At 53.2% G+C, this 66350-nt stretch overlaps 8 protein-coding genes across 13 annotated transcripts in view; all 8 read right to left on the reverse strand.

The window, feature by feature from the left end:
• The window catches only part of SDR9C7 (short chain dehydrogenase/reductase family 9C member 7), a 13153-nt gene extending 1204 nt beyond the window's left edge, over window positions 1–11949 (reverse strand). Inside the window, exons 1-3 of the mRNA XM_057701934.1 lie at window positions 11511–11949; window positions 8189–8447; window positions 7408–7571 (exon numbers count right to left, since the gene is read on the reverse strand). Coding sequence (XP_057557917.1) covers window positions 7408–7571; window positions 8189–8447; window positions 11511–11811 — 724 coding nt within the window. The 5' untranslated portion in view covers window positions 11812–11949. The remainder of the gene's footprint in view (window positions 1–7407; window positions 7572–8188; window positions 8448–11510) is intronic.
• Window positions 11950–12053: 104 nt separating this feature from the next.
• On the reverse strand, window positions 12054–19693 carry LOC130832899 (retinol dehydrogenase 16-like). 3 transcript variants are annotated; one of them, XR_009048395.1, is made up of 4 exons: window positions 19381–19693; window positions 17173–17321; window positions 13716–13878; window positions 12054–12161 (listed from the first exon to the last, which is right to left on the reverse strand). XR_009048395.1 is itself a non-coding variant. In XM_057701936.1 (3 exons), exons 1-3 carry the CDS (start codon window positions 19691–19693, stop codon window positions 13804–13806), a joined length of 537 nt encoding a protein of 178 aa, XP_057557919.1. In that variant the 3' UTR covers window positions 13707–13803. The 3 variants fall into 3 exon arrangements, 2 of the variants coding, with proteins under 2 accessions (XP_057557919.1, XP_057557918.1); XM_057701936.1 differs by lacking the exon at window positions 12054–12161 and having other exon boundaries at window positions 13707–13878; XM_057701935.1 differs by lacking the exon at window positions 12054–12161 and having other exon boundaries at window positions 13722–14474; window positions 17063–17321.
• A 3043-nt stretch (window positions 19694–22736) lies between these two features.
• On the reverse strand, window positions 22737–29034 carry LOC130833636 (retinol dehydrogenase 16-like). 4 transcript variants are annotated; one of them, XM_057703461.1, is made up of 5 exons: window positions 28970–29034; window positions 27767–28128; window positions 25474–25732; window positions 24462–24625; window positions 22737–23912 (listed from the first exon to the last, which is right to left on the reverse strand). In XM_057703461.1, exons 2-5 carry the CDS (start codon window positions 28077–28079, stop codon window positions 23695–23697), a joined length of 954 nt encoding a protein of 317 aa, XP_057559444.1. In that variant the 5' UTR covers window positions 28080–28128; window positions 28970–29034; the 3' UTR covers window positions 22737–23694. The 4 variants fall into 4 exon arrangements, with proteins under 4 accessions (XP_057559444.1, XP_057559443.1, XP_057559441.1 ...); XM_057703460.1 differs by lacking the exon at window positions 28970–29034 and adding an exon at window positions 28565–28710; XM_057703458.1 differs by lacking the exon at window positions 28970–29034 and having other exon boundaries at window positions 22737–23077; window positions 23683–23912; window positions 27767–28541.
• A 31-nt stretch (window positions 29035–29065) lies between these two features.
• LOC130833637 (retinol dehydrogenase 16-like) lies at window positions 29066–33283 on the reverse strand. The gene is made up of 3 exons (XM_057703462.1): window positions 32971–33283; window positions 30749–30934; window positions 29066–29222 (listed from the first exon to the last, which is right to left on the reverse strand). Exons 1-3 carry the CDS (start codon window positions 33281–33283, stop codon window positions 29176–29178), a joined length of 546 nt encoding a protein of 181 aa, XP_057559445.1. The 3' UTR covers window positions 29066–29175.
• A 3993-nt stretch (window positions 33284–37276) lies between these two features.
• Window positions 37277–41731, reverse strand: LOC130833057 (retinol dehydrogenase 16-like). Its single transcript, XM_057702245.1, has 4 exons — window positions 41377–41731; window positions 39056–39314; window positions 38044–38207; window positions 37277–37494 (listed from the first exon to the last, which is right to left on the reverse strand). The coding sequence occupies exons 1-4, from the start codon at window positions 41687–41689 to the stop codon at window positions 37277–37279; spliced, it is 954 nt and encodes a 317-aa protein (XP_057558228.1). The 5' UTR covers window positions 41690–41731.
• A 2820-nt stretch (window positions 41732–44551) lies between these two features.
• On the reverse strand, window positions 44552–51221 carry LOC130833897 (retinol dehydrogenase 16-like). The gene is made up of 5 exons (XM_057704018.1): window positions 50939–51221; window positions 49736–50052; window positions 47443–47701; window positions 46431–46594; window positions 44552–45881 (listed from the first exon to the last, which is right to left on the reverse strand). Exons 2-5 carry the CDS (start codon window positions 50046–50048, stop codon window positions 45664–45666), a joined length of 954 nt encoding a protein of 317 aa, XP_057560001.1. The 5' UTR covers window positions 50049–50052; window positions 50939–51221; the 3' UTR covers window positions 44552–45663.
• On the reverse strand, window positions 50801–55252 carry LOC130834126 (retinol dehydrogenase 16-like). The gene is made up of 4 exons (XM_057704195.1): window positions 54940–55252; window positions 52678–52903; window positions 50939–51111; window positions 50801–50829 (listed from the first exon to the last, which is right to left on the reverse strand). Exons 1-4 carry the CDS (start codon window positions 55250–55252, stop codon window positions 50801–50803), a joined length of 741 nt encoding a protein of 246 aa, XP_057560178.1.
• Window positions 55253–58498: 3246 nt separating this feature from the next.
• Window positions 58499–63704, reverse strand: LOC130832934 (retinol dehydrogenase 16-like). The gene is made up of 4 exons (XM_057702034.1): window positions 63392–63704; window positions 61045–61303; window positions 60020–60183; window positions 58499–59471 (listed from the first exon to the last, which is right to left on the reverse strand). Exons 1-4 carry the CDS (start codon window positions 63702–63704, stop codon window positions 59254–59256), a joined length of 954 nt encoding a protein of 317 aa, XP_057558017.1. The 3' UTR covers window positions 58499–59253.
• Between the last annotated feature and the right edge of the window lie 2646 nt (window positions 63705–66350).

A 66350-nucleotide genomic window follows, 5' to 3' on the forward strand; every position in this document is an offset into this window, starting at 1 on the left:
AAGCCACCACAATGAGAAGCCCGCACACCACAATGAAGAGAAGCCCCTGCTAACCACACCTAGAGAAAGCCCGCACACAGCAACGAAGACCCAATGCGGCCAATAAATAAATATTAAAAAAAAAATCATGTCTTCTGAATTCCATCCAAGCTCCCTTCTCATCAGACTACTGATCTAACATTTCAGGCAGATCTCACAAGCTCTTAAACTAACACCCTATAAATAATCTTATTTCTCTTCCCGAATTCAATCATCGTGAATTGAATTCCTACTATTGCATTTAACTAGCAATGAGAAGTGTGCCCAGTTCTGCCACTTATTAGTTGTGTGACCTTGAGCTTAAACTATCACCGTCTGTAACGTGGGGATAATAACACCTGCCCTAGAGAATAATAAAGATGAATAATAGCAGGGTAGACGGTGGAGAAGAGGATAGAAAATGGGTGGATATAAGTGCCCAGAAAAATTGGAAGGAGATAAGGAAAAATATAGTCTGTCTGGTGAGATTCCTCATCACTGGAGGGTTTGTTCTCCTCTGTACGTCCTAAAGTTTCCAAATTTTCTACAAAAGCATGCAGAAAAAAGGTGTTGGTAAAAAACAGCAACACTGCCTTTGCTTTGGTCATAAGTCATCATGGGGCTCCGATGAGGTAAGGCACAGACAGGTACCTTGTAAGGCTCTCACAAAGGGAAGGGGCTTTTCCATTAGCATGGCACACACAGGTGTGGAGGTGGGTCCACGTGTGCCAGAGCTCACAGCGCAGACAGGAGACAAGCCACACGCTATGCTTGTGGGGCCCTGACCTGCACCCTCACTCCAGGACTCCGGGACAGGGGCAGCTCAGCGGGACTCATACTTCACTGAGCATCCTAAGAGCTCAGGAGGACGTGGCGCCTGAGAGGCAGACTTTGTGATAAGGGATTAGAACTTGAAAACAAAGAGGGAGAAAAAATAAATAAATAAATAAATAAATAAATAAATAAACAAATAAATAAATAAATAAATAAATAAAAGAGGGAGAAAAAGTTGGCCTGACTTTGGGGATGGTCCAAGAAGGCAGAGACACTGCTGGGAGGTTGATGAGGGCAGGACAGTCTCATTCAGGTATACGTCACCCCTGCCCCGACTCCGAGGAACTCTCTTTCTGTTTCCTAGAAAGAAAACTACTGCAGTGAAAAGAGGCAAACTACATTTCTGGGGGTCCCAAAAAGAGCCACGCTGACTTAAAAGCCGGACTGTCTATAGAGCCATAATGTCTTAGGAATCTGACACTCTGTGGTCCGTCCTTGGGTCTGACACGCAGAGTCCACCACCAGCACGTTCCAGGCGGAGAGGTGAGTGACAAAGGATTCATTCAAGACGCTCAGGGCTGTGTCTCCCTCAGAGGCAGGGAAGGCTGTGTGGGCTGATGAGGGTGAGGCAGGCTGATGGGATGCGATGGCTTTGGAACCAGGCTCTGAAAGATGGGAGGACCTGCACGGGCAGTGGCGGGGAAGAAGCTACCTGAGACCTGGAAATAGTCTGAGGCACATTCTTTCCTTGCTCTCTCAAATACTTACTATGCTCCTGCTCTGTGCTGGGCACCCAGCTAGACCGAGAGGGAGAGGGGGATACCCTTGAGCCCCTGTCAGTCTCCTGGACAGACAGGGAAGAACTTGGGCTTTGCATCTGGACATCCAGGAAACGTGTGTGCTATTGTGAGAATTAAGCAAAATAAAGTCTAACAAGTAGCAGAGACTAGGCTTTGGCACTTCGTATGGACCTAATAGTCCTAGTCCCTCCCTAGGAAGAAAGGGGACTAAAAGCGGAATTTTTGGTGGCTTCCCCAGCAGGGTTGAGATAAGGAAAGGAACGTGGCAGGTGGCTGCGTTGCTCTGAAGCACACTAACCAAGCATGCTGACCAGAGCACTGCATCCTGCCCACAGGCCTGTCCCAGCGACTCTGTGTGCTGCTTCTTCAGGAATGTGGCTCTGTTAGGTTGCTATTAACCAGCCATGTCCAACATGATTCTGTTTTGGGCACAGCTAAAAATTGCTCCCAGATACCCGGCCTGTTCCCAGATTCACAAGCCGGGGACCTGTTTGGCCACAGTAACTTGCTGGAGTTCGTGGCCACTCCTACATATTTCTTCAGTCTGTCTCCACAGCACCTACTCTCCTCCCAAACACTACCCCATATACATACATACTTCCCATAATGACCAAGGCCTTTCACTTCACGCCTTTGTCAGTCCTTCACTGGGTTTCTGCAGTGGCCTCCCAGCTGGCCTCATGTCTCTGCCCTCATCCTTCCCGTAGCACACACATCTGATCAGGTCATTTCAGAGCCACTTAATAAAAGGCTCCCCAAATGCCTTCAGGGTGAGAGCCACACTTCTTAGTGGGCCACGAAAGCCTCCTACTATCTGACCTGTAAATGTCTCCCAGCGGCATCTCCGCCCCCCACCCCTTTACGCTTTACACTCAGGCCAGACTAGTCACGACCGTGATGGCTAAGATTTGTTGAGCCCTTATGTATGGCTGAGCTGAGTCCTTTACATTCTTGTTTAATCCTCCTAACAACCCACGGGAGAGGAATTATTACACTTTATCATGGAGAAACTGAAGTTTAGAGAGTTGTGTAGCCTGGTTAGAGGGACTGCCATAATCTGTACCTTGAACCCACACCACCTTCAGAAGCACACGGCTCGCGCTCTTCCCTCTGTGAAACATTTGCCACCTTTTTCCCTTTTGGTGAACTCCTATTTATTCTTCAGAACTCACTGGGAGGACGTCCTAGGTGGCGCAGGGGTAAAGAATCCGCCTGCCAATGCAGGGGACACGGGTTCGAGCCCTGCCCTGGGAAGATCCCACATGCCACGGAGCAACTAAGCCCATGCACCACGACTATTGAGCCTGTGCTCTAGAGCACATGAACCACAGCGTGAACCACAACTACTGAGCCCATGTGCCGCAACTATTGAAGCCCATGTGCCTAGGACCCGTGCTCCACAACAAGAGAAGCCACTACAATGAGGAGCCTGCACACCACAATGAAGAGTAGCCCCCGCTCGCAGCAACTAGAGAAAGCCCGTGTGCAGCAACGAAGACCCAACACAGCCAATAAATAAATAAAATAAATAAATTAAAAAAAAAAAACAACTCACTGGGATACCAATGGTCACCTCTGTGAAGGATTCTGTGACAGCAGAATTAAGTCCTTGTCCTTTATTTTTTTATTTTTTACAATATTAATACTTAACTACTGTAGTAGTTAATTTTTTTTGTTAAGATTTTATTTTTATTATTTATTTATTTGTATTTTTTGCTGCACTGGGTCTTCGTTGCTGCACAAGGACTTTCTCTAGCTGTGGTGAGTGGGGGCTACTCTTCGTTGTGATGCACGGGCTTCTCATTGTGGTGGCTTTTCTTGTTGCAGAGCACGGGATCTAGGTGCATGGGCTTCAGTATTTGTGGCACATGGGCTCAGTAGTTGTGGTTCAAGGGCTCTAGAGCTCAGGCTCAGTAGTTGTGGCATGGGAGCTTAGTTGCTCTGTGGCATATGGGATCTTCCCAGAGTAGGGTTCAAACCCGTGTCCCCTGCATTGGCAGGTGGGTTCTTAACCACTGCACCACCAGGGAAGCCCTGCTTTGTTTTATATGCATGTCCACGGTTGCACAATTCGTGTGGTGTTGTACTTGGTTTCAGATCTCCCTTTCTAGATTCCTAGAGATTCTGTCTCATCTGTGTATCCCAGTAAATACCAGTAAAACTGAAGTGAAAATTAGAGTATGATCACTCAGAAAATTTTTTACCTAAAAGTAGTCAAATGCCTGCCTGAAAATTTCCTCTGAAATCATGGCGTGCACTACAAATGGATCAGTGTATAGTATTTTATAACCCAACCCTTATTTTTCTTCAAAAGAACATCAGCTTTCCAACAGTGGTTTTCAGAGGAAGTTTGCCTTTCCACACATTCTTTTATGGACCTCACTGAAGATTCTACAGCTTCTGCCTACATTGAGCTACTTAGAAAATGCCTTTGTGAGGTTTCCAGACACTAGCTGAATCTGTGTTTCACCCCAGCCTCACAGAGGCCACAAATAATTTGGCCCATTCTTTGCTAAGTAAGAGTTTTAGGGGAATCTTACAGAGGATTTACATTATCCTCCCTCTACCCCCAAACAGCTATTCCCCTTGTTTAGAGCAACAGCTACAGATTTCTCTCTGGGAATCCATGCCTCTTCCCTTCTGAGTCCTTTGGTCTCGTAGAGCACATGATCCAGCCTGAGCTGATCAGATCTTCCTGGGCACAGTGATGGGCTCAGGGTTGAGTACATCCTGCAATGCCCTCTGTTCCTGCCATCATTGGCCCACCAAGTCCGAGTAAATCTTAGACCATTTGGGGGAGCTGCTGGAAAGGACTATCTTGGGAGGAGATGAGGAGATGCTGCAGCCAGATAACCCCCCCTCCCCCAACCGGGGGAGGGGAGGGAGGTGAGACTAAAGCCAGTGCAAAAGAAGCAGAGCCCAGAAATAAGGTCATGCGAAATGAAAACAGCTTTCCTCAGCTAGTGAAGGCTTTACCATGGCTGGACAGTAAATGGCAAGTGTCAACAGAGTGAGCACAAGACAAACGGCAGTCACGCGGATGAACACAGCTGGTGTATTAGCTCTAATTCTATCGATGTCTTTAGCATTTGAAACATCCAGCTCTCTGGTCACATATTTATTACAATTCCTGATAACTTTAAGACCTCTCATAGGCCCGAATAAATCTATAAGTACTGAAAGAAAAAAGAAACAGGGTGAAAGCAGGTCCTAACGACATCATTTGTGGACTGGGTCAGGCTGTGCCTGAAGCCCCTATCCTTAAACTTTCTAGTAATAAGCACCAAGAAATTCCTTTTTTGCGTAAATGATTTGGATTGGATTTTCTGTCACTTGTAACTGAGAAAGCCCTAACTGGTCCTCAAGACTTTGTTTTTTCTCCTCACAGAATTCTAATATCTCCAGAACTGAAAGATTACTTTCCCCAAGGAATACTTCTCCAAATGCTTCTCCCTGACTCTTCCCTAAATCAGCGAATGAATGATGCCTCCAGCCATCAGGTTTCTTGAACTAAACCTAGCACTCCTCCTGGATAGTTTCCTCTCCCTCCCAGTACCAGGAGGTCTAATATATACCAGGCATCTATCAACTTCTTTCCATCTCCTCCACTTCTCTCTAGCCCAAACCACCCAACACGTCTAGCCTGCAATACTGCAGCAACCACAGCAGTCTTTTCTAATCACAAATCAGATCCCATCCTTAATCCTCAGTGTGCTTTGATGCTCTAATTTATCCTGGGTCCCCTCTGCTCCCCTACACTGCTTCCCACCCTCTGGTATCTTTAAAGTTCTTCTAAAGAGTTTCCTGCCTTAGGGCCTTCCTGAAAAAACTTTCTTGCCTATCCCTGCTTTCCACGTTCCAACAATGCCTAACTTATTCTTCCCCAAAGTCAACTCAGAGAAGCCCTCCCTACACCATAATCTACACTGGGCCCCCACTCCCAACCCTACTCTTTTTTCGTGGCCCTGTGTTTCTCTCCATGGTAATTATCCACATTTGTCACTAAATGGGTGTGTTGTTATTAAGATCTACCTCCTCCACTGGGCCTTATGCTACAGACGGCCAGCTGCATGCCCCGCTGCTTTGTCCACTCTCACCCCCAGCCCTACCCAGTGCCTGCCATATGATAGGCTCTCCATAAAATGGGCATTAAATGAATAAATGGCTGTTATGGTTTTTAAGTTACGGTTTCTTGGCTTTTTACTCTGTTGATGTATAAGGTCCGGGAGAGCATGTCACTAAAATAACTGCCCCCCACCCCGGACAGTTAGATACCTGCCCTTAATTTGATTGAGAGATTACATTTAGCCCATCCAGAGTTTCTGGGTATATTTTTAAAATTCACCATTTTGGATTTTGGGTGATTACTAGCGAAGAATATCTCTTTGCAACATAGAACTTACAGATTGCAGGTATCAGTGTAATAGAGAAAAGGAGGCCGTGCTCTAAGGGAGGATAAAAACAGCAAACTTTTAAATCAAATTGTTCCTACCAGGAAGCAGATAATATTCTAAGCACTTTTTATATATTAACTCACTTAATTTTTATAACCATTACAGATGAGAAAACTGAGTAACTGGCCCAAGACAAGCAGAAAAGCTGAAATTTATACCCAGGCAGCCCAGTTTCAGAGTCTAAGAGCTTAAGGAAAGTGCCTCTCAGGGATATTCATGGAAGTCAAGTAAAAGAGAGGGGGAAAAAATCTGGGTTAGGGAAATGTATAACCAGACCACTGAGGCCCAAAGGCAGCAGGATGGGGCTGAGAGCCAGGCCGCTTCACTCTGGCCCAAGGGAACTTCCTGAACCAGCAACATGCCAGCCCCACCCTTCTGTCCCACACAAGAGCAGCTCCGGGGTGGCTCTGAGGGGCTGTTCCCCCTCCAGGCACGTGCAGCCAGAGAAATGGAGAAAAGTAGGAAGTCTTGTGGATGATCCTCTCCTGAAACCAACTGGCTCAGCTTTGGGGTTAGATGCTCCAAGCGAACGTGAGGCCTTCTGGTCCTCACAGTGGGCCTCTCTCTCCTACCACGAGGTGCTCCACCAGGTCTGTTAGCCAATCCCTCCTCTGCTGCACCTGCAGGCCAGCCCTCCTCTTGTTGCCCAGTGGCGGGGGCTCCATGCACCCCTCAAACTGGGAGAATTCCCCAAACTGTGAGTTCGGGACACTACAGTAAACGGCTGTGACGTCCATTCTCTACTTTCCAGAAAGAGCTGAGAGTCACAGGAGACCCTTAGCTCAGGGAGAAAGAGAGCTCCTAGAGCCCCTTCCTTTTATATATTCACGTGCCTTTCCTCTTTAGTGACTTGACAAGCACTTAGAGAATGCGAGATCCTTCACCGATATTAATCCTCACAGCAGCCCTGTCAGGTAGGCACGATCATTAACTCCATTTTATAGATGAGAGAACTGAGGTTTAAGGCGACTAGGTAACATTCCCAAAGTCTCCTAGCCCGAAAGTGGTAGAGCCGCGATTCAAACCCAGGCAGTCTGGCTCAAGTTGCTGTGCTCTTAATCACGTCTCTATCCTCGTGTCAGTGCATTGTCACCTGATGCACCTGCATACGGATGTCTGGAGGTTAGGCAGGTGCCAGGGGGTGGCTGGGCAGCATCTCTCCTAACACCCCCATCTCCCCGCGGCTATGGGTCTGCCACTCCCAGCAGTTCTCAAATCCCAGCTCTGCCACCAGCTGTGTGGCCTTGGGCTCATAACCCCACTGAGCCTGCATCCTATCATCTGTAAAATGAAAGCGGGTCGGTGACCCCTAGGACCTCTCCAGCCCTCTCCCAGACCCTTTTCCCTCCTGGGGAGCTCACAGATACGGAAGTACTCCTCTCCATAGCTCTCGCGGGTCTCCTGAGGCAGCCGCTCCCACAGCTCGAGCATGCGCTTCTCCGTGCTCTCCGTGCCCAGAATGGATGTCCGGTAGTTCCCCGGCTCAATGATGCTGACTTTCACCCCGAAGTAGTGGAGCTCACGCCTGGGAAAGAAGAGCTGGCCTCAGTATGGGACTCCACGATGACAAGGGATCATGAAAGTCACTTCTGACATCTCTAGAGGAGCTGATCTCCCCTTGGAGATCAGGAATCTGGAGGTGCGCCCCTCGCCCCTGCACCAGGCCCAGCACTGCTTTCGTGCAAATAAGCCCTTTCCCAAGCCTGTCTCTGGACAGTTCACATTAGGCCAGCCCAGCCAGGAGGACTCAAGACCAAAGCCTTGCTCCCGCCCGGTCCCTCCCACTCAGCCCCTCCCCCAACACCCAAGTGGCCAAGGGGTGAAGGGGTCTATGCAAGGCTTACATCCTTCTCAGAGGGTCACCCCCAGGCGTCTCTGTCTGTTTGGGGGACCCTCCCTCCTACTAGCACAGGCCCAAGCAGATCAAGGGAAGGCATCTTATCACCACCCCAGCTCTTCTTATCCAGCTTCTCTGGGTCCCTGGGGAAGACCCCTGGAGGGCTAGCCTTCCTCCTGCTACTGTTCTAACATCTTCCCTCCAGAGCTCCCCAGCCCACAGGGTGCCCCCACCCAGCCCTCTCTTCCTGAGGTGAAACCCCCAGACCTCCCACCCTGAATGATTTGGCACCTGGGCCCAGTCACCTCAGGCTGTCAGAGAAGGCCTCGACGCCAAACTTGGAGATACAGTAGCCGCCACCAATAATAGCCACACGGCCACCAGAGCTGGACATGTTGACGACCCTGCCCCGGGCTTTCTTGACCATGGGCAGCATATGGAGGGTCACTTCGATCACTCCCACCAGGTTCACGTTGATCACCTTCACGAAGTCCTCCTTGGTCAGCCATTCACTGGGACCACTGGGCAGGCCCACACCAGCGTTGTTCACCAGGGCCCAGAGGCCTGGGGGCGAGACGGAGGGAGAGAGAAGCAGACGGAAATCAGCAGCCTCCCTGGAAATGCCCCAGGGTCCACTACCCCGCCGCTCAGGGCTGCTGAGGGTGGTTGAGCATGTTCACAGGGCACAGGACAGCCAGGCCGGGCTGTGGGGCGGGGAGCTAGACAGCCCAAGGGAACATGTGCCTTTGACGAATGGGTTTTCCCTGAAGGGGCAGTTTTCCTGATTCACACAGTCTGCCAGCCAGCTGGATCCCTGACCAGCGACAGTCCAGGCTTTAGCTCATCGCATCTAAGATATTAGCTCTGGGAAAGAGGTCTCATTTTCATACCAATGAATTAATGTTTCAGTTCCTTCCCCTATCATGCTTCTCCCTCTGTTCACCTGAGTGTAAGAAACCAACTCCACAGCACACGTTACCAAACTTGCTTCGTTCATTTGTTCATCCATTCACACATTCATTCATTTCAGGCATCTGTCAGTTACAGAGGAAGGTGCTAGAGACACAAAATGAATGAAACATGGTCTTATCCCTCAATGAGCTCACAAACCAGAGAAGAAATAAATAAAATTTACAAACTAATACATAAAACATTTAAATAAAATAATTTTGGGAAAATGTGAAAAGGGCTTTCTTTGAGATATTTAAATTGAGTTGGTATAAATGGAGTAAAATATCACGAGTTATTGTCACTCAGCTCTGCAGGGGCCCGGCTTGAAGAGCCTCAAGTTCTAGTCCTGGTTCTACCTCCAGCCTTGGACAAGTCACTTCCTTTCCCTGGGCCTCAGGTTCATTGTCGACTGGATTAGGACAGTTGTTTCCAGCCTGTGGTTTGCAATCCTGAGAGCTTTCAGACTGAACCCCAGAACCTGGTAAGGAAGAGAGGTGCAGGAGAACCTCAATTGTCATTTGTCTTACATATTGAGCTTCCAAGTAAAATTCCACTTGGGGGAGGGGCTTGGGGTTCTTTCCCTTCGCCTCCCCTTATCTCACTACCCAACCTTGGCCTCTATAGCCTCAAGATACTATCCCACACACACACGGGCAGGTCTGGATGTAAACACCAATCATGGTTCACCCCTTCCTCTAGGCCTGGGGTCCCCACACAGGCTGTGTCCCCACCCTATCTTCCTTCCTTCCTCCAAGTAGAGACCCCAGGGAACCAACTGGCTGGCAGGACTCAGAACCTTCCCAGCTAGAGGAGACTCTCTGGTCTTACGGAGGAGGAAATGAGCTCCCGAGACTCAAAGACTGTAAAATCCCAGTGGTGTCTGTGCCTGTGGAGAAGGGACACGCACTCACTGCGACCTCTGATCACCCCTGGTAAATCGCTCTGCTTGTTGGCAAACCAAAACAACGTTAATTTTTTTTTTTTCCTGCAAAGAGGGCTAGAGAACTTTTGAAACAGTGTGAACAGCTTTAGGGCCGTGCCAACTTGTCATGTCCAGAGACTCAGGGGCAACAAGAAAGCATGCAAGGACCCCTTCCTCCCATTTCCCGGTGCTTCTTAGACCAAAGATGTTGCCCAGTGGTCTCCCAGAGCTGTCCTCATACTAATCCCTGGAACCTGGGAAAGAGGAATTATGGTAGCAGATGAAATTGAAATTGCTCAACTGACCTTAAAATGGGGAAATTATCTTGGATTAGCCAATATAATCACGAAGCCCCTTTGAAGCGGAAGAGGGAGCCGGGAGACAGGGAACTAGAGAGATGGCAGCAAGAAAGGGACTCGGCCCAGCCTCGCTGCCCTTGAAGATGGAGAGGGTCGTGAGCCAAAGGAGGCAGGAGGCCTCTAGAAGCTGGAAAAGGCAATGAAAAGCAGTCTTCCCTAGTGCTCTGTTAACACTTTGATTTTAGCCTGGTGAGACCCATTTTGGACTTCTGACTTCCAGAACTCTCAGATAGTAAATCTGTGCTCTTTTAAGCCACTAAGTTTGTGTGCATTTATTACAGCAGCAATAAGAAGCTAGTATACCCAGCGAGCCATTAACACAAGTGGCTCAAAGCTGAATGTAGGGCGCTGGGCGGAGGCAGCCTGTTGAAGAAAGAAACTCACTGTTGCTGAATTATTCATTAGTTAGTTCATTCGACAAATATTTATCGAGCACCTTATGAGATGCTAAACACTGTTCTAAGTACTAAGGCTATATAGTAAATAAAAGTAAAAAACACCCCCCCAGAAGCTTTATTCCAGCAGGAGAAATAGACAATAAATAGGGAAAATAAGGGACAATATTGAATATTGGCTAGTGGTAAATGCCAAGGAGGAAAATGAAGCAGGAGTTACTGTCTGCCCCTCCCGGACCCCAGAGCTCTCCTGCCCTGACTTGTGTACACAGACCCCAGATTAGTTTCCGCAGGAGTCAGGACTTTCCCCAGGCTGTTGCTTCTACAACTGAGTCACCCTGTTCCTCCCATTCCTACACCCACATCCTGCACGTGGGAAGCTCCCTGGGTGGGTCCCCATGCAGTCCTACTCCATCCGTAGCCCACAGCCTCCTTTCCCAATAAGAGCAGCCACCCTGACGTAGGCACTTACTCTCAAGTTAACCCAGTATCCATCATGATGTGAGGAAGAGGACAGATCTTGCTCCCCACCCTGCCGTCCAGCCTGACACAGTCAAAGAGAACAAATGCTCCCACTCAGGGAGTCAAACCTCATGTTCCCATTCTCCTCCCCTTAGCCTGATTCCAGCAAGGAATGTGCTGACATTTCTATAGGAGCTGATGGTTATGACCACTGAAGTCCCAGTGAGGCAACTCCATCTTTAAATGTTTGGGCACACAGAACATATGTTCCCTCCCTGATCTTCTAGTGCAATCTCTCCCAAACCCTGCCATCCCTCTGAGTTTCTGGGAGAGAAAACTTCCTTGGGAAATCACCCGTCCATGTGGACAGTCCACACCATGCAACAGTTCAAATCCCACTGAGCTACAGCTCCGGCCCCTTTCTCTACGTCAGCTCTCCCACCCCATCTGAACAACAGGTCCCTGTGACTGTCAGATGCCTGTGGGAGAGAGGAAAAGAAGGATAAACTGAGAATGACAAGAATGCAATTCATCCCACCTTGCTCGCCCACTTGGTCCCTCACCCACTGGGCTGCTGCTTTGATGCTCTCGGTCTTGGTGACATCCAACAGCGTGGTCTGCAGCCGGGAGGAGGTATCCTGCTGAAGCTTCTGAGCCCCTTCCTCAGTGAAGCAAGCAGCCAGCACCCGCATGCCCCGATCAACCAGCTGCCTGGCCAGGAGGTTCCCGAAGCCCGAGTCACAGCCTGTGATGAAGACGTACTTGTCCGAGAGGTTGCGGACCAGATTGCAGTTCTTGAACCAGCGGTACATAAAAGAAAGGTCCGTGATAGCCGCCATAACAGAGGGGAGAGGTGATAGCCAGGAAGAATCGGACTCAGGAGATAGCAGGAGAGGCTGGCCCTCTGAGCCCCAGCCTGAAGGATCCTGCTGGGAAGAGCTCTCCTCCCTTCTTCTGCCGGCGACAGATGTACAGCCCCTGGGTGAGCCACTCTAATTTGTGCAGGTGGATGCAATACCACGGCAATTAGCCTCGATGCAAGAAATTCAAGTCCAACCTGAAGCTTTGTCACTTCAGACAGCCCTGGTGGCTCCCTCTCTCTCTCCCCCAGCCCTGATGGGTGAAGGTGCCAAGGGTGGGAAAATCACAGTGGTGATGTTGGTGCTGAGAGGTGGCTCACCTGGCTGGTCTGAGCAGAGGGAAGGAGAGATGAGGACTCAGCCCAGAGGACCCTCCTGGAAATGCCCCACCTCCAGCCCAGGGGTCAAAACCATGTGTTATGAAGGCAGGCACGTCAAGAAATTTGACATGTTTGGTGTAAAAATTAAGACAAATTCATTAACGCAAAATAAACAAAATTGGTTTTGTGCCCCAAGAGGACCCCAAGAGAAATGAATTGCAGGCGATCTGCTCGTTGGAATTCTCTGCCCTCAGGGGAGTCTCCGCTATGTGAGGTGATGAGAAGTAAGGGTCTGCCCAGCGTAGGTGCACCTCCGCTGTCCTGAGCTCAGAGGCAGCAGGCCCTTCTTCAGGGAACCTGGTTACGTGAGGCCCCAACTCCCAGAAAGCAGAAACCCCTGAGGGACTCAGGGCCTGGGTCCTTGGAACGTGATGCTCAGATCACCAACGAGGAGTCCCCGCTGCACACCAAGCAGGCCCAGCACCCCCGTCACTCAGCAACCAGGCAGAGGGAGGGAGTCAGGAACTGAGGACACATCAGCTCCCCAGCGCAGGGCCCCCAGTGAGCATTTTTCTTCTGTCCCCAGGACCAGGCACATGCTAGGCTGAGCTGAGGAGCCTGAAGAGGGGGTGATGTCAGTGGAAGGAAGGGATTGTAAAGTCAACTGACACAGTGGCTAATGGAAAGCACAGAGGGAAGGGAGGCCAGGAGTCAAAATGATGCTAGGGTATGAGGCTGATAACAGGTAGAATAAGAAAAAGTGGCAAGAAAAGTTAGGAGGAGACACTTTGGGCCTAGGGAGAGAAGGCAGGAGAACAGAGAGTTCTGATAGGAGCATCACTGAGACTGCGGTCCAGTCAGTTGATGAGAACGGCTCATGAGTTCCCTGGGCAGCTGTGGGAAGGGCCTGGGGCCAAGTCCTTGGCTCTAAGAGGGGATGACATATGGGAAGAGCAGAGGACTGGGATCGGGGAGTTGGAAATCTCTCAGGGTCAGGACTTGGAGGGAAGGGAGAGATTCCCGGCAATGGGGAAAAGAACGCACAGAAAGGTAGAAGGGAAGCCAGTAAACATAAGGAAGCAAGGAAACGAGACAGAGGCGTGAGTAGTGAGAGGTCACGCCCAGGATTGCATAAAATATGGGGACAGAATGATGCTGGAGCCTGTGGTGGCTCTCTGGATAAACCTGTAGGGTCACCATTCCTCAGCACGAGCCTGGGGCCCAGCTGCCTACACCTCCCCTGTCTAGAGGGTCTGACACAGAAATGGGCCACGAGGTTCTCTAGAGTGAGGGGACAAGGATGTATGTCTATGTTCTACGCTGTCTAGCAAGGTTAGTCAGCTCCAGAATCAGATAAAGCAGGTGTCACCTTGGGAAATCTCAAGAGCGTCTGGCCATTCTATACCAAGGGTGGTGGGAATTGGGAGGGGTGTCAGTTAAGGGACCCAACCCTGGGGAGCAGACCCAAAGCCAGTAGGGTATGGAGGTGGGAGGTGGGAGATGGAGGCAAACCTCATGTCTTCATACCCCCCCCACCCTGCCCCCAGGCACAGCACCACCTACGATGGATCTAGGAGGCATCTCAGAACTCTGTCTGCCTCGTTGGTGAATGAACAGGAAGTCTTGGCTAGGAGAAGTCAGGCAATGTCACTCAGGAGCAGGCCCAGGAGTGTCCCAGTTCTTGAGACGGTCCCAGTTGGTGAGATCCAGGGGTTTGTCTCCAGGCCTGAAAAAGAATGACTTGGAACTGCCCCAAGACAGGCCTGGGCCTGACTCACCATCGCAGGGGCCTGCCTGCTGGCCGCTGGCCCAGGCAGCACTTCCCTGGACTTGAACTCCCAGCATCAGAAAAACGCAGGCCATGGAATGGGGGACGGGCAGGCTGCAGGACCACACAGAGGGCTCTTCTCCCAGGACCAAGAATGCTGCTCACTCTGATGGCTGGCCTTCCTTCAGTTGGCACGTGAGGCTGATGGGTCAGGCTGGTGCTTGCCCTGTGCATCCCCAAGCCCTGCCCACAGGTATTTTCAGTAGAGAGATGACCCTTTGCCTCCTCCAGGCCATTTCCATCCTGTGGGATGGGGAAACCAAGGCACATCCCGAGGAGGTGATCAGAGGTGAAGCTGGTGGGACCGAGCCCCCTGCCAGCTGCTCACACGGTCCAAACAGTGCAGATTCCTCAGGGTGGCAGAAGGCCATGAGGCTCAGAGCCTTGAGAGGCTGCTCCAGGAACAGGACACAGATGTGTGCTATTGGATCCCTGTTCCTCAGCCATAAAACTTGGCCCTTTCTTCCTAATATCCCCAGAGCCTCAGGAGAAGCCTGGAGCAGAGATGAGGAGAAGGATGAGCTACATGACCTTGGAGACTGGAGTGCTCCCTCCCTCCCTCCCTCCACCTTATTTCCCTCCCCTTGAAGCATCATCCCTCACACAGCACCCCAACTAGACCCCCCTACATCCCAATCTTGACGTCACAGGGCCTTGGCCCTTGGGGAGCCCCAGCAGACCAAGGCATCCATCAGGAAGAAGGGCATGTAGCTCATGGGAAGTAGATGAGCATCCCAGCCAAGTGAGTATTGGGTGGTGGGTGGCAGGCAGTCAGAGCGTGTCCATGCAGCTCATGACCAAGGACAGAGATTCAACGTTCATTTTTTTCAAAATATTTTCCGTTATTTTGATGTCTGTTCAGGATGAGAGTTTCCTTATATACTTCCACAGTTCTCCTTTCCAATTCACAGCTCTAATATGGGAAGAAAGTTTCTAAGAATTCTTGCCCTCCCCCTGCCCCACTCCACAAACCCATGCCCCAAACTGATCTGTTCAAATTCTGCAAGAAGTGCTCAAACTCTTACCCCCAGAACAACTGTTCCACACTAAGCAACCTCTGGCTCTATTTCTGAGAATATCCGATACATAAACTGGATCTTTCTATAAACACTAGAAATCTAAGCATATGAAAACCAGCTGCCATGAGTCCACAGGTGTCCATCCTCTCTGGCTTCAGTTTTCTCACAAAATAACAAGGAGTTCAGATGAGACAGTGGTCCCCAGGTTTACCAGCCTGGGTCCTTTCCTTAGGTCACCAGTTGACCACACCGGATCCTGCGGATGGAGCTCATTTCCCACTGTGTGGGTGAGTCACAGCCGGCAGGATGGACCTGAGCCTGGAGGAGGTGCTGGTGATGGACCCAGGCTTCCAGACAAGGGTTTGCTTCTCTCCCCAAGGTCCACAGCTCACTCACCTGAGGCCAGGGATGTCTCCCCATAGAGTTCCTTGACCTCTGGGATGGCCTGATCCCATGCCCCCTGGAAGCCCCCAGAGAAACCTCAAGGTTGCTCATGCTGGTCTTGAAGTAACCAGGCTGAATCATAGCCACCTTTACCCCAAAGTAGAAGAGCTCCCTTCTTGAAGCCAAGAGGCAGAAGGACAAGGCATTAAGAGCCTCAGGAAACAAACAAAAAACAATAAAATCTCAACACTGATTGGGGTGGAATCAGCTTGAAAGCTTGAGGAGTTGTGAAGTGTAGCGGTCAGGGAGAGAAAACATGCTGATGGTATTGCTTCTGTATAGAGTTTGATTATTTTTCTGAAAGAGTTTACATATATGGGCTTATCAGCTCTAAATCCTACCAACTATGCTGCAAGGCAGCCGTCCCCAACCTTTTTGGTACTAGGGACCGTTTTCGTGGAAGACAATTTTTCCAAGGACCAGGAGGCAAGGGGGATGGTTTCAGGATGCTTCAAGTGCATTACACTTATTGTGCACTTTATTTCTATTGTTGTTACATCAGCTCCACCTCAGATCATCAGGCATTAGATCCTGGGGACTGGGGACCTCTGCTGCAAGGCACCGCTTATATGCTATCTCCTCCTAGTCCCCTCACATGTATTCAGTCCCCAGGGTTTGCCCATTTTACTTCCTCCATACTCCTCAGTCCCCTCCCTCCCCTCTCCTGCTCTAGCCAACAATCTGGCCACCTGAGTTATTGTAACTGCCCTCTGAAGGGCATCTCCCTGCCTGCGGTCCCAGATCCCAATACGCACAGCCACCCTCTGCTCTGTAGCCACTGGGTTCTCTAGAGGCTGATTTGACTATTTTAGCTCCCCTGATTAAATCCCTTCCAGGGGGTTCCATTGTGAACAGCAAGTAAGTCTCCCACCTGGCCAGGCCCACATCCCTCCACAAGCCCACCCATGCCCACCTGCCCCTGGTGGACCCCATAGCATAGGCCGTCAACAGTTACTTACCCTGGGCCTAGGCTGACACCATTCCCTCATCCAGAAAGCCTTCCTGCCCTACTTTACCAGGTCACCAGGTCCCCAAGTTCAGTTCTTCAATCCTCAGCTCAGACCCTTATCTCCCGGACCCTCCCCTCATTCTGCTGACTACCAAGGCTACCACCGCTAACTTGGTCACAACCATCAAAAATGGTGGCCATGGCATTTCTGTATCTCCTGTCCCTTTCTCAGGCAGACTTTTTAGGCAAAGGACTAAATCTTGAACTGGGACACATTTATTGAGCACTCACAGAAGTGTCCAAGAAGTACCTGTTGATTTGAGTCAAATGTTCTACCCCAAACTCAAGGTCTCCCTGAAGCTGAATATCACAGGGGTTATGGACCTGGCCTCCAAGGCCAAATAATCCAGGTTCCTATTCTGCCTCAGATACTTTCTGACTGTGGGCCCTCATCCAAGGCAGGGATAGGTTGAAGCAAACTCTGTAGACCTGGGGCCCAACCTGACACCCAAAACTTAGAAAGATGCTTCCCAGCAAAAGACCTACACAGAGAGAGGGGCAGAAAGGAAGGACCTCTCGGTCTGTGAAGAAAAGAAACCCCTATAAAATTCTCCCCCAAGATGCATAGACACAGGACAAAGGTGGGGGTGTCTCTGTGCCAGGCCATTACCTGAGGGAGTCCGAGAAGACCTCCACGCTGTACTTGGACATGCAGCAGCCCCCACTCAAGAGACTCAACCTGCCAATGACACTGGAGACATTGACCAGACGGCCCCTCACCTTCCGCTCTAGGGGCAGCAGACTCAGGGTCACCTCGATCACCCCCAACACGTTCACGTCTAGCATCCTCTCGAAGTCCTCTATGTGCAGCCACTCATTGGGAGCCATGGGTGTGCAAATGCCGGCGTTATTCAACAGACCCCAGAGTCCTGGGAACAGTGAGGGCAAGAGGGCAACACTGTGCTGGACCCACGTGGAGGACCCAGCCGCGCTCCCAAATCACCTTCCACCAGGGAGGACTCTAGGAGACAGGCTGCACGGGGAGCGGGTGGAACAGAGACCGACATGCGGCCCACAGGCCTGGGGAGACCAGACCCTGTCAGCGCGTGGAGGACAGAAGGGGCGCCTCCCTCCTGACTCAGTCTTCACGGCCCAGCCCGCTGCCTGGTGACCAGGGGCAGACACCCAGATTTGATGAAGGCAGGCACTGAGGTGGAGGAAATCTAGTGCGTCCATCGTCTGCAACCTGGAGGGTGAAGTATTGGGGTTTCACAGTCCCTGATGTCTTTGCAGACATTTATAAATATTCACCTACATTTTCAGACTTTCTGGCAGCTGCAGGATTGAGGGCTCAACAGCTAGTACGACGGAAAGAGAGGGCAACAGAGAGGGACAGTGAGGAAGGGAGGGGAAGAGAGGAAGAAAAGAGACAACGGGTAGAAGACAAAAACAGAAGAGATGAGTACTCGCTGGGTGCAGATTGGCTGGGTAAAACAGGCCTGAAATCCCAGGTTTTGGGGAACATGTTGACAGGCCTGGTATTGACCTCCAGGGCCTGACCTTGCAACACCCGCATCCATACTGAGCAATGTTCCTGCAGGAATCTGGGGGATTCCAAGGGTTACGCTTTCAAGGGGAGGCAGAGCTGCCTCTTTACTGCCTTCCCCAGCACAGCATTCAAACCTCTGCCCCAGAAAAATCTATCCTCTCTTCCAACCCACACAGGAGGCCACTCTGGCCCCATGCTCCCTGGTTCAACGGTCACCCAGCTTCCTGGAAACCTCTCTGCAAGACTCAAAGACACATACCAAGAACTTAAAGACTTAGCAACTAGCAAACTCAAGCGGGAAGAGCAGGGTCAGGGGAGCTGCGTTCACCGTGTTGAAATTACCAATACACAGAGTTGACCCCGCCCCCGATCAGTACCAAGCCTGCCCTTGTAGGAAGGCATATTCTCCCACCACATTCGACCCAATTAATATACATGGTTACAGGGTAGGGCATTGGGTAGAAAGAAGTTTACGAAGACACCGTTTATGTTGACTGCAATAAACAAAAGGTGGGAAACAATTATATCCATGCCACGAGGTGCTGCTTACTAAGTAAGGCTATTCTAAAGGACAGCATATTCTCAATCATTATATGTTATGTTTTTGAAGAAATTTTTGTGATGTGTAAAACTGCAACTCTTCTCAGTGGAAAATTAGGATACAAACTACATGCAAAATGTAATACCATGTATGTCACGATGTTATCAGTACTTATCTGCAGGTGGTGTGATTTGGGCTGACACTGGTTTTTATCCATGTACTTTTCCCATTTTCCACAAGGATCATGTTTACATCTATATTTAGATTAAAAAAAGTTAAAGTTCTTTCCTTCACTGATAAAACACAGGCAGAACTGTAGTAAAAACACACACACAGAGAAAAATAAAAAATAAAACAGAGAAAGGGACTCCATAGTAGTTTCCTGACCTTCCTTAGACTAGTCCTGAGAGCTCAGTGCCGTCATCTCAAAGTGGGAGACAAGTAAACCCAAGTACGACAACTACGGGTCACCAGCAAACACAGGATCAAGGGCTGAGAACACAGCTCAGCTCCAGCGCTGCCCCCAGCCACCCAGGACGCCTTCCAGACACAGCCCCCATCTCTACCCCTCCTCCAGAAAGCGCGCCCTCATCACCACAGTCACTCAGCATCAAGAGACCCAGACCTCCGGCTGAGACAGGAGGGGACACCAGGCAGGAAGTCTGCAAGGACACATTCTCATCAGGGAAAAGTCTCCCCCAAACCGCAGAGCCTCAAGGGCAGCAGGCGGGGGTGTGGGATGGCAGAGGCTCGCTGGTACGCTGGGTGAGGTGAGGAACGCAGGGAGGACGTCACGTCCTGGGAAACACCTTGGGAATCTCCCCAGGCAGCTGACAAGGGGTCTCCCCATCACAGACAGAGAGGACATAAACAAACACAAAAGACATCTGGGTGGTACCTCTGTCCCCCACACGCTCCTTCACCCACTCGGCGGCCGCAGCGATGCTCTCCGTCTTGGTGACGTCCAGGATCACCGTCTCCAGCCTGTCGGACGTCTGGTTCCTCAGCTGCTCGGCGCCCTGCTCCGTCAGACATGCAGCCAGCACCCTCAAGCCTCGCAGGTCCAGCTGCCTGGCCAGCAGGTTCCCGAAGCCCGAGTCACAGCCCGTGATGAAGACGAACTTGTCCCGCAGGTGGCTCACCACCTGCCTCTCCCGGTACCAGCGCAGGAGGTAGTACAGGCCCGCAACGACCGCCAGGGACAGCCACATGGCTTTGCAGGGACAGACACAGACAGGCTGGGGCAAAACGGGAGTCTGGCTAGTGTTGAGACCGGAGGACTTAAGGACACGCGAGATGTTGGTTGGCCAGCCAGCCTCCAGGCTCTCTGGCATGGAGTCTTCAAGATTTTCCTGTGCACCCTCTTTCGTGAGTAGTACTGATTCTAACCCCAAAGGCACGCTCGTTGGTACACTTACATCATTTCTAATAGACGCCATTGCATTTCCAGCACAACCCCTTAGGGATGACAATACGTTTCCCGACCACAATTTCCTCGTCCTCCCATTCCTCCCTGTTTCCCTCTGCCCACCTCTCCCCTCTCCACCCATCCCCTGCACTCCCACACACTGGAATCTCTCTCTCTCCGTTTTCATGGTTCACAACGATGTTCTTCCCTTTTTCCTGTTGAAGTCTGGGACCTGGGTCTCTGGGCTCTACTGGAGAATCTTATGAAGGAATACACTTAGAATCAAGACACATGTGGCTTTAAGACCCAGCTTTGCCACCAACCAGCTGTGTGACCTTGGGCAGCTGGCGTAGCCTCTGAGCCTGGTTTCCTCCTCTGGCTCAGCTCACAGAATTCACTCCTGAAAGACTGAGGCCCTCTCAGCCTCTGTAGAGTAGAAGGAGAAGGCAAAAGAGAATAAGGTCTCTCCTGATAAAGTGGTTCTCTAGGCCAGAAACGTGCTCAGGAGAGCAGTGGTGGGGGAGGGGAGGTCTGAGGGAAAGAGAGGCGACAAGAAGGGGATAGACGGGGCATACACAAGGGTGAGACTTCTCCCAGATGCTGGGACGGTTGCTGCAAGGACGCACACAAAGCTGGTCTAACAGTTGCTCCCTCTCACTCCGTGAAGATGCGCTGTCCACAGCCCTGGGTGCCCGGCTACACTGCCCTCTGCGCCTCCCGTGCTGACGCCCCGCCCTGACAGGAACCTCACCCGCAACCCAGGCCACGCAGACACTGAGACACCAAAGGCAGAAAAGATTGATTTGAAAAGGGATCATGGGATGGTGTATGTGAAACTCCCTCAAGCAGGGAAGGCTGTAAAGCCCAGTAGTTGGAAAGGAATGATTTCAGTTTGTACCAGGGTGATTGACGATACAGAGGAGGAGGGGCCGCCCCCTTGGCAGACTAGAGAAAGGACCAGAGACTGGACCCCAGCACAGCTGTGCATGGAGGGGCTTGCACGGTGAGGTGGAGGATACCATGCAGTGACGGGGGTGGGCGCGTCAGGGGCATGGAGCTGGTGAGTGGGGTGGGACAGGAGGCGCCTGGTGCGCTGCCCTGGGCATCTCCTCACTGTCCACGTGCACCACAGCTCCGACTGGCAAGTACGGAGAGACGAGAGGCCCTGGGAGGGAAGGAGAGGCTCCCCCAAGGACACAGAGGCTCAGATGCCCCTGGAACCCACCCCAGCAGCCAACAAAGACAGACAGGGGCACAGATGCAGGCTTCGGTGGTAACTGTCACCTGCACGGAGCTGACTGTCGTCCTGAAAGTGTCTGTCCCTCAGGAGGGAGTTGGCAGCAGCAATGGAAAGCCTGGTCCTGCAGAAACCCACCTGTGCCTGCTTCCTGGGTGGCCACCGGGACCCTGCTACAGGGCCTTCCCAAAGGGGGAGGACGGAGAAGGCAAGGACGAAGGATGGTGCCCTGGAAACTGTCAGGAAGCAGGGGCCACCTGCAAATCCTAGGCAAACACACACCCTGCTAAGGGAGAAGGTGGTGGTTTCTTTACTTGGAAGAAACAGGAGGGGTTTTTGTTCAGGGACCACGCATTCCTTCAACCATACGTCCCAAGGGGCCGTGCAGCAGACAAATCCCGGCCCTCACGCCCACTGCTTCCCTTTTGGGAATCCTGAAAGCAATATGCCGGCTCGTGGGAATACCAGGAGCTTCAGACCACATTCCAGGTGGGAACGACCACAGGAAGGTCAGAGAGAGGAGCCTGGGGGACACTCACTCACCTGGGAGCTGCAGGGGCCAGAAGGACACATCCTTCAGAGGTGACCCTGTCAGGGAGACCAACGTCTCTGGGTCTTGGTCCAGGGAGAGCCCGTTCCTCCCTGGACCACGTTCCAAGGCAGCACCTGGAGCCTGTGCGTGCTGGAGCAGGGGCTAGCGCCCCCTGGCGTCCCTCTGCCCCGTCTCCGTAGGACCGCTGTCAAAGACCGGGCGTCCCACACCCCTGCCCTCTTCTCATCCCAGGTTGGGTCCTCTGAAGAGGGAGAGGCACAGGTAACAGAAGGGCGCTGGAAGGTGCCATGCGTGAGGGCTAATTGTGCTCGCTCTTTTCCAGCCCTACATGTATGCAGTCCGCTCGTGGAGTGAGCTCCCAAAATGGAGAGACAAATCCCGCCTTCAGGTGCTGAATATCTGATACTTGGAGGAGAATGAGATGCGATTTTCGGTGGGGAAACACAGATCCTGTTCTCAAAAACTACCAGGACAGCCCAGGGGAGGCTTAGGGAAACTCCCTTTCGGCAGCCTCATGGACCCTCACGGCATGGGTTCCAGCCCCTGCACACGTGCATCAGACCAGACCTGGCTCCCTCCCCAAGGCAGGACGCCTGGAAGGAGGAGGGATAGGGATCTGCTGAGGGTCTAGGCTGAGGACATGGGCTGGGCTGCATTGCACTTCTTTTTTTCAATGCATTTGTTGTTCCACCTTGTCTGACGCGTGGCCCTTGAGTCACCGTCCACCCTGTGGGTGACGGAACCCATCTCAGTGCAGCCCTTCCCCCCGTAGGACCTGCAAGGAGGGCCAGGGGCTGTAACCTCACAAGTTCTCGGACATCCCGGAGAGGATTCCTGGGGCTGAGAGAACGCTTCCTGAACACACAGCCCCAAGCCATAAAGTGAATCAATGATACTTTATTTGATTTCAGTTTGTTTGGTGTTCCTGGTGGGGGTGGGGGGGTGTGTGTAAAGAATAATTTGAAAATCAGGAGCCTACAGATTAAGCATGAAGCTCTAAGATGCATTCAAGTACAATTTTTTATATATATAATGTTGTTTATTTGTTTATTTGTTTATTTGTTTATTTATTTTATTGGCTGAGTTGGGTCTTTTTTGCTGTGCGCGGGCCCTCTTTTAGTTGCGGTGAGTGGGGGCTCCTCTTCGCTGTGGTGCGCGGGCTCCTCACTGTCGTGGCTTCTCTTGTTGCGGAGCACAGGTTTTAGGCGCGTGGGCTTCAGTAGGTGCAGCACATGGGCTCAATAGGCATGGTTCACAGGCTCTAAAGCGCAGGCTCAATAGTTGTGGCGCACGGGCTTAGCTGCTCTGCAGCATGTGGTTTCCTCCTGGGGCAGGGCTCGAACCCGTGTCCCCTGCATTGGCAGGCGGGTTCTTACCCACTGCGCCACCTAGGAAGCCTCCAAGTATAATTTTAAGGAAAAAAAAATCAGTGGAAATTCTCTCTTCCAAGATATATCTAAACCTGGTTTCTCTATCCTCTGTCCAGACCCCATTCCAGCCAAGGTCTACTGAGTGGGCACCTAGGTGGGTGGGTCAGGCTGGCGGTCGCCCTCACTGTCAACATACACCTTTAGGCAAGAGGGGCCTTTATCTCCCCTGCCGATGTCTATCCTGAGGGAGAGGGAGACTGGACATGGGAAGGAGACACCCGAACAGGTGGACAGAGGCAGGACGGGGGGGAGGAAACCTCCCAGTGTCTCACATTGTCCCCTAAGTGTGGATTGTTCACAGCTGCACATGGGTCATGAGGACCTGCCAGGCCGCTCAAGGACCAGGACACGGACGGGAGCCCTTGACCCTGTTCCTCAGCCACAAAGACGTCTTTCTGTCTTCCTAATGTCCCCAGAGTCCTCAGTCATATCCCAAGAGAAGCCTGGGAGGGAGATGAGCACTGAGGTGGGATGGGTGTCCCCGGTGACGTGAGAGTCCCCTCTCTCCACTCTATTTCCCTCCCCCGATGCATCGTCTCCCCACACAGTACCCAGCTCAGCAAACCACGCACCCCAGTCTTGGGTTACACGGACTTAGCAGGTCGTGGGGCACCCCAGTACATCATGAGGTCCACCAGGAAGGTGGGCATGTAGCTCATGGGGAGGTAGAGGAGCTTGGCGTCCCAGCCAGCTGAGTATCGGGTGCGGGGGTGGCAGGCGGTCAGGGCGTGCTCCATGCAGTCGGTCACCAAGGACAGATTCTCGGACCATGGTGGCTTCATTAAAGTAGATGTCTTCACGACTGTCCAGAAGGAGACACCATCCAAAATATTCTCATTTCCCAGCCCTCCCACTTTCAGATCAACCTGACAGTCTAAAAATTCCTTTCTCTCCCCAAATCATACTCCAAATCAAACCCATGGATTTCACTGGAGTGTGTCCTAACACTTACCCCAGAATCTCTATCCACACTGAGCTCCCTCTGCGTCTATTCCTGGCAATATGCCCACTGCAGAGACTGGAGGTCTCTGCAAACACTAGAAAGTGAGGCACCTGGAAAAAGCTGGTTCTGACACCAGGATTCCACAGGTGTCATCCCTCTCTGGCTTCAGTTTCCTTCCCAAATTAAAAGAGTTTCGGAAGAGAAACTGGTCCCCAGGTCTACAAAGCCTGGATCCTTTCCTTAGTCACCAGCGGACCACACGGGGCCCTGGGGACAGAGCTCACGTCCCCACTGTGTGGGTGAGTCACAGCCGGCAGGACGGACGTGAGCCTGGAGGAGGTGCTGGTGATGGACCCAGGCTTCCAGACAAGGGTTTGCTTCTCTCCCCAAGGTCCACAGCTCACTCACATGAGGCCAGGAATGTCTCTCCATAGAGTTCCTTGACCTCTGGGCTGGCCTGATCCCATGCTGCCTGGAAATTCTGAGAAAGTGCCTCAGGGCTGGTCACAAAGGTCTTGAAGTAACCAGGCTCGATTACAGCCACCTTCACCCCAAAGTAGGAGAGCTCCCTCCTGCAAGGGAGACAGACAGAGGAGCAAGGACACAAAAACACATGAAAAACAACAAGACACCAATCCAGGATTGCAGTGTGATAAGCAAGAAACTCGCAGAGGCTGTGAAGTACAGAAAAGCCAGAAGGAGAAATCTTATGATGATATTATTCTGTATAAAGTTGAATAGTTTCCCAAATATTTTATATACATGTGCTTACATCTCTAAATTCTACCAGTTGTGTTGCAAGGTACCACTTAAGTGCTATCTCCTCATATTCCCCTCACATCCAATTGATCACCAGGCTTTTTATGTTTTATCCCCTCCATATTCCTCAATTTTCCCTCTCTCCTCTCCTAACTGATCTATTCCCTGGCCATTTATCAGCCAGGGTGTTGTAACTGGCCCTTAAAAATCATGTCCCTACCTGGCATCACGGCCCTGCCCCACATTCAGAGCCATCCTCAACCTTGCAGCCAGTAGGGTCTCTACTGCTGATATGATTAATTAGTTCCCGTGATTAATTGCGTCCATGAGGTTGCGCTCCCTACGAGGCTACTCCAACTTAATATCACAGCAGTAACGTATGAGGAGCACGCTGTAGCCACATTATATCAGCGACAATTCTACCTCACTTTCTGATTGTGGGCCATCTTCCAGGGCAGAGGAAGTTCATTCAAACTCTATAGTCACTGAGTCCATCCTGACACCAAGAATTTAGAAAGGAGCTTCCCAATGAATGCCTGGCAAAAGCAAAATAGAAATTTCTGGGAAAAAAAGCTCTAAGTCTGTGAGGAAAGATACGCACTGTAAAAGACTTCCCCAGAAGCAGAAAGAACAAGGCAGAGCGTCTGTCCCAGGCCATTACCTGAGGGAGTCCGAGAAGGCCTCCACGCCATACTTGGAAATGCAGTAGCCTCCACCGAAGAGGGCCACGCGGCCCATGATGCTGGAGACGTTGACCAGACGGCCCCTCGCCTTCCGCACTAGGGGCAGCAGACTCAGGGTCACCTCGATCACCCCCAACAGGTTCACGTCCAGGATCTTCATAAAGTCCTTTTTGGTCAGCCACTCATTGGGAGCGGTGGGCAGGGAGATGCCGGCGTTATTCACCAGACCCCAGAGTCCTGGGAACAGTGAGGGCGAGAGGGCAACACTGTGCTGGACCCACGTGGAGGACCCAGCCGCGCTCCCAAATCACCTTCCACCAGGGAGGACTCTAGGAGACAGGCTGCACGGGGAGCGGGTGGAACAGAGACCGACATGCGGCCCACAGGCCTGGGGAGACCAGACCCTGTCAGCGCGTGGAGGACAGAAGGGGCGCCTCCCGCCTGACTCAGTCTTCACGGCCCAGCCCGCTGCCTGGTGACCAGGGGCAGACACCCAGATTTGATGAAGGCAGGCACTGAGGTGGAGGAAATCTAGTGCGTCCATCGTCTGCAACCTGGAGGGTGAAGTATTGGGGTTTCACAGTCCCTGATGTCTTTGCAGACATTTATAAATATTCACCTACATTTTCAGACTTTCTGGCAGCTGCAGGACTGAGTGCTCAACAGCTAGTACGAGGGAAAGAGAGGGCAACAGAGAGGGACAGCGAGGAAGGGAGGGGAAGAGAGGAAGAAAAGAGACAACGGGTAGAAGACAAAAACAGAAGAGATGAGTACTCGCTGGGTGCAGATTGGTTGGGTAAAACAGGCCTGAAATCCCAGGTTTCGGGGAACATGTTGACAGGCCTGGTATTGACCTCCAGGGCCTGGCCTTGCAACACCCGCATCAATACTGAGCAATGTTCCTGCAGGAATCTGGGGGATTATTAACCACTCTCCCCAAAATCGGTATTTACACTTTGTCCCAGAAAAATCCACCCTCTCCTCCCATCCACACAGGAAGCCACTCAAGCCCCAAGCTCCTGGGTTTACATGTTCCCCAAACTCAGGGAAACTTCTCTGCAAGACTCAAAGACACATACCAAGAACTTAAAGACTTCTCAAACTAACAGAACTGAGGGGAGATGAGCAGGGTCAGGGGAGCTGGGTACAGGGTGTTGGAATGATGAGCACACAGAGGTGAGTCCCTCCCCTGCTCAGGACCAAGCCTGCCCTTGTAGGAACGTATATTCTCCACCACATTTGACACCAAAGACCCAATCAACATACCTGGTTACAGGGTAGGGCACTGGGGAGAAAGAAGTTCACCAATACATTGTTTATGTTGGACACGAGGAATAAAATGTGGGAAACGTTGCATTCATGCCATGAGGTGCTTTCTACTAAGTAGGGCTGTTCTAAAGTGTAGCATATTCTCAATCATGATTTATCATGGTTGGAAGTAATTTTTGTAATGTGTAAAGTTGTTCACCTTCTTTTACTGGTAAATTATGACACAATTATGTGTAAAATGTATGTATGTCAAAATGTTATCATTACTTATCTGCGGGTGGTGTGATTTGGGGTGACACTGGTTCTTATCCATGTACTTTTCCCATCTTCCACAATAATCATGTTTTAATCTATATTTGCATTAAAGAAATTAAAGTTCTTTTCTTCTCCCTTAAAACACAGAACTAGTAACACACACATATACACACACGCAGAGAGAAAAATAAAAAATTTAAAAAAAGAGAGAAAGAGACTCATAGTAGTTCTGTCACCTTCCTTACACAAGTCCTGAGAGCACAGTGTCGTCATCTGAAAATGGGTGACATTTAAACTCAAGTGGGATGCCTACAGGTCACCAGCAAACACTTGATCAAGGGCTGAGAACACAGCCCAGCTCCAGCACTGCCCCCAGCCACCCAGGACGCCTTCCAGACACAGCCCCCGTCTCCACCCCTCCTCCAGAAAGCGCGCCCTCATCACCACAGTCACTCAGCATCAAGAGACCCAGACCTCCGGCTGAGACGGGAGGGGACACCAGGCAGGAAGTCTGCAAGGACACATTCTCATCAGGGAAAAGTCTCCCCCAAACCGCAGAGCCTCAAGGGCAGCAGGCAGGGGTGTGGGATGGCAGAGGCTCGCTGGTACGCTGGGTGAGGTGAGGAACGCAGGGAGGACGTCACGTCCTGGGAAACACCTTGGGAATCTCCCCAGGCAGCTGACAAGGGGTCTCCCCATCACAGACAGAGAGGACATAAACAAACACAAAAGACATCTGGGTGGTACCTCTGTCCCCCACACGCTCCTTCACCCACTCGGCGGCCGCAGCGATGCTCTCCGTCTTGGTGACGTCCAGGATCACCGTCTCCAGCCTGTCGGACGTCTGGTTCCTCAGCTGCTCGGCGCCCTGCTCCGTCAGACACGCAGCCAGCACCCTCAAGCCTCGCAGGTCCAGCTGCCTGGCCAGCAGGTTCCCGAAGCCCGAGTCACAGCCCGTGATGAAGACGAACTTGTCCCGCAGGTGGCTCACCACCTGCCTCTCCCGGTACCAGCGCAGGAGGTAGTACAGGCCCGCAACGACCGCCAGGGACAGCCACATGGCTTTGCAGGGACAGACACAGACAGGCTGGGGCGAAACGGGAGTCTGCCTAGTGTTGAGACAGGAGGACTTAAGGACACGCGAGATGTTGGTTGGCCAGCCAGCCTCCAGGCTCTCTGGCATGGAGTCTTCAAGATTTTCCTGTGCACCCTCTTTAGTGAGTATTCCTGATTCTAACCCCAAAGGCACGCTCGTTGGTACACTTACATCATCTCTAATAGACGCCATTGCATTTCCAGCACAACCCCTTGAGGATCTTTTACAACCACCATTTCCTGGTCCTCCCATTCCTCCCTGTTTCCCCCTGCCCACCTCTCCCCACCACATACACACCCACTGCACCCTTCTATCTTTGGTCTCAGGGCTCAGAACTGTCTTCTTTCCCTTTTCCTGCTCAGCCTGGGACCAGCGTCTCCCTGACCTGCTGGAGATTCTTACAGAGGGAATACACTGGGAATCAAGACACACGTGGCTTCAAAACCCACCTGTGCCTGCTTCCTGGGTGGCCACCGGGACCCTCCTACAGGGCCTTCCCAAAGGGGGAGGACGGAGAAGGCAAGGACGAAGGATGGTGCCCTGGAAACTGTCAGGAAGCAGGGGCCACCTGCAAATCCTAGGCAAACACAAACCCTGCTAAGGGAGAAGGTGGTGGTTTCTTTACTTGGAAGAAACAGGAGGGATTTTTGCTCAGCGACCGCGCATTCCTTCAACCATACGTCCCAAGGGGCCGTGCAGCAGACAAATCCCGGCCCTCACACCCACTGCTTCCCTTTTGGGAATCCTGAAAGCAATATGCTGGCTCGTGGGAATACCAGGAGCTTCAGACCACATTCCAGGTGGGAACGACCACAGGAAGGTCAGAGAGAGGAGCCTGGGGGACACTCACTCACCTGGGAGCTGCAGGGGCCAGAAGAAGACGTCTTTGAGATGCCAACCCCTCAGGGAGAGTTGCTGACAAAAGTCCGTGTGAGGAAATCCTGGGAGGGGCCGCTCCACCAGGTTCCAGGGCAGCACGCTTGGGTTTCCTGTGAGCTGCACGCTGACCTTCGCCCCCTGGTTACACCTGCAGAGTGTCAGCCGGAGCCACTCTCAAGAGTCAGTGCCTCCCAAGTCCATTCCCTTCCTCCATCTGGGATGGGCCATCTGAAGAGGGGAAGGCATTTCCATAACACAAGGAGAGCTGGAAGGCGTAGGGAGTGAGGGCTAATTGTGCAAGCTTGTTTCCATGCCTACATGTATGCCGTCCCTCTATCTGGACACATACCGCTGCCTTCTGCCACTTGGAGGGGTGAGGGTTGCAGGTGGGGAGTCACTGCCCCTATGCGACTCACAAAGGGCCAGGACAGCCACGGGCAAGAGGGAGAGCAGCTTCCTTGTGGCACTCCCCTGGGTCCTCACGGCGTGGGTTCCAGCCCCTGCACACGTCCATCAGACCAGACCTGGCGCCCTCCCCAAGGCAGGACGCCTGGAAGGAGGAGGAATGGGCTCTGCTGAGGGTCTAGGCTGATGACATGGGCTGGGCTGCATTGCACTTCTTTCTTTCAATGCATTTGTTGTTCCACCTTGTCTGACGCGGGGCCCTTGAGTCACCGTCCACCCTGTGGGTGACGGAACCCATCTCAGGGCAGCCCTTCCCCCCACCCTGTGTAGGACCAGCAAGGAGGGCCAGGGGCTGTAACCTCACACGTTCTCTGACATTCTGGAGAGGATTCCCGAAGGTGAGTCCAACCCTCCTGAACACATACCACCAAGGCATCAAGTGAATCAATGATGCCTTATTTGATTTCAGTTGGTTTGGTATGTCTGGCCGTGTGTGTGTGTGTGTGTGTGTGTGTGTGTGTGTGTATGTGTGTGTGTAAATAAGAATATGAAAGTCTGGAGTCTTCAGATCAAGCATGAAACTCTAGCGCTGCATTTGAGTAGAGGACAAGGGTTGACCTTGAGAGGCTGACACCACAGCCTTGAAGGACTCAGAGATCCTTGAGGATCTTCCTGGTCATCTTTGTGTGTTCAGCAGTCCCCTGTCTGACACCAAGCACTTATTACAGGCTGCAGTTTCAGTGACACTGCAATCCGATCCCCTCTCTCCACTCTCCTACCCTGGTAATCCCCTCGCCATCGTTCCGCTAAGGACCATCCCCTTGCCTGTGGACACAGCTCCCACACATTTAGAAGCACCCTCTCCCTGCGGCCCATGGGGTCTTTCCCACAGATATGATTAAGCAGCTCCCTTGATTAATTGCTTCACATGGGGTCCACTCCCCCCAGGGCTCCCAGAACCTAACACAGTAGCAGTTGACCACATGGAAGTTCATCACGGCCAAATAATATCAATTCCAATGCTGTCTCCGAAACTTTCGGACTGCGGGCCCTCATACAAGGCAGGAATATGTTGAATCAAATTCCTTAGGCCTCGGACCCAGCAGGACACCCAAAATGTGAAAATGTGCTTTTCATGAAAGCCCTACGCAGAGCAAGAGAGAAGGATCTGGAAGGAATGGCCTCTAAACCTCTGAGGACAAGAAACCCCTATCAAAGCCTGCCACAGAGCAGAGAAGCAGGAGGACAGAGGAGGTGCACGCATCCCAGGCCAGAGCTTGCGGGGGTCGGGAAGGCCTCAGCCCTGCACTGGGCCACGCGGGAGCCCCCACTCAAGAGACTCAACTCACCAGTGACGCTGCAGACGTTGACCAGACGGCCCCTCGCCTTCCGCACTGGGGGCAGCAGACGCAGGGTCACCTCGATCGCCCCCAACAGGTTCACGTCTAGCATCCTCTCGAAGTCCTCTATGTGCAGCCACTCATTGGGAGCCATGGGTGTGCAAATGCCGGCGTTATTCACCAGACCCCAGAGTCCTGGGAACAGTGAGGGCGAGAAGGCAACACTGTGCTGGACCCACGTGGAGGACCCAGCCGCGCTCCCAAATCACCTTCCACCAGGGAGGACTCTAGGAGACAGGCTGCACGGGGAGCGGGTGGAACAGAGACCGACATGCGGCCCACAGGCCTGGGGAGACCAGACCCTGTCAGCGCGTGGAGGACAGAAGGGGCGCCTCCCGCCTGACTCAGTCTTCACGGCCCAGCCCGCTGCCTGGTGACCAGGGGCAGACACCCAGATTTGATGAAGGCAGGCACTGAGGTGGAGGAAATCTAGTGCGTCCATCGTCTGCAACCTGGAGGGTGAAGTATTGGGGTTTCACAGTCCCTGATGTCTTTGCAGACATTTATAGATATTCGCCTACATTTTCAGACTTTCTGGCAGCTGCAGGACTGAGTGCTCAACAGCTAGTACGAGGGAAAGAGAGGGCAACAGAGAGAGACAGTGAGGAAGGGAGGGGAAGAGAGGAAGAAAGGAGACAACGGGTAGAAGACAAAAACAGAAGAGATGAGTACTCGCTGGGTGCAGATTGGTTGCGTAAAACAGGCCTGAAATCCCAGGTTTCGGGGAACATGTTGACAGGCCTGGTATTGACCTCCAGGGCCTGGCCTTGCAACACCCGCATCAATACTGAGCAATGTTCCTGCAGGAATCTGGGGGATTATTAACCACTCTCCCCAAAATCGGTATTTACACTTTGTCCCAGAAAAATCCACCCTCTCCTCCCATCCACACAGGAAGCCACTCAAGCCCCAAGCTCCTGGGTTTACATGTTCCCCAAACTCAGGGAAACTTCTCTGCAAGACTCAAAGACACATACCAAGAACTTAAAGACTTCTCAAACTAACAGAACTGAGGGGAGATGAGCAGGGTCAGGGGAGCTGGGTACAGGGTGTTGGAATGATGAGCACACAGAGGTGAGTCCCTCCCCTGCTCAGGACCAAGCCTGCCCTTGTAGGAACGTATATTCTCCACCACATTTGACACCAAAGACCCAATCAACATACCTGGTTACAGGGTAGGGCACTGGGGGGAAAGAAGTTCACCAATACATTGTTTATGTTGGACACGAGGAATAAAATGTGGGAAACGTTGCATTCATGCCATGAGGTGCTTTCTACTAAGTAGGGCTGTTCTAAAGTGTAGCATATTCTCAATCATGATTTATCATGGTTGGAAGTAATTTTTGTAATGTGTAAAGTTGTTCACCTTCTTTTACTGGTAAATTATGACACAATTATGTGCAAAATGTATATATGTCAAAATGTTATCATTACTTATCTGCAGGTGGTGTGATTTGGGGTGACGCTGGTTCTTATCCATGTACTTTTCCCATCTTCCAAAATAATCATGTTTTAAACTATATTTGGATTAAAGAAATTAAAGTTCTTTTCTTCTCCCTTAAAACTCAGAACTGTAGTAACACACACATATACACACACGCAGAGAGAAAAATAAAAAATTTAAAAAAAGAGAGAAAGAGACTCATAGTAGTTCTGTCACCTTCCTTACACAAGTCCTGAGAGCACAGTGTCGTCATCTGAAAATGGGTGACATTTAAACTCAAGTGGGATGCCTACAGGTCACCAGCAAACACTTGATCAAGGGCTGAGAACACAGCTCAGCTCCAGCGCTGCCCCCAGCCACCCAGGACGCCTTCCAGACACAGCCCCCGTCTCCACCCCTCCTCCAGAAAGCGCGCCCTCATCACCACAGTCACTCAGCATCAAGAGACCCAGACCTCCGGCTGAGACAGGAGGGGACACCAGGCAGGAAGTCTGCAAGGACACATTCTCATCAGGGAAAAGTCTCCCCCAAACTGCAGAGCCTCAAGGGCAGCAGGTGGGGGTGTGGGATGGCAGAGGCTCGCTGGTACGCTGGGTGAGGTGAGGAACGCAGGGAGGACGTCACGTCCTGGGAAACACCTTGGGAATCTCCCCAGGCAGCTGACAAGGGGTCTCCCCATCACAGACAGAGAGGACATAAACAAACACAAAAGACATCTGGGTGGTACCTCTGTCCCCCACACGCTCCTTCACCCACTCGGCGGCCGCAGCGATGCTCTCCGTCTTGGTGACGTCCAGGATCACCGTCTCCAGTCTGTCGGACGTCTGGTTCCTCAGCTCCTCGGCGCCCTGCTCCGTCAGACACGCAGCCAGCACCCTCAAGCCTCGCAGGTCCAGCTGCCTGGCCAGCAGGTTCCCGAAGCCCGAGTCACAGCCCGTGATGAAGACGAACTTGTCCCGCAGGTGGCTCACCACCTGCCTCTCCCGGTACCAGCGCAGGAGGTAGTACAGGCCCACAACGACCGCCAGGGACAGCCACATGGCTTTGCAGGGACGGACACAGACAGGCTGGGGTGAAACGGGAGTCTGGCTAGTGTTGAGACAGGAGGCCTTAGGCACACGCAAGCTGTTGGTTGGCCAGCCAGCCTCCAGGCTCTCTGGCATGGAGTCTTCAAGATTTTCCTGTGCACCCTCTTTCGTGAGTATTCCTGATGCTAACCCCAAAGGCACGCTCGTTGGTACACTTACATCATTTCTAATAGACGCCATTGCATTTCCAGCACAACCCCTTAGGGATGACAATACGTTTCCCGACCACAATTTCCTCTTCCTCCCATTCCTCCCTGTTTCCCTCTGCCCACCTCTCCCCTCTCCACCCATCCCCCGCACTCCCACACACTGGAATCTTTCTCTCTCTGTTTTCATGGTTCACAACGATGTTCTTCCCTTTTTCCTGTTGAAGTCTGGGACCTGGGTCTCTGGGCTCTACCGGAGAATCTTATGAAGGAATACACTTAGAATCAAGACACATGTGGCTTTAAGACCCAGCTTTGCCACCAACCAGCTGTGTGACCTTGGGCAGCTGGCGTAGCCTCTGAGCCTGGTTTCCTCCTCTGGCTCAGCTCACAGAATTCACTCCTGAAAGACTGAGGCCCTCTCAGCCTCTGTAGAGTAGAAGGAGAAGGCAAAAGAGAATAAGGTCTCTCCTGATAAAGTGGTTCTCTAGGCCAGAAACGTGCTCAGGAGAGCAGTGGTGGGGGAGGGGAGGTCTGAGGGAAAGAGAGGCGACAAGAAGGGGATAGACGGGGCATACACAAGGGTGAGACTTCTCCCAGATGCTGGGACGGTTGCTGCAAGGACGCACACAAAGCTGGTCTAACAGTTGCTCCCTCTCACTCCGTGAAGATGCGCTGTCCACAGCCCTGGGTGCCCGGCTACACTGCCCTCTGCGCCTCCCGTGCTGACGCCCCGCCCTGACAGGAACCTCACCCGCAACCCAGGCCACGCAGACACTGAGACACCAAAGGCAGAAAAGATTGATTTGAAAAGGGATCATGGGATGGTGTATGTGAAACTCCCTCAAGCAGGGAAGGCTGTAAAGCCCAGTAGTTGGAAAGGAATGATTTCAGTTTGTACCAGGGTGATTGACGATACAGAGGAGGAGGGGCCGCCCCCTTGGCAGACTAGAGAAAGGACCAGAGACTGGACCCCAGCACAGCTGTGCATGGAGGGGCTTGCACGGTGAGGTGGAGGATACCATGCAGTGACGGGGGTGGGCGCGTTAGGGGCATGGAGCTGGTGAGTGGGGTGGGACAGGAGGCGCCTGGTGCGCTGCCCTGGGCATCTCCTCACTGTCCACGTGCACCACAGCTCCGACTGGCAAGTACGGAGAGACGAGAGGCCCTGGGAGGGAAGGAGAGGCTCCCCCAAGGACACAGAGGCTCAGATGCCCCTGGAACCCACCCCAGCAGCCAACAAAGACAGACAGGGGCACAGATGCAGGCTTCGGTGGTAACTGTCACCTGCACGGAGCTGACTGTCGTCCTGAAAGTGTCTGTCCCTCAGGAGGGAGTTGGCAGCAGCAATGGAAAGCCTGGTCCTGCAGAAACCCACCTGTGCCTGCTTCCTGGGTGGCCACCGGGACCCTGCTACAGGGCCTTCCCAAAGGGGGAGGACGGAGAAGGCAAGGACGAAGGATGGTGCCCTGGAAACTGTCAGGAAGCAGGGGCCACCTGCAAATCCTAGGCAAACACACACCCTGCTAAGGGAGAAGGTGGTGGTTTCTTTACTTGGAAGAAACAGGAGGGGTTTTTGTTCAGGGACCACGCATTCCTTCAACCATACGTCCCAAGGGGCCGTGCAGCAGACAAATCCCGGCCCTCACGCCCACTGCTTCCCTTTTGGGAATCCTGAAAGCAATATGCCGGCTCGTGGGAATACCAGGAGCTTCAGACCACATTCCAGGTGGGAACGACCACAGGAAGGTCAGAGAGAGGAGCCTGGGGGACACTCACTCACCTGGGAGCTGCAGGGGCCAGAAGGACACATCCTTCAGAGGTGACCCTGTCAGGGAGACCAACGTCTCTGGGTCTTGGTCCAGGGAGAGCCCGTTCCTCCCTGGACCACGTTCCAAGGCAGCACCTGGAGCCTGTGCGTGCTGGAGCAGGGGCTAGCGCCCCCTGGCGTCCCTCTGCCCCGTCTCCGTAGGACCGCTGTCAAAGACCGGGCGTCCCACACCCCTGCCCTCTTCTCATCCCAGGTTGGGTCCTCTGAAGAGGGAGAGGCACAGGTAACAGAAGGGCGCTGGAAGGTGCCATGCGTGAGGGCTAATTGTGCTCGCTCTTTTCCAGCCCTACATGTATGCAGTCCGCTCGTGGAGTGAGCCCCCAAAATGGAGAGACAAATCCCGCCTTCAGGTGCTGAATATCTGATACTTGGAGGAGAATGAGATGCGATTTTCGGTGGGGAAACACGGATCCTGTTCTCAAAAACTACCAGGACAGCCCAGGGGAGGCTTAGGGAAACTCCCTTTCGGCAGCCTCATGGACCCTCATGGCGTGGGTTCCAGCCCCTGCACACGTGCATCAGACCAGACCTGGCTCCCTCCCCAAGGCAGGCCACCTGGAAGGAGGAGGGATAGGGATCTGCTGAGGGTCTAGGGCGAGGACGTGGGCTGGTGTGCATTGCACTTCTTTTGCCAATGCATTTGTTGTTCCACCTTGTCTGAATGGGGGCTCTTGAGTCACCGTCCACCCTGTGGGTGACGGAACCCATCTCAGTGCAGCCCTTCCCCCCGTAGGACCTGCAAGGAGGGCCAGGGGCTGTAACCTCACAAGTTCTCGGACATCCTGGAGAGGATTCCTGGGGTTGAGAGAACGCTTCCTGAACACACAGCCCCAAGCCATAAAGTGAATCAATGATACTTTATTTAATTTCAGTTTGTTTGGTGTTACTGGTGGGGGTGGGGGGGGGTGTGTAAAGAATAATTTGAAAATCAGGAGCCTACAGATTAAGCATGAAGCTCCAAGATGCATTCAAGTACAATTTTTTATATATATAATGTTGTTTGTTTGTTTATTTGTTTATTTATTTTATTGGCTGAGTTGGGTCTTTTTTGCTGTGCGCGGGCTTTCTTTTTCGTTGCGGTGAGTGGGGGCTCCTCTTCGCTGTGGTGCGCGGGCTCCTCATTGCCGTGGCTTCTCTTGTTGCGGAGCACAGGCTTTAGGCGCGTGGGCTTCAGTAGGTGCAGCACATGGGCTCAATAGCCGTGGCTCACAGGCTCTAGAGCGCAGGCTCAATAGTTGTGGCGCACGGGCTTAGCTGCTCTGCAGCGTGTGGTTTCCTCCTGGGGCAGGGCTCGAACCCGTGTCCCCTGCATTGGCAGGCGGGTTCTTACCCACTGCGCCACCTAGGAAGCCTCCAAGTATAATTTTAAGGAAAAAATAATCAGTGGAAATTCTCTCTTCCAAGATATATCTAAACCTGGTTTCTCTATCCTCTGTCCAGACCCCATTCCAGCCAAGGTCTACTGAGTGGGCACCTAGGTGGGTGGGTCAGGCTGGCGGTCACCCTCACTGTCAACATACACCTTTAGGCAAGAGGGGCCTTTATCTCCCCTGCCGATGTCTATCCTGAGGGAGAGGGAGACTGGACATGGGAAGGAGACAACCGAACAGGTGGACAGAGGCAGGACAGGGGGGAGGAAACCTCCCAGTGTCTCACATTGTCCCCTAAGTGTGGATTGTTCACAGCTGCACATGGGTCATGAGGACCTGCCAGGCCGCTCAAGGACCAGGACACGGACGGGAGCCCTTGACCCTGTTCCTCAGCCACAAAAACGTCTTTCTTTCTTCCTAATGTCCCCAGAGTCCTCAGTCATATCCCAAGAGAAGCCTGGGAGGCAGGTGGGCACTGAGGTGGGATGGATGTCCCCGGTGACGTGAGAGTCCCCTCTCTCCACTCTATTTCCCTCCCCCGATGCATCGTCTCCCCACACAGTACCCAGCTCAGCAAACCACGCACCCCAGTCTTGGGTTACATGGACTTAGCAGGTCGTGGGGCACCCCAGTACATCATGAGGTCCACCAGAAAGGTGGGCATGTAGCTCATGGGGAGGTAGAGGAGTTTGGCGTCCCAGCCAGCTGAGTATCGGGTGCGGGGGTGGCAGGCGGTCAGGGCGTGCTCCATGCAGTCGGTCACCAAGGACAGATTCTCGGACCGTGGTGGCTTCATTAAAGTAGATGTCTTCACGACTGTCCAGAAGGAGACACCATTCAAAATATTCTCATTTCCCAGCCCCCCCACTTTCAGATCAACCTGACAGTCTAAAAATTCCTTTCTCTCCCCAAATCATACTCCAAATCAAACCCATGGATTTCACTGGAGTGTGTCCTAACACTTACCCCAGAATCTCTATCCACACTGAGCTCCCTCTGCGTCTATTCCTGGCAATATGCCCACTGCAGAGACTGGAGGTCTCTGCAAACACTAGAAAGTGAGGCACCTGGAAAAAGCTGGTTCTGACACCAGGATTCCACAGGTGTCATCCCTCTCTGGCTTCAGTTTCCTTCCCAAATTAAAAGAGTTTCGGAAGAGAAACTGGTCCCCAGGTCTACAAAGCCTGGATCCTTTCCTTAGTCACCAGCGGACCACACGGGGCCCTGGGGACAGAGCTCACGTCCCCACTGTGTGGGTGAGTCACAGCCGGCAGGACGGACGTGAGCCTGGAGGAGGTGCTGGTGATGGACCCAGGCTTCCAGACAAGGGTTTGCTTCTCTCCCCAAGGTCCACAGCTCACTCACATGAGGCCAGGAATGTCTCTCCATAGAGTTCCTTGACCTCTGGGCTGGCCTGATCCCATGCTGCCTGGAAATTCTGAGAAAGTGCCTCAGGGCTGGTCACAAAGGTCTTGAAGTAACCAGGCTCGATTACAGCCACCTTCACCCCAAAGTAGGAGAGCTCCCTCCTGCAAGGGAGACAGACAGAGGAGCAAGGACACAAAAACACATGAAAAACAACAAGACACCAATCCAGGATTGCAGTGTGATAAGCAAGAAACTCGCAGAGGCTGTGAAGTACAGAAAAGCCAGAAGGAGAAATCTTATGATGATATTATTCTGTATAAAGTTGAATAGTTTCCCAAATATTTTATATACATGTGCTTACATCTCTAAATTCTACCAGTTGTGTTGCAAGGTACCACTTAAGTGCTATCTCCTCATATTCCCCTCACATCCAATTGATCACCAGGCTTTTTATGTTTTATCCCCTCCATATTCCTCAATTTTCCCTCTCTCCTCTCCTAACTGATCTATTCCCTGGCCATTTATCAGCCAGGGTGTTGTAACTGGCCCTTAAAAATCATGTCCCTACCTGGCATCACGGCCCTGCCCCACATTCAGAGCCATCCTCAACCTTGCAGCCAGTAGGGTCTCTACTGCTGATATGATTAATTAGTTCCCGTGATTAATTGCGTCCATGAGGTTGCGCTCCCTACGAGGCTACTCCAACTTAATATCACAGCAGTAACGTATGAGGAGCACGCTGTAGCCACATTATATCAGCGACAATTCTACCTCACTTTCTGATTGTGGGCCATCTTCCAGGGCAGAGGAAGTTCATTCAAACTCTATAGTCACTGAGTCCATCCTGACACCAAGAATTTAGAAAGGAGCTTCCCAATGAATGCCTGGCAAAAGCAAGATAGAAATTTCTGGGAAAAAAAGCTCTAAGGCTGTGAGGAAAGATACGCACTGTAAAAGACTTCCCCAGAAGCAGAAAGAACAAGGCAGAGTGTCTGTCCCAGGCCATTACCTGAGGGAGTCCGAGAAGGCCTCCACGCCATACTTGGACATGCAGTAGCCTCCACCGAAGAGGGCCATGCGGCCCATGATGCTGGAGACGTTGACCAGACAGCCCCTCACCTTCCGCACTAGGGGCAGCAGACTCAGGGTCACCTCGATCACCCCCAACAGGTTCACGTCTAGCATCTTCATAAAGTCCTTTTTGGTCAGCCACTCATTGGGAGCGGTGGGCAGGGAGATGCCGGCGTTATTCACCAGACCCCAGAGTCCTGGGAACAGTGAGGGCGAGAGGGCGACACTGTGCTGGACCCACGTGGAGGACCCAGCCGCGCTCCCAAATCACCTTCCACCAGGGAGGACTCTAGGAGACAGGCTGCACGGGGAGCGGGTGGAACAGAGACCGACATGCGGCCCACAGGCCTGGGGAGACCAGACCCTGTCAGCGCGTGGAGGACAGAAGGGGCGCCTCCCGCCTGACTCAGTCTTCACGGCCCAGCCCGCTGCCTGGTGACCAGGGGCAGACACCCAGATTTGATGAAGGCAGGCACTGAGGTGGAGGAAATCTAGTGCGTCCATCGTCTGCAACCTGGAGGGTGAAGTATTGGGGTTTCACAGTCCCTGATGTCTTTGCAGACATTTATAAATATTCACCTACATTTTCAGACTTTCTGGCAGCTGCAGGACTGAGTGCTCAACAGCTAGTACGAGGGAAAGAGAGGGCAACAGAGAGGGACAGCGAGGAAGGGAGGGGAAGAGAGGAAGAAAAGAGACAACGGGTAGAAGACAAAAACAGAAGAGATGAGTACTCGCTGGGTGCAGATTGGCTGGGTAAAACAGGCCTGAAATCCCAGGTTTTGGGGAACATGTTGACAGGCCTGGTATTGACCTCCAGGGCCTGGCCTTGCAACACCCGCATCAATACTGAGCAATGTTCCTGCAGGAATCTGGGGGATTCCAAGGGTTACGCTTTCAAGGGGAGGCAGAGCTGCCTCTTTACTGCCTTCCCCAGCACAGCATTCAAACCTCTGCCCCAGAAAAATCTATCCTCTCTTCCAACCCACACAGGAGGCCACACTGGCCCCATGCTCCCTGGTTCAACGGTCACCCAGCTTCCTGGAAACCTCTCTGCAAAACTCAAAGACACATACCAAGAACTTAAAGACTTACCAACTTAGCAGAACTCAAGCAGGAAGAGCAGGGTCAGGGGAGCTGCGTTCACCGTGTTGAAATTACCAATACACAGAGTTGACCCCGCCCCCAATCAGTACCAAGCCTGCCCTTGTAGGAAGGCATATTCTCCCACCACATTCGACACCAGTTAATATACATGGTTACAGGGTAGGGCATTGGGTAGAAAGAAGTTTACCAAGACACCGTTTACGTTGACTGCAATAAACAAAAGGTGGGAAACAATTATACCCATGCCACGAGGTGCTGCTTACTAAGTAAGGCTATTCTAAAGGACAGCATATTCTCAATCATTATATGTTATGTTTTTGAAGAAATTTTTGTGATGTGTAAAACTGCAACTCTTCTCAGTGGAAAATTAGGATACAAACTACATGCAAAATGTAATACCATGTGTGTCACGATGTTATCAGTACTTATCTGCAGGTGGTGTGATTTGGGCTGACACTGGTTTTTATCCATGTACTTTTCCCATTTTCCACAAGGATCATGTTTACATCTATATTTAGATTAAAAAAAGTTAAAGTTCTTTCCTTCACTGATAAAACACAGGCAGAACTGTAGTAAAAACACACACACAGAGAAAAATAAAAAATAAAACAGAGAAAGGGACTCCATAGTAGTTTCCTGACCTTCCTTAGACTAGTCCTGAGAGCTCAGTGCCGTCATCTCAAAATGGGAGACAAGTAAACCCAAGTACGACAACTACGGGTCACCAGCAAACACAGGATCAAGGGCTGAGAACACAGCCCAGCTCCAGCGCTGCCCCCAGCCACCCAGGACGCCTTCCAGACACAGCCCCCGTCTCCACCCCTCCTCCAGAAAGCGCGCCCTCATCACCACAGTCACTCAGCATCAAGAGACCCAGACCTCCGGCTGAGACAGGAGGGGACACCAGGCAGGAAGTCTGCAAGGACACATTCTCATCAGGGAAAAGTCTCCCCCAAACTGCAGAGCCTCAAGGGCAGCAGGCGGGGGTGTGGGATGGCAGAGGCTCGCTGGTACGCTGGGTGAGGTGAGGAACGCAGGGAGGACGTCACGTCCTGGGAAACACCTTGGGAATCTCCCCAGGCAGCTGACAAGGGGTCTCCCCATCACAGACAGAGAGGACATAAACAAACACAAAAGACATCTGGGTGGTACCTCTGTCCCCCACACGCTCCTTCACCCACTCGGCGGCCGCAGCGATGCTCTCCGTCTTGGTGACGTCCAGGATCACCGTCTCCAGCCTGTCGGACGTCTGGTTCCTCAGCTGCTCGGCGCCCTGCTCCGTCAGACACGCAGCCAGCACCCTCAAGCCTCGCAGGTCCAGCTGCCTGGCCAGCAGGTTCCCGAAGCCCGAGTCACAGCCCGTGATGAAGACGAACTTGTCCCGCAGGTGGCTCACCACCTGCCTCTCCCGGTACCAGCGCAGGAGGTAGTACAGGCCCGCAACGACCGCCAGGGACAGCCACATGGCTTTGCAGGGACAGACACAGACAGGCTGGGGCGAAACGGGAGTCTGCCTAGTGTTGAGACCGGAGGACTTAAGGACACGCGAGATGTTGGTTGGCCAGCCAGCCTCCAGGCTCTCTGGCATGGAGTCTTCAAGATTTTCCTGTGCACCCTCTTTCGTGAGTAGTACTGATTCTAACCCCAAAGGCACGCTCGTTGGTACACTTACATCATTTCTAATAGACGCCATTGCATTTCCAGCACAACCCCTTGAGGATCTTTTACAACCACCATTTCCTGGTCCTCCCATTCCTCCCTGTTTCCCCCTGCCCACCTCTCCCCACCACACACACACCCACTGCACCCTTCTATCTTTGGTCTCAGGGCTCAGAACTGTCTTCTTTCCCTTTTCCTGCTCAGCCTGGGACCAGCGTCTCCCTGACCTGCTGGAGATTCTTACAGAGGGAATACACTGGGAATCAAGACACACGTGGCTTCAAAACCCAGCTCTGCGGCTTCGCCCCAGCTGTGTGACCTTGGGCAGCTGGCGTAGCCTCTGAGCCTGGTTTCCTCCTCTGGCTCAGCTCACAGAATTCACTCTTGAAAGACTGAGGCCCTCTCAGCCTCTGTAGAGTAGAAGGAGAAGGCAAAAGAGAATAAGGTCTCTCCTGATAAAGTGGTTCTCTAGGCCAGAAACGTGCTCAGGAGAGCAGTGGTGGGGGAGGGGAGGTCTGAGGGAAAGAGAGGCGACAAGAAGGGGATAGACGGGGCATACACAAGGGTGAGACTTCTCCCAGATGCTGGGACGGTTGCTGCAAGGACGCACACAAAGCTGGTCTAACAGTTGCTCCCTCTCACTCCGTGAAGATGCGCTGTCCACAGCCCTGGGTGTCCGGCTACACTGCCCTCTGCGCCTCCCGGGCTGAGGCCCCACCCTGACAGGAACCTCACCCGCAACCCAGGCCACGCAGACACTGAGACACCAAAGGCAGAAAAGACTGATTTGAAAAGGGATCATAGGATGGTGTATGTGAAACTCCCTCAAGCAGGGAAGGCTGTAAAGCCCAGTAGCTGGAAAGGAATGATTTCAGTTTGTACCAGGGTGATTGACGATACAGAGGAGGAGGGGCCGCCCCCTTGGCAGACTAGAGAAAGGACCAGAGACTGGACCCCAGCACAGCTGTGCATGGAGGGGCTTGCACGGTGAGGTGGAGGATACCATGCAGTGACGGGGGTGGGCACGTCAGGGGCATGGAGCTGGTGAGTGGAGCAGGGACAGGAGGCGCCTGGTGCGCTGCCCTGGGCATCTCCTCACTGTCCACGTGCACCACAGCTCCGACTGGCAAGTACGGAAAGACGAGAGGCCCTGGGAGGGAAGGAGAGGCTCCCCCAAGGACACAGAGGCTCAGATGCCCCTGGAACCCACCCCAGCAGCCAACAAAGACAGACAGGGGCACAGATGCAGGCTGCAGTGGTAACTGTCACCTGCACGGAGCTGACTGTCGTCCTGAAAGTGTCTGTCCCTCAGGAGGGAGTTGGCAGCAGCAATGGAAAGCCTGGTCCTGCAGAAACCCACCTGTGCCTGCTTCCTGGGTGGCCACCGGGATCCTGCTACAGGGCCTTCCCAAAGGGGGAGGACGGAGAAGGCAAGGACGAAGGATGGTGCCCTGGAAACTGTCAGGAAGCAGGGGCCACCTGCAAATCCTAGGCAAACACACACCCTGCTAAGGGAGAAGGTGGTGGTTTCTTTACTTGGAAGAAACAGGAGGAGATTTGCTCAGCGACCACGCATTCCTTCAACCATACGTCCCAAGGGGCCGTGCAGGAGACATGTCCCAGCCTTCACACCCATTGCTTCCCTTTTGGGAATCCTGAAAGCAATATGCCGGCTCGTGGGAATACCAGGAGCTTCAGACCACATTCCAGGTGGGAACGACCACAGGAAGGTCAGAGAGAGGAGCCTGGGGGACACTCACTCACCTGGGAGCTGCAGGGGCCAGAAGGACACATCCTTCAGAGGTGACCCTGTCAGGGAGACCAACGTCTCTGGGTCTTGGTCCAGGGAGAGCCCGTTCCTCCCTGGACCACGTTCCAAGGCAGCACCTGGAGCCTGTGCGTGCTGGAGCAGGGGCTAGCGCCCCCTGGCGTCCCTCTGCCCCGTCTCCGTAGGACCGCTGTCAAAGACCGGGCGTCCCACACCCCTGCCCTCTTCTCATCCCAGGTTGGGTCCTCTGAAGAGGGAGAGGCACAGGTAACAGAAGGGCGCTGGAAGGTGCCATGCGTGAGGGCTAATTGTGCTCGCTCTTTTCCAGCCCTACATGTATGCAGTCCGCTCGTGGAGTGAGCCCCCAAAATGGAGAGACAAATCCCGCCTTCAGGTGCTGAATATCTGATACTTGGAGGAGAATGAGATGCGATTTTCGGTGGGGAAACACGGATCCTGTTCTCAAAAACTACCAGGACAGCCCAGGGGAGGCTTAGGGAAACTCCCTTTCGGCAGCCTCATGGACCCTCATGGCGTGGGTTCCAGCCCCTGCACACGTGCATCAGACCAGACCTGGCTCCCTCCCCAAGGCAGGCCACCTGGAAGGAGGAGGGATAGGGATCTGCTGAGGGTCTAGGGCGAGGACGTGGGCTGGTGTGCATTGCACTTCTTTTGCCAATGCATTTGTTGTTCCACCTTGTCTGAATGGGGGCTCTTGAGTCACCGTCCACCCTGTGGGTGACGGAACCCATCTCAGTGCAGCCCTTCCCCCCGTAGGACCTGCAAGGAGGGCCAGGGGCTGTAACCTCACAAGTTCTCGGACATCCTGGAGAGGATTCCTGGGGTTGAGAGAACGCTTCCTGAACACACAGCCCCAAGCCATAAAGTGAATCAATGATACTTTATTTAATTTCAGTTTGTTTGGTGTTACTGGTGGGGGTGGGGGGGGTGTGTAAAGAATAATTTGAAAATCAGGAGCCTACAGATTAAGCATGAAGCTCCAAGATGCATTCAAGTACAATTTTTTGTATATATAATGTTGTTTGTTTGTTTATTTGTTTATTTATTTTATTGGCTGAGTTGGGTCTTTTTTGCTGTGCGCGGGCTTTCTTTTTCGTTGCGGTGAGTGGGGGCTCCTCTTCGCTGTGGTGCGCGGGCTCCTCATTGCCGTGGCTTCTCTTGTTGCGGAGCACAGGCTTTAGGCGCGTGGGCTTCAGTAGGTGCAGCACATGGGCTCAATAGCCGTGGCTCACAGGCTCTAGAGCGCAGGCTCAATAGTTGTGGCGCACGGGCTTAGCTGCTCTGCAGCGTGTGGTTTCCTCCTGGGGCAGGGCTCGAACCCGTGTCCCCTGCATTGGCAGGCGGGTTCTTACCCACTGCGCCACCTAGGAAGCCTCCAAGTATAATTTTAAGGAAAAAATAATCAGTGGAAATTCTCTCTTCCAAGATATATCTAAACCTGGTTTCTCTATCCTCTGTCCAGACCCCATTCCAGCCAAGGTCTACTGAGTGGGCACCTAGGTGGGTGGGTCAGGCTGGCGGTCACCCTCACTGTCAACATACACCTTTGGGCAAGAGGGGCCTTTATCTCCCCTGCCGATGTCTATCCTGAGGGAGAGGGAGACTGGACATGGGAAGGAGACACCCGAACAGGTGGACAGAGGCAGGACAGGGGGGGAGGAAACCTCCCAGTGTCTCACATTGTCCCCTAAGTGTGGATTGTTCACAGCTGCACATGGGTCATGAGGACCTGCCAGGCCGCTCAAGGACCAGGACACGGACGGGAGCCCTTGACCCTGTTCCTCAGCCACAAAAACGTCTTTCTTTCTTCCTAATGTCCCCAGAGTCCTCAGTCATATCCCAAGAGAAGCCTGGGAGGCAGGTGGGCACTGAGGTGGGATGGGTGTCCCCGGTGACGTGAGAGTCCCCTCTCTCCACTCTATTTCCCTCCCCCGATGCATCGTCTCCCCACACAGTACCCAGCTCAGCAAACCACGCACCCCAGTCTTGGGTTACACGGACTTAGCAGGTCGTGGGGCACCCCAGTACATCATGAGGTCCACCAGGAAGGTGGGCATGTAGCTCATGGGGAGGTAGAGGAGCTTGGCGTCCCAGCCAGCTGAGTATCGGGTGCGGGGGTGGCAGGCGGTCAGGGCGTGCTCCATGCAGTCGGTCACCAAGGACAGATTCTCGGACCGTGGTGGCTTCATTAAAGTAGATGTCTTCACGACTGTCCAGAAGGAGACACCATCCAAAATATTCTCATTTCCCAGCCCTCCCACTTTCAGATCAACCTGACAGTCTAAAAATTCCTTTCTCTCCCCAAATCATACTCCAAATCAAACCCATGGATTTCACTGGAGTGTGTCCTAACACTTACCCCAGAATCTCTATCCACACTGAGCTCCCTCTGCGTCTATTCCTGGCAATATGCCCACTGCAGAGACTGGAGGTCTCTGCAAACACTAGAAAGTGAGGCACCTGGAAAAAGCTGGTTCTGACACCAGGATTCCACAGGTGTCATCCCTCTCTGGCTTCAGTTTCCTTCCCAAATTAAAAGAGTTTCGGAAGAGAAACTGGTCCCCAGGTCTACAAAGCCTGGATCCTTTCCTTAGTCACCAGCGGACCACACGGGGCCCTGGGGACAGAGCTCACGTCCCCACTGTGTGGGTGAGTCACAGCTGGCAGGACGGACGTGAGCCTGGAGGAGGTGCTGGTGATGGACCCAGGCTTCCAGACAAGGGTTTGCTTCTCTCCCCAAGGTCCACAGCTCACTCACATGAGGCCAGGAATGTCTCTCCATAGAGTTCCTTGACCTCTGGGCTGGCCTGATCCCATGCTGCCTGGAAATTCTGAGAAAGTGCCTCAGGGCTGGTCACAAAGGTCTTGAAGTAACCAGGCTCGATTACAGCCACCTTCACCCCAAAGTAGGAGAGCTCCCTCCTGCAAGGGAGACAGACAGAGGAGCAAGGACACAAAAACACATGAAAAACAACAAGACACCAATCCAGGATTGCAGTGTGATAAGCAAGAAACTCGCAGAGGCTGTGAAGTACAGAAAAGCCAGAAGGAGAAATCTTATGATGATATTATTCTGTATAAAGTTGAATAGTTTCCCAAATATTTTATATACATGTGCTTACATCTCTAAATTCTACCAGTTGTGTTGCAAGGTACCACTTAAGTGCTATCTCCTCATATTCCCCTCACATCCAATTGATCACCAGGCTTTTTATGTTTTATCCCCTCCATATTCCTCAATTTTCCCTCTCTCCTCTCCTAACTGATCTATTCCCTGGCCATTTATCAGCCAGGGTGTTGTAACTGGCCCCTAAAAATCATGTCCCTACCTGGCATCACGGCCCTGCCCCACATTCAGAGCCATCCTCAACCTTGCAGCCAGTAGGGTCTCTACTGCTGATATGATTAATTAGTTCCCGTGATTAATTGCGTCCATGAGGTTGCGCTCCCTACGAGGCTACTCCAACTTAATATCACAGCAGTAACGTATGAGGAGCACGCTGTAGCCACATTATATCAGCGACAATTCTACCTCACTTTCTGATTGTGGGCCATCTTCCAGGGCAGAGGAAGTTCATTCAAACTCTATAGTCACTGAGTCCATCCTGACACCAAGAATTTAGAAAGGAGCTTCCCAATGAATGCCTGGCAAAAGCAAGATAGAAATTTCTGGGAAAAAAAGCTCTAAGGCTGTGAGGAAAGATACGCACTGTAAAAGACTTCCCCAGAAGCAGAAAGAACAAGGCAGAGCGTCTGTCCCAGGCCATTACCTGAGGGAGTCCGAGAAGGCCTCCACGCCATACTTGGAAATGCAGTAGCCTCCACCGAAGAGGGCCACGCGGCCCATGATGCTGGAGACGTTGACCAGACGGCCCCTCGCCTTCCGCACTAGGGGCAGCAGACTCAGGGTCACCTCGATCACCCCCAACAGGTTCACGTCCAGGATCTTCATAAAGTCCTTTTTGGTCAGCCACTCATTGGGAGCGGTGGGCAGGGAGATGCCGGCGTTATTCACCAGACCCCAGAGTCCTGGGAACAGTGAGGGCGAGAGGGCAACACTGTGCTGGACCCACGTGGAGGACCCAGCCGCGCTCCCAAATCACCTTCCACCAGGGAGGACTCTAGGAGACAGGCTGCACGGGGAGCGGGTGGAACAGAGACCGACATGCGGCCCACAGGCCTGGGGAGACCAGACCCTGTCAGCGCGTGGAGGACAGAAGGGGCGCCTCCCGCCTGACTCAGTCTTCACGGCCCAGCCCGCTGCCTGGTGACCAGGGGCAGACACCCAGATTTGATGAAGGCAGGCACTGAGGTGGAGGAAATCTAGTGCGTCCATCGTCTGCAACCTGGAGGGTGAAGTATTGGGGTTTCACAGTCCCTGATGTCTTTGCAGACATTTATAAATATTCACCTACATTTTCAGACTTTCTGGCAGCTGCAGGACTGAGTGCTCAACAGCTAGTACGAGGGAAAGAGAGGGCAACAGAGAGGGACAGCGAGGAAGGGAGGGGAAGAGAGGAAGAAAAGAGACAACGGGTAGAAGACAAAAACAGAAGAGATGAGTACTCGCTGGGTGCAGATTGGTTGGGTAAAACAGGCCTGAAATCCCAGGTTTCGGGGAACATGTTGACAGGCCTGGTATTGACCTCCAGGGCCTGGCCTTGCAACACCCGCATCAATACTGAGCAATGTTCCTGCAGGAATCTGGGGGATTATTAACCACTCTCCCCAAAATCGGTATTTACACTTTGTCCCAGAAAAATCCACCCTCTCCTCCCATCCACACAGGAAGCCACTCAAGCCCCAAGCTCCTGGGTTTACATGTTCCCCAAACTCAGGGAAACTTCTCTGCAAGACTCAAAGACACATACCAAGAACTTAAAGACTTCTCAAACTAACAGAACTGAGGGGAGATGAGCAGGGTCAGGGGAGCTGGGTACAGGGTGTTGGAATGATGAGCACACAGAGGTGAGTCCCTCCCCTGCTCAGGACCAAGCCTGCCCTTGTAGGAACGTATATTCTCCACCACATTTGACACCAAAGACCCAATCAACATACCTGGTTACAGGGTAGGGCACTGGGGAGAAAGAAGTTCACCAATACATTGTTTATGTTGGACACGAGGAATAAAATGTGGGAAACGTTGCATTCATGCCATGAGGTGCTTTCTACTAAGTAGGGCTGTTCTAAAGTGTAGCATATTCTCAATCATGATTTATCATGGTTGGAAGTAATTTTTGTAATGTGTAAAGTTGTTCACCTTCTTTTACTGGTAAATTATGACACAATTATGTGTAAAATGTATGTATGTCAAAATGTTATCATTACTTATCTGCGGGTGGTGTGATTTGGGGTGACACTGGTTCTTATCCATGTACTTTTCCCATCTTCCACAATAATCATGTTTTAATCTATATTTGCATTAAAGAAATTAAAGTTCTTTTCTTCTCCCTTAAAACACAGAACTAGTAACACACACATATACACACACGCAGAGAGAAAAATAAAAAATTTAAAAAAAGAGAGAAAGAGACTCATAGTAGTTCTGTCACCTTCCTTACACAAGTCCTGAGAGCACAGTGTCGTCATCTGAAAATGGGTGACATTTAAACTCAAGTGGGATGCCTACAGGTCACCAGCAAACACTTGATCAAGGGCTGAGAACACAGCCCAGCTCCAGCACTGCCCCCAGCCACCCAGGACGCCTTCCAGACACAGCCCCCGTCTCCACCCCTCCTCCAGAAAGCGCGCCCTCATCACCACAGTCACTCAGCATCAAGAGACCCAGACCTCCGGCTGAGACGGGAGGGGACACCAGGCAGGAAGTCTGCAAGGACACATTCTCATCAGGGAAAACTCTCCCCCAAACTGCAGAGCCTCAAGGGCAGCAGGTGGGGGTGTGGGATGGCAGAGGCTCGCTGGTACGCTGGGTGAGGTGAGGAACGCAGGGAGGACGTCACGTCCTGGGAAACACCTTGGGAATCTCCCCAGGCAGCTGACAAGGGGTCTCCCCATCACAGACAGAGAGGACATAAACAAACACAAAAGACATCTGGGTGGTACCTCTGTCCCCCACACGCTCCTTCACCCACTCGGCGGCCGCAGCGATGCTCTCCGTCTTGGTGACGTCCAGGATCACCGTCTCCAGCCTGTCGGACGTCTGGTTCCTCAGCTGCTCGGCGCCCTGCTCCGTCAGACACGCAGCCAGCACCCTCAAGCCTCGCAGGTCCAGCTGCCTGGCCAGCAGGTTCCCGAAGCCCGAGTCACAGCCCGTGATGAAGACGAACTTGTCCCGCAGGTGGCTCACCACCTGCCTCTCCCGGTACCAGCGCAGGAGGTAGTACAGGCCCGCAACGACCGCCAGGTACAGCCACATGGCTCTGCAGGGACAGACACAGAGAGGCTGGGGCAAAATGGGAGTCTGGCTAGTGTTGAGACCGGAGGAGTTAAGGACACGCGAGATGTTGGTTGGCCAGCCAGCCTCCAGGCTCTCTGGCATGGAGTCTTCAAGATTTTCCTGTGCACCCTCTTTCGTGAGTAGTACTGATTCTAACCCCAAAGGCACGCTCGTTGGTACACTTACATCATTTCTAATAGACGCCATTGCATTTCCAGCACAACCCCTTGAGGATCTTTTACAACCACCATTTCCTGGTCCTCCCATTCCTCCCTGTTTCCCCCTACCCACCTCTCCCCACCACACACACACCCACTGCACCCTTCTATCTTTGGTCTCAGGGCTCAGAACTGTCTTCTTTCCCTTTTCCTGCTCAGCCTGGGACCAGCGTCTCCCTGACCTGCTGGAGATTCTTACAGAGGGAATACACTGGGAATCAAGACACACGTGGCTTCAAAACCCACCTGTGCCTGCTTCCTGGGTGGCCACCGGGACCCTCCTACAGGGCCTTCCCAAAGAGGGAGGACGGAGAAGGCAAGGACGAAGGATGGTGCCCTGGAAACTGTCAGGAAGCAGGGGCCACCTGCAAATCCTAGGCAAACACACACCCTGCTAAGGGAGAAGGTGGTGGTTTCTTTACTTGGAAGAAACAGGAGGGATTTTTGCTCCGCGACCACGCATTCCTTCAACCATACGTCCCAAGGGGCCGTGCAGCAGACATGTCCCGGCCCTCACACCCACTGCTTCCCTTTTGGGAATCCTGAAAGCAATATGCCGGCTCGTGGGAATACCAGGAGCTTCAGACCACATTCCAGGTGGGAACGACCACAGGAAGGTCAGAGAGAGGAGCCTGGGGGACACTCACTCACCTGGGAGCTGCAGGGGCCAGAAGAAGACGTCTTTGAGATGCCAACCCCTCAGGGAGAGTTGCTGACAAAAGTCTGTGTGAGGAAATCCTGGGAGGGGCCGCTCCACCAGGTTCCAGGGCAGCACGCTTGGGTTTCCTGTGAGCTGGACGCTGACCTTCGCCCCCTGGTGACACCTGCAGAGTGTCAGCCGGAGCCACTCTCAAGAGTCAGGGCCTCCCAAGTCCATTCCCTTCCTCCATCTGGGATGGGCCATCTGAAGAGGGGAAGGCATTTCCATAACACAAGGAGAGCTGGAAGGCGTAGGGAGTGAGGGCTAATTGTGCAAGCTTGTTTCCATGCCTACATGTATGCCGTCCCTCTATCTGGACACATACCGCTGCCTTCTGCCACTTGGAGGGGTGAGGGTTGCAGGTGGGGAGTCACTGCCCCTATGCGACTCACAAAGGGCCAGGACAGCCACGGGCAAGAGGGAGAGCAGCTTCCTTGTGGCACTCCCCTGGGTCCTCACGGCGTGGGTTCCAGCCCCTGCACACGTCCATCAGACCAGACCTGGCGCCCTCCCCAAGGCAGGCCGCCTGGAAGGAGGAGGAATGGGCTCTGCTGAGGGTCTAGGCTGATGACATGGGCTGGGCTGCATTGCACTTCTTTTCTTCAATGCATTTGTTGTTCCACCTTGTCTGACGCGGGGCCCTTGAGTCACCGTCCACCCTGTGGGTGACGGAACCCATCTCAGGGCAGCCCTTCCCCCCACCCTGTGTAGGACCAGCAAGGAGGGCCAGGGGCTGTAACCTCACACGTTCTCTGACATTCTGGAGAGGATTCCCGAAGGTGAGTCCAACCCTCCTGAACACATACCACCAAGGCATCAAGTGAATCAATGATGCCTTATTTGATTTCAGTTGGTTTGGTATGTCTGGCCGTGTGTGTGTGTGTGTGTGTGTGTGTGTGTGTGTGTATGTGTGTGTGTAAATAAGAATATGAAAGTCTGGAGTCTTCAGATCAAGCATGAAACTCTAGCGCTGCATTTGAGTAGAGGACAAGGGTTGACCTTGAGAGGCTGACACCACAGCCTTGAAGGACTCAGAGATCCTTGAGGATCTTCCTGGTCATCTTTGTGTGTTCAGCAGTCCCCTGTCTGACACCAAGCACTTATTACAGGCTGCAGTTTCAGTGACACTGCAATCCGATCCCCTCTCTCCACTCTCCTACCCTGGTAATCCCCTCGCCATCGTTCCGCTAAGGACCATCCCCTTGCCTGTGGACACAGCTCCCACACATTTAGAAGCACCCTCTCCCTGCGGCCCATGGGGTCTTTCCCACAGATATGATTAAGCAGCTCCCTTGATTAATTGCTTCACATGGGGTCCACTCCCCCCAGGGCTCCCAGAACCTAACACAGTAGCAGTTGACCACATGGAAGTTCATCACGGCCAAATAATATCAATTCCAATGCTGTCTCCGAAACTTTCGGACTGCGGGCCCTCATACAAGGCAGGAATATGTTGAATCAAATTCCTTAGGCCTCGGACCCAGCAGGACACCCAAAATGTGAAAATGTGCTTTTCATGAAAGCCCTACGCAGAGCAAGAGAGAAGGATCTGGAAGGAATGGCCTCTAAACCTCTGAGGACAAGAAACCCCTATCAAAGCCTGCCACAGAGCAGAGAAGCAGGAGGACAGAGGAGGTGCACGCATCCCAGGCCAGAGCTTGCGGGGGTCGGGAAGGCCTCAGCCCTGCACTGGGCCACGCGGGAGCCCCCACTCAAGAGACTCAACTCACCAGTGACGCTGCAGACGTTGACCAGACGGCCCCTCGCCTTCCGCACTGGGGGCAGCAGACGCAGGGTCACCTCGATCGCCCCCAACAGGTTCACGTCTAGCATCCTCTCGAAGTCCTCTATGTGCAGCCACTCATTGGGAGCCATGGGTGTGCAAATGCCGGCGTTATTCACCAGACCCCAGAGTCCTGGGAACAGTGAGGGCGAGAAGGCAACACTGTGCTGGACCCACGTGGAGGACCCAGCCGCGCTCCCAAATCACCTTCCACCAGGGAGGACTCTAGGAGACAGGCTGCACGGGGAGCGGGTGGAACAGAGACCGACATGCGGCCCACAGGCCTGGGGAGACCAGACCCTGTCAGCGCGTGGAGGACAGAAGGGGCGCCTCCCGCCTGACTCAGTCTTCACGGCCCAGCCCGCTGCCTGGTGACCAGGGGCAGACACCCAGATTTGATGAAGGCAGGCACTGAGGTGGAGGAAATCTAGTGCGTCCATCGTCTGCAACCTGGAGGGTGAAGTATTGGGGTTTCACAGTCCCTGATGTCTTTGCAGACATTTATAGATATTCGCCTACATTTTCAGACTTTCTGGCAGCTGCAGGACTGAGTGCTCAACAGCTAGTACGAGGGAAAGAGAGGGCAACAGAGAGAGACAGTGAGGAAGGGAGGGGAAGAGAGGAAGAAAGGAGACAACGGGTAGAAGACAAAAACAGAAGAGATGAGTACTCGCTGGGTGCAGATTGGTTGCGTAAAACAGGCCTGAAATCCCAGGTTTCGGGGAACATGTTGACAGGCCTGGTATTGACCTCCAGGGCCTGGCCTTGCAACACCCGCATCAATACTGAGCAATGTTCCTGCAGGAATCTGGGGGATTATTAACCACTCTCCCCAAAATCGGTATTTACACTTTGTCCCAGAAAAATCCACCCTCTCCTCCCATCCACACAGGAAGCCACTCAAGCCCCAAGCTCCTGGGTTTACATGTTCCCCAAACTCAGGGAAACTTCTCTGCAAGACTCAAAGACACATACCAAGAACTTAAAGACTTCTCAAACTAACAGAACTGAGGGGAGATGAGCAGGGTCAGGGGAGCTGGGTACAGGGTGTTGGAATGATGAGCACACAGAGGTGAGTCCCTCCCCTGCTCAGGACCAAGCCTGCCCTTGTAGGAACGTATATTCTCCACCACATTTGACACCAAAGACCCAATCAACATACCTGGTTACAGGGTAGGGCACTGGGGGGAAAGAAGTTCACCAATACATTGTTTATGTTGGACACGAGGAATAAAATGTGGGAAACGTTGCATTCATGCCATGAGGTGCTTTCTACTAAGTAGGGCTGTTCTAAAGTGTAGCATATTCTCAATCATGATTTATCATGGTTGGAAGTAATTTTTGTAATGTGTAAAGTTGTTCACCTTCTTTTACTGGTAAATTATGACACAATTATGTGCAAAATGTATATATGTCAAAATGTTATCATTACTTATCTGCGGGTGGTGTGATTTGGGGTGACGCTGGTTCTTATCCATGTACTTTTCCCATCTTCCAAAATAATCATGTTTTAAACTATATTTGGATTAAAGAAATTAAAGTTCTTTTCTTCTCCCTTAAAACTCAGAACTGTAGTAACACACACATATACACACACGCAGAGAGAAAAATAAAAAATTTAAAAAAAGAGAGAAAGAGACTCATAGTAGTTCTGTCACCTTCCTTACACAAGTCCTGAGAGCACAGTGTCGTCATCTGAAAATGGGTGACATTTAAACTCAAGTGGGATGCCTACAGGTCACCAGCAAACACTTGATCAAGGGCTGAGAACACAGCTCAGCTCCAGCGCTGCCCCCAGCCACCCAGGACGCCTTCCAGACACAGCCCCCGTCTCCACCCCTCCTCCAGAAAGCGCGCCCTCATCACCACAGTCACTCAGCATCAAGAGACCCAGACCTCCGGCTGAGACAGGAGGGGACACCAGGCAGGAAGTCTGCAAGGACACATTCTCATCAGGGAAAAGTCTCCCCCAAACTGCAGAGCCTCAAGGGCAGCAGGTGGGGGTGTGGGATGGCAGAGGCTCGCTGGTACGCTGGGTGAGGTGAGGAACGCAGGGAGGACGTCACGTCCTGGGAAACACCTTGGGAATCTCCCCAGGCAACTGACAAGGGGTCTCCCCATCACAGACAGAGAGGACATAAACAAATACAAAAGACATCTGGGTGGTACCTCTGTCCCCCACACGCTCCTTCACCCACTCGGCGGCCGCAGCGATGCTCTCCGTCTTGGTGACGTCCAGGATCACCGTCTCCAGCCTGTCGGACGTCTGGTTCCTCAGCTGCTCGGCGCCCTGCTCCGTCAGACACGCAGCCAGCACCCTCAAGCCTCGCAGGTCCAGCTGCCTGGCCAGCAGGTTCCTGAAGCCCGAGTCACAGCCCGTGATGAAGACGAACTTGTCCCGCAGGTGGCTCACCACCTGCCTCTCCCGGTACCAGCGCAGGAGGTAGTACAGGCCCACAACGACCGCCAGGGACAGCCACATGGCTTTGCAGGGACGGACACAGACAGGCTGGGGTGAAACGGGAGTCTGGCTAGTGTTGAGACAGGAGGCCTTAGGCACACGCAAGCTGTTGGTTGGCCAGCCAGCCTCCAGGCTCTCTGGCATGGAGTCTTCAAGATTTTCCTGTGCACCCTCTTTAGTGAGTATTCCTGATGCTAACCCCAAAGGCACGCTCGTTGGTACACTTACATCATTTCTAATAGACGCCATTGCATTTCCAGCACAACCCCTTAGGGATGACAATACTTTTCCCGACCACAATTTCCTCTTCCTCCCATTCCTCCCTGTTTCCCTCTGCCCACCTCTCCCCTCTCCACCCATCCCCCGCACTCCCACACACTGGAATCTTTCTCTCTCCGTTTTCATGGTTCACAACGATGTTCTTCCCTTTTTCCTGTTGAAGTCTGGGACCTGGGTCTCTGGGCTCTACCGGAGAATCTTATGAAGGAATACACTTAGAATCAAGACACATGTGGCTTTAAGACCCAGCTTTGCCACCAACCAGCTGTGTGACCTTGGGCAGCTGGCGTAGCCTCTGAGCCTGGTTTCCTCCTCTGGCTCAGCTCACAGAATTCACTCCTGAAAGACTGAGGCCCTCTCAGCCTCTGTAGAGTAGAAGGAGAAGGCAAAAGAGAATAAGGTCTCTCCTGATAAAGTGGTTCTCTAGGCCAGAAACGTGCTCAGGAGAGCAGTGGTGGGGGAGGGGAGGTCTGAGGGAAAGAGAGGCGACAAGAAGGGGATAGACGGGGCATACACAAGGGTGAGACTTCTCCCAGATGCTGGGACGGTTGCTGCAAGGACGCACACAAAGCTGGTCTAACAGTTGCTCCCTCTCACTCCGTGAAGATGCGCTGTCCACAGCCCTGGGTGCCCGGCTACACTGCCCTCTGCGCCTCCCGTGCTGACGCCCCGCCCTGACAGGAACCTCACCCGCAACCCAGGCCACGCAGACACTGAGACACCAAAGGCAGAAAAGATTGATTTGAAAAGGGATCATGGGATGGTGTATGTGAAACTCCCTCAAGCAGGGAAGGCTGTAAAGCCCAGTAGTTGGAAAGGAATGATTTCAGTTTGTACCAGGGTGATTGACGATACAGAGGAGGAGGGGCCGCCCCCTTGGCAGACTAGAGAAAGGACCAGAGACTGGACCCCAGCACAGCTGTGCATGGAGGGGCTTGCACGGTGAGGTGGAGGATACCATGCAGTGACGGGGGTGGGCGCGTCAGGGGCATGGAGCTGGTGAGTGGGGTGGGACAGGAGGCGCCTGGTGCGCTGCCCTGGGCATCTCCTCACTGTCCACGTGCACCACAGCTCCGACTGGCAAGTACGGAGAGACGAGAGGCCCTGGGAGGGAAGGAGAGGCTCCCCCAAGGACACAGAGGCTCAGATGCCCCTGGAACCCACCCCAGCAGCCAACAAAGACAGACAGGGGCACAGATGCAGGCTTCGGTGGTAACTGTCACCTGCACGGAGCTGACTGTCGTCCTGAAAGTGTCTGTCCCTCAGGAGGGAGTTGGCAGCAGCAATGGAAAGCCTGGTCCTGCAGAAACCCACCTGTGCCTGCTTCCTGGGTGGCCACCGGGACCCTGCTACAGGGCCTTCCCAAAGGGGGAGGACGGAGAAGGCAAGGACGAAGGATGGTGCCCTGGAAACTGTCAGGAAGCAGGGGCCACCTGCAAATCCTAGGCAAACACACACCCTGCTAAGGGAGAAGGTGGTGGTTTCTTTACTTGGAAGAAACAGGAGGGGTTTTTGTTCAGGGACCACGCATTCCTTCAACCATACGTCCCAAGGGGCCGTGCAGCAGACAAATCCCGGCCCTCACGCCCACTGCTTCCCTTTTGGGAATCCTGAAAGCAATATGCCGGCTCGTGGGAATACCAGGAGCTTCAGACCACATTCCAGGTGGGAACGACCACAGGAAGGTCAGAGAGAGGAGCCTGGGGGACACTCACTCACCTGGGAGCTGCAGGGGCCAGAAGGACACATCCTTCAGAGGTGACCCTGTCAGGGAGACCAACGTCTCTGGGTCTTGGTCCAGGGAGAGCCCGTTCCTCCCTGGACCACGTTCCAAGGCAGCACCTGGAGCCTGTGCGTGCTGGAGCAGGGGCTAGCGCCCCCTGGCGTCCCTCTGCCCCGTCTCCGTAGGACCGCTGTCAAAGACCGGGCGTCCCACACCCCTGCCCTCTTCTCATCCCAGGTTGGGTCCTCTGAAGAGGGAGAGGCACAGGTAACAGAAGGGCGCTGGAAGGTGCCATGCGTGAGGGCTAATTGTGCTCGCTCTTTTCCAGCCCTACATGTATGCAGTCCGCTCGTGGAGTGAGCTCCCAAAATGGAGAGACAAATCCCGCCTTCAGGTGCTGAATATCTGATACTTGGAGGAGAATGAGATGCGATTTTCGGTGGGGAAACACAGATCCTGTTCTCAAAAACTACCAGGACAGCCCAGGGGAGGCTTAGGGAAACTCCCTTTCGGCAGCCTCATGGACCCTCACGGCATGGGTTCCAGCCCCTGCACACGTGCATCAGACCAGACCTGGCTCCCTCCCCAAGGCAGGACGCCTGGAAGGAGGAGGGATAGGGATCTGCTGAGGGTCTAGGCTGAGGACATGGGCTGGGCTGCATTGCACTTCTTTTTTTCAATGCATTTGTTGTTCCACCTTGTCTGACGCGTGGCCCTTGAGTCACCGTCCACCCTGTGGGTGACGGAACCCATCTCAGTGCAGCCCTTCCCCCCGTAGGACCTGCAAGGAGGGCCAGGGGCTGTAACCTCACAAGTTCTCGGACATCCCGGAGAGGATTCCTGGGGCTGAGAGAACGCTTCCTGAACACACAGCCCCAAGCCATAAAGTGAATCAATGATACTTTATTTGATTTCAGTTTGTTTGGTGTTCCTGGTGGGGGTGGGGGTGTGTGTGTAAAGAATAATTTGAAAATCAGGAGCCTACAGATTAAGCATGAAGCTCTAAGATGCATTCAAGTACAATTTTTTATATATATAATGTTGTTTATTTGTTTTTTTGTTTATTTGTTTATTTATTTTATTGGCTGAGTTGGGTCTTTTTTGCTGTGCGCGGGCCCTCTTTTAGTTGCGGTGAGTGGGGGCTCCTCTTCGCTGTGGTGCGCGGGCTCCTCACTGTCGTGGCTTCTCTTGTTGCGGAGCACAGGCTTTAGGCGCGTGGGCTTCAGTAGGTGCAGCACATGGGCTCAATAGTCGTGGCTCACAGGCTCTAAAGCGCAGGCTCAATAGTTGTGGCGCACGGGCTTAGCTGCTCTGCAGCATGTGGTTTCCTCCTGGGGCAGGGCTCGAACCCGTGTCCCCTGCATTGGCAGGCGGGTTCTTACCCACTGCGCCACCTAGGAAGCCTCCAAGTATAATTTTAAGGAAAAAAAAATCAGTGGAAATTCTCTCTTCCAAGATATATCTAAACCTGGTTTCTCTATCCTCTGTCCAGACCCCATTCCAGCCAAGGTCTACTGAGTGGGCACCTAGGTGGGTGGGTCAGGCTGGCGGTCGCCCTCACTGTCAACATACACCTTTAGGCAAGAGGGGCCTTTATCTCCCCTGCCGATGTCTATCCTGAGGGAGAGGGAGACTGGACATGGGAAGGAGACACCCGAACAGGTGGACAGAGGCAGGACGGGGGGGAGGAAACCTCCCAGTGTCTCACATTGTCCCCTAAGTGTGGATTGTTCACAGCTGCACATGGGTCATGAGGACCTGCCAGGCCGCTCAAGGACCAGGACACGGACGGGAGCCCTTGACCCTGTTCCTCAGCCACAAAGACGTCTTTCTGTCTTCCTAATGTCCCCAGAGTCCTCAGTCATATCCCAAGAGAAGCCTGGGAGGGAGATGAGCACTGAGGTGGGATGGGTGTCCCCGGTGACGTGAGAGTCCCCTCTCTCCACTCTATTTCCCTCCCCCGATGCATCGTCTCCCCACACAGTACCCAGCTCAGCAAACCACGCACCCCAGTCTTGGGTTACACGGACTTAGCAGGTCGTGGGGCACCCCAGTACATCATGAGGTCCACCAGGAAGGTGGGCATGTAGCTCATGGGGAGGTAGAGGAGCTTGGCGTCCCAGCCAGCTGAGTATCGGGTGCGGGGGTGGCAGGCGGTCAGGGCGTGCTCCATGCAGTCGGTCACCAAGGACAGATTCTCGGACCATGGTGGCTTCATTAAAGTAGATGTCTTCACGACTGTCCAGAAGGAGACACCATCCAAAATATTCTCATTTCCCAGCCCTCCCACTTTCAGATCAACCTGACAGTCTAAAAATTCCTTTCTCTCCCCAAATCATACTCCAAATCAAACCCATGGATTTCACTGGAGTGTGTCCTAACACTTACCCCAGAATCTCTATCCACACTGAGCTCCCTCTGCGTCTATTCCTGGCAATATGCCCACTGCAGAGACTGGAGGTCTCTGCAAACACTAAAAAGTGAGGCACCTGGAAAAAGCTGGTTCTGACACCAGGATTCCACAGGTGTCATCCCTCTCTGGCTTCAGTTTCCTTCCCAAATTAAAAGAGTTTCGGAAGAGAAACTGGTCCCCAGGTCTACAAAGCCTGGATCCTTTCCTTAGTCACCAGCGGACCACACGGGGCCCTGGGGACAGAGCTCACGTCCCCACTGTGTGGGTGAGTCACAGCCGGCAGGATGGACCTGAGCCTGGAGGAGGCGCTCACCGTGGACTCGGGCTTCCAGACAAGGGTTTTTTCTCTCCCCAAGGATCACAGCTCACTCACAGTTAGCCACGAACTTGTCCCCATAGAGTTCCTTGATCTCTGGCCTGGCCTGATCCCATGATGCCTGGAGGCTTCCATTAAACACCTCAGGTTTTGTCATGTTGGTCATGAAGTAACCGGGCTCAACCATAGCCACTTTCACCCCAAAGAAAGAGAGCTCCCTCCTGCAAGACAGACAGGCAGAGAGAGCCAGGACTTCAGAGGTCCTCTTGAGAACCGAAACACGGAAGAATAGTAAGATACCAGCTTGGGATGCGGGTGGGACAAGCGGGGATGGTGCAGAGCTTGTGGGGTACAGAAGCCGGGGGGAAAAACTCACGATGCTGATATTGCTTCTCTGGAGAGTCTGAATATGTTCCCAAGTATTTGACACACCTGTGCCTATCAGCTCTAAATCCTACCAACTGTGCTGCAAGGCACCACTGAAATGCTAGCTCCTCCTACTGCTTTTGCCTCCAAGCCATCACCACGCTTTGCACGTCTGATCTTTCCCACACTCCCCAGGCCCCTCTCTCCCCTCTCCTACCCCAGGAACCCCCTGGCCGCCTGTCCTCCAAGGAGCATCTCTCTGCCTGCGGAATCAGGTCCCCCACATCAGAGCCACCCTCTCCCTGCAGCCAGGGGAGACTCCACACTGATGTGGTTAAGTTGCTCCCTTGATCAATTGCTGCATGGGGTCCACTCCCCACGGGGCTCCCAGAACCTCAAGACCACAGCAGCTGCGCACATGGAAGGGCTGCACAGCCAGACAATACCAGTTCCAACGCTGCCTCCGACACTCGGTGACGGTGGCCTCCAAGCAAGGCAGGAATATACGGAATCAGACTCTATAGGTCTGCGACCAACGCGCCACCAAAGAGATAAAAAGGTGCTTCCCAGTGAAAGGCCAACACAGAGCAAGAGAGAGGGATCTGGAAGGAAGAACCATTAGGGCTGTGAAGGAAGAAAACCCCTGCAGAAGCCCACCCCCAGAGGCACAGAAGCGGGAGGACCAAGGGAAGGGGACCTCTGCGCCAGGCCATTACCTGAGGGAGTCCGAGAAGGCCTCCACGCCATACTTGGACATGCAGTAGCCTCCACCGAAGAGGGCCACGCGGCCCATGACGCTGGAGACGTTGACCAGACGGCCCCTCGCCTTCCGCACCAGGGGCAGCAGACTCAGGGTCACCTTGATCACCCCCAACAGGTTCACGTCTAGCATCCTCTCGAAGTCCTCTATGTGCAGCCACTCATTGGGAGCCATGGGTGTGCAAATGCCGGCGTTATTCACCAGACCCCAGAGTCCTGGGAACAGTGAGGGCGAGAGGGCAACACTGTGCTAGGTCCATGAGAGAGGACCCAGCCGCGCTCCCAAATCACCTTCCACCAGGGAGGACTCTAGGAGACAGGCTGCACGGGGAGCGGGTGGAACAGAGACCGACATGCGGCCCACAGGCCTGGGGAGACCAGACCCTGTCAGCGCGTGGAGGACAGAAGGGGCGCCTCCCGCCTGACTCAGTCTTCACGGCCCAGCCCGCTGCCTGGTGACCAGGGGCAGACACCCAGATTTGATGAAGGCAGGCACTGAGGTGGAGGAAACCTAGTGCGTCCATCGTCTGCAACCTGGAGGGTGAAGTATTGGGGTTTCACAGTCCCTGATGTCTTTGCAGACATTTATAGATATTCGCCTACATTTTCAGACTTTCTGGCAGCTGCAGGACTGAGTGCTCAACAGCTAGTACGAGGGAAAGAGAGGGCAACAGAGAGGGACAGTGAGGAAGGGAGGGGAAGAGAGGAAGAAAAGAGACAACGGGTAGAAGACAAAAACAGAAGAGATGAGTACTCGCTGGGTGCAGATTGGCTGGGTAAAACAGGCCTGAAATCCCAGGTTTTGGGGAACATGTTGACAGGCCTGGTATTGACCTCCAGGGCCTGGCCTTGCAACACCTGCATCCACACTGAGCAATGTTCCTGCAGGAATCTGGATAATTCCATGAGGTGTGCTTTCAGAGGGAGGCAGGGCTGCCTCTCTCTCCCCATCCCCCGCGGAGCACAGAGCTCACCCCTACCCCCAGAGAAATCCATCCTCCCCTCCCCCCCGCCCTGGAGGCCGCCCCGGCCCCATCTCCTGGGTGTCGTTTCACTCAATCTAATGGAAACCTCTCTGTAAGGATCAAAGATACGATCCCAAGGTTTTAAAGTAAAGACTTCGTGACCATAGGCCTCTTGGCAGCAGGAGCAGGCATTCAAGGCTGGGGTAGGTTTGCCAGAAGTATCCACACAGAGAGTTGAGCCCCTCCCCTGCTCAGGAACACGCGTGCCTTTTAGGAGGAATGTTCTCCAACCACTGTCATCAAAGACACAATCAACATACATGCTTATACTGTAGGGAATTGGGTAGAAAGAAGTTAACCTAGATATCATGTACATGGAAAATGTAATGAATAAAAGGTAAGAAATTATTATGGATCACACCATGAGGTACTTTTCAGTAAGTAATGCTATTCTAAAGTGTAGGATGGTCTCAATCATAATTTATTATTTTTTGAAGAAATTTGTATTATGTTATAAATCTGCACATCGTCATTTAGTTGAAAGAAAAGGATGCTAATATGTGCAAAATATAATACCATGTATGTCAAAATGTTAACAGTATTTATCTCTGGATGGTGAGATTTTGAGAGTGTTTGCTTTAATCTTTGCACTTTTCTCAGTTTCCACAATGATCATGTTCTACATTTATATGGAGATGAAAGAAATTAAAGCTCTCTCCTTCCCCTGCAAAACACAGGTACAATTGTAGTAATAAAAAAAGAAGAAACACAGAAAACAAAGGGAGAGATAGAGAGAGAGAGAAAGTGACCCCAGAATAGTTTCCTGAGCTTCCTTAGACAAGTCCTGACAGCTCAGTGTCGTCATCTCAAAATGGGTGACATTTAAACTCAAGTAGGATGCCTACAGGTCACCAGCAAACACTTGATCAAGGGCTGAGAACACAGCGCAGCTCCAGCGCTGCCCCCAGCCACCCAGGACGCCTTCCAGACACAGCCCCCGTCTCCACCCCTCCTCCAGAAAGCGCGCCCTCATCACCACAGTCACTCAGCATCAAGAGACCCAGACCTCCGGCTGAGACGGGAGGGGACACCAGGCAGGAAGTCTGCAAGGACACATTCTCATCAGGGAAAAGTCTCCCCCAAACCGCAGAGCCTCAAGGGCAGCAGGCGGGGGTGTGGGATGGCAGAGGCTCGCTGGTACGCTGGGTGAGGTGAGGAACGCAGGGAGGACGTCACGTCCTGGGAAACACCTTGGGAATCTCCCCAGGCAGCTGACAAGGGGTCTCCCCATCACAGACAGAGAGGACATAAACAAACACAAAAGACATCTGGGTGGTACCTCTGTCCCCCACACGCTCCTTCACCCACTCGGCGGCCGCAGCGATGCTCTCCGTCTTGGTGACGTCCAGGATCACCGTCTCCAGCCTGTCGGACGTCTGGTTCCTCAGCTGCTCGGCGCCCTGCTCCGTCAGACACGCAGCCAGCACCCTCAAGCCTCGCAGGTCCAGCTGCCTGGCCAGCAGGTTCCCGAAGCCCGAGTCACAGCCCGTGATGAAGACGAACTTGTCCCGCAGGTGGCTCACCACCTGCCTCTCCCGGTACCAGCGCAGGAGGTAGTACAGGCCCGCAACGACCGCCAGGGACAGCCACATGGCTTTGCAGGGACAGACACAGACAGGCTGGGGCGAAACGGGAGTCTGGCTAGTGTTGAGACAGGAGGCCTTAGGCACATGCAAGCTGTTGGTTGGCCAGCCAGCCTCCAGGCTCTCTGGCATGGAGTCTTCAAGATTTTCCTGTGCACCCTCTTTAGTGAGTATTCCTGATGCTAACCCCAAAGGCACGCTCGTTGGTACACTTACATCGTTTCTAATAGACGCCATTGCATTTCCAGCACAACCCCTTAGGGATGACAATACTTTTCCCGACCACAATTTCCTCTTCCTCCCATTCCTCCCTGTTTCCCTCTGCCCACCTCTCCCCTCTCCACCCATCCCCCGCACACCCACACACTGGAATCTTTCTCTCTCCGTTTTCATGGTTCACAATGATGTTCTTCCCTTTTTCCTGTTTAAGTCTGGGACCTGGGTCTCTGGGCTCTACCGGAGAATCTTATGAAGGAATACACTTAGAATCAAGACACATGTGGCTTTAAGACTCAGCTTTGCCACCAACCAGCTGTGTGACCTTGGGCAGCTGGCGTAGCCTCTGAGCCTGGTTTGCTCCTCTGGCTCAGCTCACAGAATTCACTCTTGAAAGACTGAGGCCCTCTCAGCCTCTGTAGAGTAGAAGGAGAAGGCAAAAGAGAATAAGGTCTCTCCTGATAAAGTGGTTCTCTAGGCCAGAAACGTGCTCAGGAGAGCAGTGGTGGGGGAGGGGAGGTCTGAGGGAAAGAGAGGCGACAAGAAGGGGATAGACGGGGCATACACAAGGGTGAGACTTCTCCCAGATGCTGGGACGGTTGCTGCAAGGACGTACACAAAGCTGGTCTAACAGTTGCTCCCTCTCACTCCGTGAAGATGCGCTGTCCACAGCCCTGGGTGCCCGGCTACACTGCCCTCTGCGCCTCCCGTGCTGACGCCCCGCCCTGACAGGAACCGCACCCGCAACCCAGGCCACGCAGACACTGAGACACCAAAGGCAGAAAAGACTGATTTGAAAAGGGATCATGGGATGGTGTATGTGAAACTCCCTCAAGCAGGGAAGGCTGTAAAGCCCAGTAGCTGGAAAGGAATGATTTCAGTTTGTACCAGGGTGATTGACGATACAGAGGAGGAGGGGCCGCCCCCTTGGCAGACTAAAGAAAGGACCAGAGACTGGACCCCAGCACAGCTGTGCATGGAGGGGCTTGCACGGTGAGGTGGAGGATACCATGCAGTGACGGGGGTGGGCGCGTCAGGGGCATGGAGCTGGTGAGTGGGGCAGGGACAGGAGGCGCCTGGTGCGCTGCCCTGGGCATCTCCTCACTGTCCACGTGCACCACAGCTCCGACTGGCAAGCACGGAGAGACGAGAGGCCCTGGGAGGGAAGGAGAGGCTCCCCCAAGGACACAGAGGCTCAGATGCCCCTGGAACCCACCCCAGCAGCCAACAGAGACAGACAGGGGCACAGATGCAGGCCTCGGTGGTAACTGTCACCTGCACGGAGCTGACTGTCGTCCTGAAAGTGTCTGTCCCTCAGGAGGGAGTTGGCAGCAGCAATGGAAAGCCTGGTCCTGCAGAAACCCACCTGTGCCTGCTTCCTGGGTGGCCACCGGGACCCTCCTACAGGGCCTTCCCAAAGGGGGAGGATGGAGAAGGCAAGGATGAAGGATGGTGCCCTGGAAACTATCAGGAAGCAGGGGCGACCTGCAAATCCTAGGCAAACACACACCCTGCTAAGGGAGAAGGTGGTGGTTTCTTTACTTGGAAGAAACAGGAGGGGTTTTTGCTCAGCGACCACGCATTCCTTCAACCACACGTCCCAAGGGGCCGTGCAGCAGACATGTCCCGGCCCTCACGCCCACTGCTTCCCTTTTGGGAATCCTGAAAACAATATGCCGGCTCGTGGGAATACCAGGAGCTTCAGACCACATTCCAGGTGGGAACGACCACAGGAAGGTCAGAGAGAGGAGCCTGGGGGACACTCACTCACCTGGGAGCTTCAGGAGCCAGAAGAAATCCTTCAGAGGTGACCCTGTCAGGGAGACTCACGGACAAACAACTCTGCACCTTATGTTCTGGGAGGGGCCCTCGGGCCAGATTCCAGGGCAACACCTGTGACCCTCATGTGAGGTGGAGCTGACGCACACACCCCGCGGCGTCGCCCCACAGCATCTCAGCGGGGACCACTGTCCAGCGGCCGCCTCTCCCCCAGCCACCCCCTCTTCTCATACCCAGGACACGTCCTCTGAACGGGGGAGGAGTAGGTAACGTATGCGGGAGCTGGAAGGGGTAGGGAGTGAGGGCTAATTGTGCAAGCTTGTTTCCAGCTGTACACGTACACAGTTCCACTGCCTGGAGTGAGACCGTAAAATGCAGAGACAGACCAGGGCCTTCAGGTGTTGACTTCAGGTGCTCGGAGGGGATGAGGGGTGCAGGTGGGGAGTCACTGCCCCTATGCGACTCACAAAGGGCCAGGACAGCCACGGGCAAGAGGGAGAGCAGCTTCCTTGTGGCACTCCCCTGGGTCCTCACGGCGTGGGTTCCAGCCCCTGCACACGTCCATCAGACCAGACCTGGCGCCCTCCCCAAGGCAGGCCGCCTGGAAGGAGGAGGAATGGGCTCTGCTGAGGGTCTAGGCTGATGACATGGGCTGGGCTG

The sequence above is a fragment of the Hippopotamus amphibius genome, chromosome 12 (genome assembly GCF_030028045.1).
Source record: "Hippopotamus amphibius kiboko isolate mHipAmp2 chromosome 12, mHipAmp2.hap2, whole genome shotgun sequence".
In the NCBI taxonomy this organism is placed as follows: Eukaryota; Metazoa; Chordata; class Mammalia; order Artiodactyla; family Hippopotamidae; genus Hippopotamus; species Hippopotamus amphibius.

What these genes read in the sequence shown, in the direction of transcription:
- LOC130833057 (XM_057702245.1), bottom strand. Translation starts at nt 41,689, where the DNA reads ATGTGGCTGTCCCTGGCGGTCGTTGCGGGCCTGTACTACCTCCTGCGC. An exon ending in GGAGCGTGTGGGGGACAGAG is followed by an intron (nt 39,315 to 41,376) that starts GTACCACCCAGA and finishes CACTGTTCCCAG; the next exon opens with GACTCTGGGGTCTGGTGAAT. An exon ending in GCCTTCTCGGACTCCCTCAG is followed by an intron (nt 38,208 to 39,055) that starts GTAATGGCCTGG and finishes TCTCCCTTGCAG; the next exon opens with GAGGGAGCTCTCCTACTTTG.
- LOC130834126 (XM_057704195.1), bottom strand. Translation starts at nt 55,252, where the DNA reads ATGTGGCTGTCCCTGGCGGTCGTTGTGGGCCTGTACTACCTCCTGCGC. An exon ending in GGAGCGTGTGGGGGACAGAG is followed by an intron (nt 52,904 to 54,939) that starts GTACCACCCAGA and finishes CACTGTTCCCAG; the next exon opens with GACTCTGGGGTCTGGTGAAT. An exon ending in GGGGGCTCCCGCGTGGCCCA is followed by an intron (nt 51,112 to 52,677) that starts GTGCAGGGCTGA and finishes GACACTCTGCAG; the next exon opens with GTGTCACCAGGGGGCGAAGG.
- LOC130833637 (XM_057703462.1), bottom strand. Translation starts at nt 33,283, where the DNA reads ATGTGGCTGTCCCTGGCGGTCGTTGTGGGCCTGTACTACCTCCTGCGC. An exon ending in GGAGCGTGTGGGGGACAGAG is followed by an intron (nt 30,935 to 32,970) that starts GTACCACCCAGA and finishes CACTGTTCCCAG; the next exon opens with GACTCTGGGGTCTGGTGAAT. An exon ending in CAACGTCTGCAGCGTCACTG is followed by an intron (nt 29,223 to 30,748) that starts GTGAGTTGAGTC and finishes TCCCCTCTTCAG; the next exon opens with ATGGCCCATCCCAGATGGAG.
- LOC130832934 (XM_057702034.1), bottom strand. Translation starts at nt 63,704, where the DNA reads ATGTGGCTGTCCCTGGCGGTCGTTGCGGGCCTGTACTACCTCCTGCGC. An exon ending in GGAGCGTGTGGGGGACAGAG is followed by an intron (nt 61,304 to 63,391) that starts GTACCACCCAGA and finishes CACTGTTCCCAG; the next exon opens with GACTCTGGGGTCTGGTGAAT. An exon ending in GCCTTCTCGGACTCCCTCAG is followed by an intron (nt 60,184 to 61,044) that starts GTAATGGCCTGG and finishes TCTGTCTTGCAG; the next exon opens with GAGGGAGCTCTCTTTCTTTG.
- LOC130833636 (XM_057703458.1), bottom strand. Translation starts at nt 28,406, where the DNA reads ATGTGGTGGGGAGAGGTGGGCAGGGGGAAACAGGGAGGAATGGGAGGA. An exon ending in GGAGCGTGTGGGGGACAGAG is followed by an intron (nt 25,733 to 27,766) that starts GTACCACCCAGA and finishes CACTGTTCCCAG; the next exon opens with GACTCTGGGGTCTGGTGAAT. An exon ending in AGAGACATTCCTGGCCTCAT is followed by an intron (nt 23,913 to 24,461) that starts GTGAGTGAGCTG and finishes CCTTCTGGACAG; the next exon opens with TCGTGAAGACATCTACTTTA.
- LOC130832899 (XM_057701935.1), bottom strand. Translation starts at nt 19,693, where the DNA reads ATGTGGCTGTCCCTGGCGGTCGTTGCGGGCCTGTACTACCTCCTGCGC. An exon ending in GGAGCGTGTGGGGGACAGAG is followed by an intron (nt 17,322 to 19,380) that starts GTACCACCCAGA and finishes CACTGTTCCCAG; the next exon opens with GACTCTGGGGTCTGTTGAAT. An exon ending in GTCTTCTCGGACTCCCTCAG is followed by an intron (nt 14,475 to 17,062) that starts GTAATGGCCTGG and finishes TCTCTGCTCCAG; the next exon opens with GCTTCTCCTGAGGCTCTGGG.
- LOC130833897 (XM_057704018.1), bottom strand. Translation starts at nt 50,048, where the DNA reads ATGTGGCTGTACCTGGCGGTCGTTGCGGGCCTGTACTACCTCCTGCGC. An exon ending in GCCTTCTCGGACTCCCTCAG is followed by an intron (nt 46,595 to 47,442) that starts GTAATGGCCTGG and finishes TCTCCCTTGCAG; the next exon opens with GAGGGAGCTCTCCTACTTTG. An exon ending in AGAGACATTCCTGGCCTCAT is followed by an intron (nt 45,882 to 46,430) that starts GTGAGTGAGCTG and finishes CCTTCTGGACAG; the next exon opens with TCGTGAAGACATCTACTTTA.